Source organism: Dromiciops gliroides, chromosome 3 (genome assembly GCF_019393635.1).
Source record: "Dromiciops gliroides isolate mDroGli1 chromosome 3, mDroGli1.pri, whole genome shotgun sequence".
In the NCBI taxonomy this organism is placed as follows: domain Eukaryota; kingdom Metazoa; phylum Chordata; class Mammalia; order Microbiotheria; family Microbiotheriidae; genus Dromiciops; species Dromiciops gliroides.
Window position 1 is genome coordinate 582,175,944 of NC_057863.1, and position 72,089 is coordinate 582,248,032.

At 38.7% G+C, this 72,089-nt stretch overlaps 4 protein-coding genes across 4 annotated transcripts; all 4 read right to left on the reverse strand.

Moving 5' to 3' along the window:
* Nucleotides 1–11,058: 11,058 nt before the first annotated feature.
* Nucleotides 11,059–11,982, reverse strand: LOC122751508 (olfactory receptor 51I2-like). Its single transcript, XM_043998590.1, has one exon. The coding sequence runs from the start codon at nucleotides 11,980–11,982 to the stop codon at nucleotides 11,059–11,061; it is 924 nt and encodes a 307-aa protein (XP_043854525.1).
* A 6,502-nt stretch (nucleotides 11,983–18,484) lies between these two features.
* LOC122750205 (olfactory receptor 51I2-like) lies at nucleotides 18,485–19,447 on the reverse strand. The gene has a single exon (XM_043996876.1). It carries the CDS (start codon nucleotides 19,445–19,447, stop codon nucleotides 18,485–18,487), a length of 963 nt encoding a protein of 320 aa, XP_043852811.1.
* A 6,276-nt stretch (nucleotides 19,448–25,723) lies between these two features.
* Nucleotides 25,724–51,522, reverse strand: LOC122751236 (olfactory receptor 51G2-like). Its single transcript, XM_043998215.1, has 3 exons — nucleotides 51,426–51,522; nucleotides 50,550–50,882; nucleotides 25,724–27,299 (listed from the first exon to the last, which is right to left on the reverse strand). Exon 3 carries the CDS (start codon nucleotides 26,898–26,900, stop codon nucleotides 25,791–25,793), a length of 1,110 nt encoding a protein of 369 aa, XP_043854150.1. The 5' UTR covers nucleotides 26,901–27,299; nucleotides 50,550–50,882; nucleotides 51,426–51,522; the 3' UTR covers nucleotides 25,724–25,790.
* A 7,611-nt stretch (nucleotides 51,523–59,133) lies between these two features.
* LOC122751555 (olfactory receptor 51E2-like) lies at nucleotides 59,134–60,099 on the reverse strand. Its single transcript, XM_043998640.1, is given in 1 exon segment — nucleotides 59,134–60,099. A coding segment is annotated over 1 exon segment (963 nt). The 5' UTR covers nucleotides 60,097–60,099.
* Nucleotides 60,100–72,089: the final 11,990 nt, after the last annotated feature.

The following is a 72,089-nucleotide window of genomic DNA, read 5'->3' on the forward strand; positions in this document are numbered from 1 at the left end:
CCTTAGCTTCAATGTTTCTGATCAACCAAATCTCCCCCAGTCTCCTTTTCAGCCAAAAGGTAAGCTCTATCCATCCCTTATACCTCTGCATAAGAAAGCCTAAGTGGAACTTCCAGTTCCCTTGAGATTAGAGGATTCTTGCCTGGAAAGCTTTGAGAGTAGCCTCAAAGGAGATATATTCTTCCTAATAGCACCCTTTATGTAGATTAGTCAGGTGAAGTTATAGGTGGGATAGGAATGATGAGGGCCCTGAAGGGAGTATTTGGAGTTCATGGTTCTAGTGGGGAGGGGTGGGGGAGGAAAATGAAAGAGAAATATTGAGAAGGAAAATGAGTAAAGGGAGAGGAAAAGAGGAAGATAGAAATGGAAGAGGGAGAGTAATAGATCAATATAGGGGAAAAGGGAAATAGAAAAGAGGTTAAAGAACTGTAGAGAAGGAAGCCTATGTATAGAACTTATTACTGTATTTTTTATTCATTTTATTAATCATATTGCTATGTAATGAACCTTCCAGCTGTCTACACTGTACTCTAAGGTAGTTTCTAATTTGTCCAAATGATAATAAAAGAAAAGTTTCCCATGGCTGCATCAGTCAGTAAACAAGCAGTGATAATCACTTACTGTCTGTGCTGTGTTGAAATAATTCTTGCCCTAAGAGTTCATATTTTACAGGAGGAGTCAACATGCATATATTATGAGAATAAAACAAATATACCACCAAATACTACAATTTTTAAGTTTGGGAGGAAATAGGAAAGAATGGAGTAGGAAAGGCTTTGTGAATGTAACCACTGAGCTGATTCTTTTGTTGTTTTTTTTTTAAAATTAATTAATTAATTTATTTTTTTCCGTTACATGTAAAGATAGTTCTCAACATTTGTTTATATGACCTTTCCAATTTCAGATTTTTCTCCCTCCCTCCCCCCTCCCCTAGACAGCAGGTAATCTGATATATGTTATATATATAATAACATTAATCCTATTTCTGAATTAGTCACGTTATAAGAGAAAAATCAGAGCAATGATGAAAAACCTCAAAATAGAAAAAACAACAGCACCAAAAACAAGAGAAATAGTATGGTTCATTCAGCATCTATACTCCACAGTTCTTTTTTTTTTTTTTCTTGGATTTGGAGATCCTCTTCTATCATGAGTTCCCTGGAACTCTTCTGTGCCATTGCATTGGTGAGAAGAATATAGTCCATCATAGTAGATCAACACTCAATGTTGATGATACTGTGTACAATGTTCTTCTGGTTCTGCTCATCTCACTCATCATCAGCCCACACAAGACCCCCCAGGGTTCTCTGAACTCCTCCTGCTCATCATTTCTTACAGCACAATAGTATTCCATTGTATTCATATACCACAACTTGTCCAGCCATTCCCCAATTGATGGGCATCCCCTCAACTTCCAATTCCTTGCCATCACAAAAAGAGCAGCTATAAATATTTTTGTAGATGTAGGTCCCTTTCACCTTTCCATGATTTCTTTGGGAAAAAGACCCAAAAGTGGTATTGCTGGGTCAAAGGGTATGGACAGCTTTATCGCCCTTTGGGCATAATTCCAAATTGCTCTCCAGAATGGTTGGCATCAGTTCACAGCTCCACCAACAATGCACTAGTGTTCCAATTTTTCCACAGCTTCTCCAACATTTATTATTTTCCTTTTTGTCATTTTAGCCAATATGATAGGTGTCAGGTGGTACCTCAGAGTTGTTTTAATTTGCATCTCTCTAATCAATAGTGATTTAGAGCATTTTTCATATGGGAATATATAGCTTTGGTTTCTTCATCAGAAAATTGCCTGTTCATATCCTTTGACCATTTCTCAATTGGGGAATGACTTGGATTCTTATATATTTGATTTAGTTCCTTATATATTTTAGAGATGAGGCCTTTATCAGAAGTACTGGCCTCAAGAATTGTTTCCCAGCTTTCTGCCTCCCTTCTAATTTTGGATGCATTGCTTCTGTTTGTACAAAAATTTTTTAATTTAATGTAATCAAAATCATCCATTTTGCATTTTATAATATACGCTATCTCTTGTTTGGTCATAAACTGTTTTCCTTTCCAAAGATCTGATAGGTAGACTATTCCTTTCTCTCCTAATTTACCTATGGTATCACCTCTTATGTCTAAATCATGTATCCATTTTGACCTTATTTTAGTATAAGGTGTAAGATGTTGGTCTGTGCCTAATTTCTGCCATACTATCTTCCAGTTTTCCCAGCAGTTTTTGTCAAATACTGAGTTTCTATCCCAGAAGCTGGAGTCTTTGGGTTTATCAAACACTACATTACTAGTGTCATTTACTACTGCATTTCCTGAGCCTAGCCTATTCCATTGATCTACCACTCTATTTCTTAGCCAGTACCAGATAGTTTTGATGACTGCTGCTTTATAGTAAAGCTCCAGGTTTGGTGCCGCTAACCCACCTTCCTGTGATTTTTTTTTTCATTATTTCCCTGGATATTCTTGATTTTTTGTTTTTCCAGGTGAATTTTGTTATTATTTTTTCTAGCTCTATAAAATAATTTTCAGGTAGTCTGATAGGTATGGCACTGAATAAGTAAATTAATTTAGGCAGTATTGTCATTTTTACTGTATTAGCTCTGCCTATCCATGAGCAATTGATATCTTTCCAATTATTTAGATCTGATTTGATTTGTGTGAAGAGTGTTTGGTAGTTGTGTTCATAGAGTTCCTGGGTTTGTCTTGGCAAGTAGACTCCCAAGTATTTTATGTTATCTACCGTTACTTTAAATGGAATTTCTCTTTCTATCTCTTGCTGCTGGACTTTGTTGGTCATGTATAGAAATGCTGATGATTTATGTGGATTTATTTTATATCCTGCTACTTTGCTAAAGCTGTTAATTGTTTCAAGTAATTTTTGAGTTGATTCTCTAGGATTCTTTAAGTATACCATCATATCATCTGCAAAGAGTGATAGTTTTGTTTCCTCCTTGCCTATTCTAATTCCTTTAATTCCTTTCTCTTCTCTGATTGCTAAAGCTAACATTTCTAGGACAATATTAAATAATAGGGGTGATAATGGACATCCCTGTTTCACCCCTGATCTTATTGGGAAGACCTCTAATTTATCTCCATCGCATATAATACTTGCTGATGGCTTTAGGTAGATACTGTTTATTATTTTAAGGAAAGCTCCACCTATTCCTAAACTCTCTAGTGTTTTTATTAGGGATGGGTGCTATATTTTGTCAAAAGCTTTCTCTGCATCTATTGAGATAATCATATGATTTTGGTTGGTTTTCTTATTGATGTGGTTGATTATGTTAATAGTTTTCCTAATGTTGAACCAGCCCTGCATTCCTGGTATAAATCCCACCTGGTCATAGTGTATTATCCTGGTGATCACCTGCTATAATCTCCTTGCTAATATCTTATTTAAGATTTTAGCATCAATATTCATTAGGGAAATTGTTCTATAATTTTCTTTCTCTGTTTTTGCTTTGCCTGGTTTTGGTATCACCACCATATTTGTGTCATAAAATGAATTTGGTAGAATTATTTCTTCGCCTATTTTCCCAAATAATTTGTATAATATTGGAATTAATTGTTCTTTAAATGTTTGGTAAAATTCACCCGTAAACCCATCTGGCCCTGGGGATTTTTTCTTAGGGAGTTCATTAATGACTTGTTCAATTTCTTTTTCTAATATGGATTTATTTAAGGATTTTATTTCCTCTTCAGTTAACCTGGGCAGTTTGTATTTTTGTAAATATTCATCCATTTCATTTAGATTGTCGAATTTTTTGGCATACAGTTGGGAAAAATAATTCCTAATTATTGATTTAATTTCCACTTCATTGGTGGTAACATCACCCCTTTCATTTTTGATACTGGTGATTTGGTTTTCTTCTTTCTTTTCTTTAATCAAATTAACCAATATTTTATCTATTTTATTGTTTTTTTTTTCATAAAACCAGCTCTTCATTTTATTGATTAATTCTATAGGTTTTTTGCTTTCAATCTTATTCATTTCTCCTTTAATTTTCAGGATCTCTGGTTCAGTATCTAATTGGGGATTTCTAATTTGTTCTTTTTCTAGCTTTTTAAGTTGCATGCCCAATTCATTAATCTCCTCTTTCTCTTTTTTATTCATGTAAGCATTTAGAGCTATAAATTTTCCCCTAAGCACTGCTTTGGCTGCATCCCATAGATTTTGGTATGTTGTCTCATTATTGTCATTCTCTTGGATATAGTTATTGATTGTTTCTATGATTTGTTGTTTGGCCCATTCATTCTTTAGAATGATATTATTTAGTTTCCAATTGATTTTCATTCTACTTTTCCCTGGCTCTTTCTTACATGTAATTTTTATTGCATCATGATCTGAAAAGGATGCATTTACTATTTCTGCCTTTCTACATTTGACTATGATGTTTTTGTGCCCTAATACATGGTCAATTTTTGAAAATGTGCCATGTACTGCTGAGAAAAAGACATATTCCTTTCTATCCCTATTCAATTTTCTCCAGACATCTATCATGTCTAACTTTTCTAGTAATCTATTCACCTCTTTCACTTCTTTCTTATTTATTTTTTGGCTAGATTTATCTAACTCTGAGAGGGGGAGATTAAGATCCCCCACTAGTATAGTATTACTGTCTAATTCCTCGTGTAACTCATTTAACTTTTCCTCTAAGAACTTGGATGTTATACCACTTGGTGCATACATAATTAATATTGATATTACTTAATTATCTATAGTACCTTTTGGCAAGATGTAATTTACTTCTTTATCTGTTTTAATGAGATCTATTTTTGCCTGTGCTTTGTCTGAGATAAGGATTGCTACCCCTGCTTTTTTTTACTTTAGCTGAAGCATAATATATTCTGCTCCAGCCTTTTACCTTTACTCTGTGTGCATCTCTCTGCTTCAAGTGTGTTTCTTATAAACAGCATATTGTATGATTGTGGTTTTTAATCCACTCTGCAATTCGCTTCCATTTTATAGCAGAGTTCATCCCATTCACATTCACAGTTATTATTACTGACTGTCTATTCCCCTCCATTTTATTTACCACCTTTGTACTTTCCCCCCCTTCTTTCACCCTATTCCTCCTCACCGACCTTTTACTTCTTACCCCTGCCTCCACCAATCTGCCCTCCCTTTTTATCACCCCCCTCTCTTTTCTTTACCCTTTTCTCCCTTGCTTTTGTCCTCCCTTCTATCAGCCCCACCCCTTTCCCTTCCCCTTTTGTTTCCCTAAAGAATGTGCTGTTTCTTTATCCCAATGAATGTATATGTTATCCCCTCTTTGAATCAAATCTAATGAGATCAGGGTTGAAACAATGTTCACCCCTCCTTTCTTTCCCTCTATTGTAATAGGTTTTTTTTGTTTTCACCTCTTTGCACGATATAATTCATCCCATTCCACCTCCCCTTTCCTTTCCTCCCCTTAGACTCCCTTTTTAACCCCTTAATTTTTTTTTGTATCATAACATCAAAGACAATTTATATTTATATCCTCTGTGTAAACTCTCTCTCCCCAAATACATTTACAATTCTTAAGAGTTATGAGTATTATCTTCCCGTGTAGGGATATAAGCAGTTTAACCTAATTGAGTAACCTTTTTTTCCCCCATTGTTTACCATTTTAAACTTCTCTTGAGTCTTGTATGTTAAAGTCGAATTTTCTATTCAGTTCTGGTCTTTTCATCAGGAAAGACTGAAAGTCTCCAATGTCATTAAATGTCCATCTCTTCCCCTGAAAGAGAATGAACATTTTTGCTGTGTAATAGATTCTTGGCTGCAATCCAAGCTCCTTTGCCTTCCGGAATATCATATTCCAAGCCTTGCAGTCCTTTAATGTTGAAGATGCCAGGTCCTGAGCAATCCTGACTGTGGCTCCAAGATATTTAAATTGTTTCTTTCTGTCTGCTTGGAGTATTTTCTCCTTCACCTGATAATTCTGGAATTTGGCTACAATATTCCTTGGAGTTTTCCTTTTGGGGTCACATTCAGGAGGTGATCGGTGGATTCTTTCAATGATGATTTTATCCTCTGATTCTATGATATCAGGGCAGTTCTCCTTAATAATTTCCTGGAATATCGTGCCTAGATTCTTTTTCTGGTCATGGCTTTCAGGCAGACCAATAATTCTCAAATTGTCTCTCCTTGATCTGTTTTCTAGATCAGTTGTCTTTCCAATGAGGTATTTCACATTTTCTTCTATTTTTTCATTCTTTTGATTCTGGTTGACTGATTCCTCCTGTCTCATGGATTCCTTATCTTCCAACTGACCAATTTTAATTTTTAAGGCATTGTTTTCTTCAGTGAGATGATGGCCCTTTTTTTTTTCCATTTGGCCAAGTGAATTTTTTAAGGCATTGTTTTCTTCAATGAGATTATGCACCTTTTTTTCATTTGGCCAAATGAATTTTTTAAGGCATTGTTTTCTTCAGTGAAATTATTCCCTTTTTCTTCCACTTGGCCAGTCAATTTTTGTGCTTCCTTTTCCAAGCTGCTGATTCTTTCTTCATAGTTTTCTTGTTTTGCTTTCATTTCTCTCCCCATTTTTTCTTCTACCTCTCTCAATTGATTTTTAAAATCCTTTTTGAGCTCTTCTAGGAAGGCTTTTTGTTCTTGAGACCAATTCACTTTCCCTCATGAGGCTTCACATGTAGGCAATTTGAGGGTATAGTCGTCATCTGAGTTTGTGTTGGCTTCTTCCATATTGATACAGAAGCTCTCAATGGAAAGGGCTCTTTTTTGCTTCTTACTCATTATTGCAGCTTATTTATTTATTTTTTAAGTTGAGGTCTGCTCTGGGGGCACCAGGGTCCCTGTTTTGGGCTTCTTGTGCAGGGGAATAGGTGCTGTGTGACCGGCTTTTTACTCTGAGACCTTTATAGTGTGTGCAGTTCGCCCCCCTGAACTTCCTGTCTGAGCGCTTGGCCAAGCGCCCGATCCTGGCGCCGATCCCATCTGACCCATTTGTGGCCCTCCTGGCTGGTACAGGAAGGGTTTTCCACTGCCCTTCTTGGCCACTCGATTTTTGAGCCAGGTTCCAGGGGCCTCAGTTGTTCGGCTGTGGCCCGCAGCTCCTGCTGACTTGCCCCGACCCCCTTGGCGCTGGGCTGCTGCCCTGCACTGGGCCTCCCTTTTGCCCGAGTCAGACTGACCTTTTCCTGAAGTCTTCTAAATCATATCTGGTTGGAAGACTGTGTCTCTCTGTCTCTTTTCAGGTTCTGTAGTTTCAGAACCCGTCCAGAGGCTTGATTTAATGTTCTTTTTGAGGGAACAGAAGGAGAGCTCAGGCAGCTTGCTGCTTCCTCTCTACCATCTTGGCTCTGCCCCCCACTGAGCTGATTCTTAAAGGAGATGAGGGATTCCAATAGAAAAAGGGAAGGAATGCATTTCAGGTGTAGGAGAAAGCCAGTGAAAAGGAACAGAGGTGGGAAATGGATTTTCTTGTGTGCAAAAAGAAAGGTACAAAGAGGTTAAGCTTAAAGAACTTCAAATAAAGAAAGGAGGATTTTTTTTTTGTTCTTTGACTTATAAGAGAAACACTTCTTAGAAGGAAGTGTGTGTGTGTGTGTGTGTGTGTGTGTGTGTGTATGTGTGATATGATGTACATTTTAGGAAAATCACTCGCGCAGTTTCATGAACCCATTGGTTGTCGTGGAGAGAGTCTTGATGATGGGAAACCAAATAGAATATTACCAGGCAAAAGATCAGTGATTGTATTCTAACAGATTTTAAGGTTGGTAATGCTTATCTACAATGGTGCTCACTTTTTCTTTTCTCAGATCACAGGACCCTCATTTCCCAGAGTTGGTTTTCTTATGTTAAATTCAACTACTTTTAGAGGGTAGTGGGTGGGTAACAAAGGCCTGAGTGTGTGGGCCTTCCCAAGGAGATTCACTTTATAACTAAGGAGTCCACAGAGAAGAAAACTAATAACTCATGGAAGGAAAGATTTGAAAGGGGAGATTTTTGTCATCATTGATTGGCAGGCAGAGAAACATTTGGGGACCAGAGACCCTTTCCTGTACCTCTCACATCTTACCACCTAGATGGTCACCTATTCCTCATCCTGTAGATCCCAGAAAAAAACATATTTCTGAAATGACCAATTATTAAATTCACCAGGCAAACAGTCTGTCCTGTGCCTCCCCTTCCTCTTCCCCTAGCATTTAGTCCTGCTCTCTGCCAGGATATGAGGGAGTTAAGAAATAGAAGACACATATCATCTATCCCCAGGGCCTTCAGACAGACACAAGCACACAACCATCATATTCAGACCTCCTAGTTTGATACATACCTTGTACCAACAGTAATTTCTCTAGAAAATTTCAGGATAGATATGTGAAAGGTATTATTTGTATTAATCTGTATCTTTTGTTCCAGTGAAGCCTTCCTGAGAAAGAAGTCTCACTAAAGTAGTGATTATTTAGAAATCAGAAATCTTCTTTCTGGGTTCAAGCCAGTATGGGAATATTGCATTAGTTGGGTGGGCTTGCATTTGATAATATGAATTATGAATCCCCAATGAGTAGCAGGATAACAATATTGGTATAAGATTGACAAGGATAAGAGCCCCCCAAGCAACTTAAATAAAGTAGGCAAGGGCTTCCCAAATTTCATAAGAGCTGAAGTCTAAGAGAACCTTTCCCTGTATTCTCACAAGTATAATCAATAAGGACCCCAGTTAATAAAAACAATATAGATATTACTTCACTGGAGAGTTCTGATGGGGAAGTAGGCTTAGGTGATAGAAATACTTCCAGCTAAAAATACTTCTTTGCTTGAGCAGCATGCAGTCCTGTTTTCCATCGCTGTCACTGTCTAAGCATTACTCTATCCTTGATAGCTTGGATTCATTTTAGGCAGGGTTTCTTCCCCTTGTTTGTGTCATAGACCTCTTTGAGAGCCTAATGAAGTCTATGAATCCTTTCTCAGACTAATATTTCTAAATGCCTAAAGTAAAATATACAAGATTACAAAGGAAACCAACTAATTTACAATATGTTTCTCAAAATATTGGGAGAAAGGGACAGCTAGGTGGCGCAGTGGATAGAACACCGGCCCTGGAGTCAGGAATACCTGAGTGCAAATCTGGCCTCAGACACTTAACACTTACTAGCTGTGTGACCCTGGGCAAGTCACTTAACACCAATTACCTCATCAAAAAAATTTTAAAAAATATTGGGAGAAAAAAGGGAAATTCACAATTTCTTTGAAATCCATTTTCTTGCGATTTTCTTGAAAATTCATGGATCCAAGTCTAGACCACTGATTTTGGTGGATAAGTACAATATAATCTACTATGGGAATCCAGATATGTACCTTCTCTCCCCCTCTTTCTGCTCTTCCACTTGTGCTACAAAGGAAAAGTACCTCATATATGTTTAACAGGACAAAAAACTCTACCCCAATACCACCTTAGCACCATTATGAATCACACCAGAGAAGGATTTAGGCAGCCTCCAAATTTTCTCTTTTTGAACACAAGAACAGAGGTGAATGCAAAGGAGTACAGGTAGAACATTAAAGAAAACAAACAAAACAACAATAAAAGTGGAAACAACAGCAAAATGGAACCAGTGGCCGCTGTTGGCGCTTAGATGAGGGAGGCAGAGGTCCAGTTTTCTCCCTCCATTTTTTTTTTGTGGGGCAATGGGGGTTAAGTGACTTGCCCAGGGTCACACAGCTAGTTAAGTGTCAAGTGTCCAAGGCCAGATTTGAACTCAGGTCCTCCTGAATCCAGGGCTAGTGCTTTATCCACTGTGCCACTTAGCTGCTCCTGCACCACCTACCTGCCCCTCATTTCTTTTTCCCAGAACTAAATAGAAAAGGGTAAAGTTGAAAGCAAAAGCAAGAGCTTTCTTATCATTCTGTCCATCATCCCAGCAATGGCTTGCTTCTCAGTTCTCCCATCATCATTGTCTTGCAGCCAAGACAAACCAATGTATCCTTGACCCTCAAATAATTTACATTCTACTGGTAGCAACTTAGCATTTGAAGGTTAATGTCATATTGTTATCTCATGAGCCAGATAACTTTTAGAATGTAATTTCTTATGTCATGTATTATTTCATATATTATTTTGTGAAAGTCTTCTCTTGCTATAATAAGCCCTGTAAACCTTCTTAATACCTCAACTGTGCAGATGTGTGTGTGTGTGTGGGTGCTGTAAGAAGGGCAGAGGCTGGAAGTATAAGCAATCAATGGTGGTACAAAGTAGAATTTAGTTAGGTCTCTGGATATAGTGGAGCTTTGGAATTTGGACTTTGTCAGATCTTTGAAGCAGTAAAGTAGTGGGTCAACAGGGCAAAGATATTGAACCTCTTGATACTCCTGAATAACCCATAGTAGTGGGCAGGGTCATAGGGATTTTTCATAGCTAAGTCTGACGACTCATCTTCCCTTCTAAGACTCTAGGTCTATAATTCCTCATGTTTTCATACTATTCTACAGTTTTCACAAATAATATCATATTTATTCTTTGGAGCAGATTTTAAAGTATGGAGATTTAATTTATATCTATTTAACTGTTAAAGAAACTAGAGAAATAAGAGAATAAGTGATTAGATATAATCTTATAATTACAGTGAATACTATGAGCCATTACTTCTGATAAAAATATTAGATTCAAGATTTAATGATAAGTCTTCTGCTTTGAGTCTTTAGTTTTAACCATTGAACCAGAATTCGTCTATCCTCCATGATGATGGGAACGCATTATTCAATGCCAGAGTCTTTACCTATCACTGGAATAATTTATTTACTCCTCTCACACTAGGACAAGGGATTCATTGATTTAGAGTTAGAAGGATATGAAAAATCATCCAATCCCAATTTACTAGAGCTCCTTGAGGATAGAGATTATGGATCACCTCTCAAATTTGTGGTCCCTTCCTTTCTTTTTTCCTTACATCATCCTCTATTCAAGGCCCTTAAAGACTGTACAAAAGACTTGCTCTATATATGATGTTGACTATTCACATCCTTATCCCTCTACTGGGATGTTATGACTATTCCCAGTATAGATCAACCCTGACCCTCCCTCTCTAACAGCTTGATCAATGCCTCCTCGATATGCTTGGATTTGACAATATAGATGATAGGGTTGAGCATAGGAGAAGAAACAAATAGACATAGGCAACAAGGGCATGTGCAATTGGGGGTGCAAGCCTACGAAAGCGGTGGACAATAGACACTCCAATGACTGGGACACAGAAGATCAGAAAAGCTAGACTATGGGACACACAAGTGTTGAGGGCCCAGACCCATTCTCTAGGAGAAGCCAAACCCATCACAGTATATAACATGAGTCCATAGGAGAGGGCAATTAGGAAGGAATCCACAAATCCTGTGGACAGAACCACATAGAGCCCATATAGGATGATGACAGTGATGTCAGCACAGGCCATCTTCACCTTGTCAGCATGGAAACAGAATGAATGTGAAAGCTGGACTTTTTCAGGACAGAAGTTCAGCCTCTTCAGTAGGAAAGGCACAGGGAAGAGAGAAACAGTGGCATGGGTCACAATAGCCATTCCAATCCTGCCAATGACACTGTTGGTAAGGACAGATGCATACCTCAGGGGATTAGAGATGGCCACAAAGCGGTCAAAGGAGATAGCCAGAAGCACTGAAGATAAAATAACAGAGAAAGTATGGAGGAAAATCATCTGAACCAAGCAGGTATCAAAAGTTATGTGGTTATAGTTAAACCAGAGCACAGACAAGGTGGTGGGAAGTGTGCACAAAACAAATCCCAAGTCAGTAAGAGACAGCATGTAAAGGAAATAATACATGGACTGGTGCAGACTGGGAGTCCTCATAGCTCCCAGGATCAAGTGGTTGCCTATGAGAGCCATAGTATACATGAAACAGAAGGGGATAGAAACCCATCCATGCACAACTTCCAGTCCTGGAATGCCAATCAGCAGGGATGCTGATGGCTGGAAAGAATTGTTGTCATGGGATTTGGGAAGGAACATCATTGAAAGACAGAAAGGGTCTCTTGAAAGATGACAGCAGCTCAGACTTTACATATAGATTCAGACAGAAGAGATGATAAATGTCTACAGCATTTTATCAGGAATGCAGAAGGAACTGTAGACATTTTCCTCAGGTCCAAGATACTAAACCTTGGGTTTTAGGAAATGGTCTAACTATCCCAGTGAACAGCCATCTTGTAGTATACATTTTGGACTTATTATGTGAAACTAATTTCCTTGACAGCTGTCATGGAATAGAATTAAAAAAAAAAGATTCAAAATAGATTTCAATAAATTGTAGAATGAGAGATGTCTGGGCTGATCTTCAAAGGAAGTTCTGAGAGATTAGTGTCCATCTTAGTCATGTGAGGATGATGCGTGTCAGGCAGTCAGTGAACAAGCATTTATTAAATACTTGGTATGTGCTATGCACCATGATAAGCAATTGACATACAAAATGGGTCTATGGTTGCATTGTCATGCAAAATCAAAAATAGTCCCTGACTCCCGAAAGAACACATTCTAATGAAGAAGACAATGTTGAATCAATATGTACATATAAGAGCAGATGGAAGATAACCTTAGAAGGGAAAGCTCCAACAGCTCATGGATGAAAAGACCTGCAGAAGTTGACATTTCAACTGAGTCTTTAAAAATTCCAGTGATTCTAAGAGCTAGAAACAAGGAAAGAAACATTGCAGGTTTCAGAAAAAGACTGTGCAAAAATGGGAACATGAGATGTATGAGAAAAGCAAGTAGATTAGTATAGATATACTGTAGGGTGCATGGAGTGGAATAATAAAAACAACAATAACAATAACAATAATCACATCTCTATAGTACTTACTATGTACCAGCCACTGTGCTAATCTCTTTAAAATTATTATCTCATTCCATCCTTACAACAACCCTGGGAGACATAAACACAAATATAAGATGACTTTAAATATAGGGAGAGGACTGGTTGTGAAGAGTTTTAAATGTCAAATGAACAACAAATTTAAACAAGCTTTATGCTTGATTCTGGAGGTAATATAAACCACTTGAGTTTATTGAGTAGGTAACTGACATAGTCATCTCTCCTTGGGGTAGCTAACTATGGAGTGCAGGGTGTTGAATTTGGAGTCAAGAAGGCTTGAGTTCAAATACTGCCTCAGACACTTAACTCTGTGATGCTTGACCAAATCACTTTTCCTCTCTGTGCCTCTTTCATCATTTTTAAAGTGAAGATAAGAATAGTGCCTGCTTCCCAGGGTTGTTGTGAAACCAAATAATATAATATATGTAAAGTGCTTTGCATACCTTAAATCTCTATCTAAATGGTGGGATTTAGGATTATAGTTATCATGCTTCAGGAAAATTCACTCAGCAGCTGAGAGGTAGATGGATTTTGATAGGAAAAGACTTGAATCAGGGAGACCACTTAGAAAGTTATTGAAATGTTTCAGGTGAGAAATGATTAGGGAGGCAAACCATGGACTAATTCAAAACTGCCTGAAGACCTTGCCAGAAGCACAGTCCCTTGCCAGGCACATGGAACAGCACCTGCAGACTGAATCCCAGGGATGTAGGAGTGGCCTTCTAAAAGAACTGAGACCCTGGTTTGACCATTCTAGCAAAAGGATCTCTGAGCTCTGGGATGAGAGGACCAGAGAGAAGCTTGATCTTCTTCCATTTGTAGTGTTTAGTTGATCTTACTGGGGAGAAACCAAACCTGGAGAGAGAAGTCAACCAGTTTCTAGAGCAGTGCCTGGCATCAAGTAACTATTAGCAAATATTTAAGGAATTCAATAGAATGATCTTGCCTTTCTCTTATCCTACCCCTCCCCCATCATGTGTTTCTCTCACCTTTCTGACAGTGGTATAGCAGAGAATAGAGACTGAGGGAGTCACTGAAATATGTGAACTTATCTATCTGTCAACTCCATCTCTACAGTGTATTCACATCCTTTTCCTTTTTCTCTTTTCCCATGATCATCACTCAAGTTCAGCCCCTCATTAGTTCTTGCATGGACTAAGAAAGAGGCCCCTCTATCATCTGACCTCTAATCCAGAGGCTTTTAAGTTGGGGCTTCTAGAACTCCAAGAGGTTCATGGATAGATTTCAAGGGTGTCTGTGGACTTAAATGAGAACAAAATACATATTTATTTTCATTAAACACTCACTCAAATGTTCATTTCCTTCAACTGTTTAAAAACTTTTCTCTGATAAGGCATTTACAGACTTCATCGAACTTTAAATGACACAAAGCATCAAAAAATGCAAAAAATAGTTTCAAACTGCTCATGTCCATCCTGTAAATACTTCCAGGTTGATCTTACAAATCGCTGTGTTTTTTTAAAATAATAAACTTTTTTATTTAAAGTTTTGAGTTCTAAATTTTATCCCTTCTTCCCTCCCTCCCATTCCCTAAGGTGGGAAACAATCAGATATAGGTTATACTTGTAAAATTATATAAAACATTACCATATTAGTCATTTTCTGTAGGAAAACTTGAATAAAAGAAAAAACTGAACGAAAGTGAAAATAGCATGTTTCAGTCTGCATTCAATCAATATCTGTTCTTTCTTTGGTGATGGATAGTATACTTCATCATTAGTCCTTTGGGATTGTCTTGGATCATTGCATTACTGAGAATAGTTTTCATTCACAGTTCTTCATCAAACAATATTACCGTTACTGTGTACAACATTCTCCTGATTCTGCTCACTTCACTACACATCAATTCATACATATGAATCTTTCCAAGTCTTTCTGAATTAAGCTTGTTTAGGCATTCCCCAATTGATGGGCATTCCTTTGATTTCCAATTCTTAGCCACCACAAAAAGAATTGCTATAAATATTTTTCTACAAATAAGTCTTTTTCTCTTCTTTGTGATGTCTTTGGGATATAAACCTAGCAGAGGTATTGCTGAATCAAAGGACATGCACAGTTTTATGACCTATTGGACACAATTCCGAATTGCTCTCCAGAATACTTGGATTCATTCACAACTCCACCAACAGTGCATTACCAATCCAGTTTTCCCATATCCCCTTCAACATCCAATATTTTCCTTTTTTGTTATATTTGCCACTCTGATTTGTGTGAGGTGATACCTCAGAGTTGTTTTAATTTGCATTTCTCTGATCAATAATGATCTAGAGTATTTTTCATATGACTGTGGATAGCTTTGATGTCTCTGTATGAAAACTGCCTGTTCATATCCTTTGACTATTTATCAATTAGAGAATGACTTGTATTTCAATAAATTTGACACAGTTCTCTATATATTTGAGAAATTAGGCCTTTATCGGAAATACTTGTTTCAAAAATTCTTCTGCTTCCCTTATAATCTTGGTTACATTAGTTTTGTTTGTGCAAAAACCTTTTTATTTTTAAATAATCAAAATTATCTATTTTACATTTTGTATTACTCTCTATATCTTCTTTGGTCCTAAATACTTCCTCTGTCCATAAATCTGACAGATAAAATATTCCATGCTCTTTTCATTTGCTTATGGTATCATCCTTTAATTGTAAATCATGTACCCTTTTTTGACCTTAATTTAGTGTATGATGTGAGATGTTTGGCTATACCTACTTTTGCCCTACATTTTTTTTTGTTTTCTCAGTAGTTTTTGTCAGATAATGAGTTTTTCCCCCAAAAGCTTGGATCTTTAGGTTTATCATATACTATATAACAATATTCATTTACTATAGTGTAATTTGCACCCATTCTATTCCACTGATCCACCTCTCTTTTTCTTAGCCAGTACCAGATTTTTTCGATTATTCCCACTTTATTTTTGTTTGTTTTTGTTTTTGTTTTTTGCAGGGCAACAAGGGTTATATGACTTACTCAGGGCCACAAAGCTAGTAAGTGTCAAGTGTCTGAGGCTGGATTTGAACTCAGGTCCTCCTGAATCCAGGGCTGGCACTCAATCCACTGTACCACCTAGCTAACCCTGGGGAAGGTTTTATTACTTCATTTGTTCCCTTTCTCTATCCCAATCACTAAGTCTTAATTTATAGATGGCTTTAAATCCATCCAAGTCTTCATTCTGATTCAGATCTGTCCTTGAAATCCAAACTTTCGTATGATTCAAATGTTTCCTTAGCCCCATAGTTTCAAAAATTTCTCCATCCAAACTTTTCTGAATGGACATAATTGGTAGGTTATATAGATGGGAATTAATAATAGTGATTAGTATAAGGGTAGAGAAGTAGATAGTTTTCTCATCTCCTTCCCCTTATTATTTCCCTCTTTCTTGAAGAGGGAACTATGAATAAACACCCAAGTCAAATTCAGTGGGGATGAGAAAGTAAGGAGAAATGAATATGGGTAATTTGCTTCTCCAAAGTTGTTTCTAATGCCCATGACTGAGAAATTATAGTGAATTGGGCCATACAGAATATATTTGCATGTGCCAAATAGTTTATCTATTATCAGTTCTGCCTTTTTTCTGCATGACAAATAGTAATAGTAATTATAATAATATATAAATAGCTACCATGTATGAAGCATTTTGTTTTGCAAAAACAATTATATTTATCAACTCATTTGCTTTGATCCTAATCAAAACTCTGTTAAGTTAGTGCTATTAATACCTTCATTTTATGGAATAGTAAACTGAGGCTAAGATGTTAAATGACTTTCCTAGAGTCGCACAGTGAATGTCTGGATCTGGATTCATATTCTATCTACTATGGCATCTAGCTATTTCATATAACCACGTTGGTCCTTACCTTTCTCATGTGTAAATAGGTATCACAATAATCACTGCCCTACCTGGGTTATCTTAAGGATATTATGAGAAATTAGTAATGAAAGTAAGTTGCTAAACTTGGTCATCTTCCAGCTGGGGTCTTGTCAATTATTATGATGAATAGCATTCACATCTTCCTCCCTAGTAACCCTCTTTATATTTACTACTCCTACCCTAATATACTACTTATATAACCCTAGGTGGGCCCAACACATTCTACTCCTTTAGTTACAGAAAGGCAGAAAAAGAGAAACAAAGAGAGAAGAGTGAAAATGAAGCCAGCAATCCCCACCCTTTGGCTTCACAATTCTTGAAGGGTAGGGAGAAATAAGATTTAAATATTGTACACAAACCACGTTACACCAGAGAAGAGATCTGCAAGCAGTTGCTGAATTTGAGAGATTCTCTCTCTTACTCTCTCTCTGTCTCTGTCTCTGTCTCCTTTTTTTCTATCAATCTATTTACCATCTATCTGTATACCTATCTGTTCATGCTTACACATATAAGTGTATAGATGTATATATATATGCATGGAAACACACATAAACACACACATATATAAATATATACATCTATGTAGATATCCATATATACATAAAAATACATATGTGTTCACACATATGTATATACACATGTATCTATACATATATTTGTATGTATATATGGGTATCTATGTAGATGCATGTAGATGTATATTTGCATATATGTGTGTATACACACACACACACACACACATATATATATATATATAATTGTATATATATATACACACACATATGATCTTTCTTTACTCTCCTTGGGTGCAATAAGAAACTCTTCTTTTATGGTTCTCATGAAGAATTCCACAAGCCTATAGGGCAGAGAAAAGGCCATAAAGCAGGGAAGGAATGGAGAGAGAACAAAGGGGAGGAAGATTGAGTAGGGCATCAGGTGCCTAAAACTGTAGGAAATGAGAAATGATGGGGCCATAAGTGAAATAATATTGGGGAAAGCTTTGCTTTTACTCAATCAAGCATTTTACTAAGTACTAACAATGGGCCAGCAGTTGTGCTAATTGCTGTGAATACAAATAAAAAAGTAGCATCTAGTTCTTTCCCATAGAGAATTTCTATTCTACTGGAGGAATAAAACACATTTAATGATAAGTAAATACAGGATATATGCAAAATTCAATACAAAGAACTGAAGAACAAGGAGGCATTAACAATTTATACTATCAGGGGAGACATCTTATTTTGAAGGATGTGGTACTGGAACATAGTTACTGGTAGTACACTGTACAGCACTGTGGATATAAAGGGGTAGGGTTTAGGGTGGAGAATCTTCTTGAAATGGGCAATAGCATATGCAAAGATAAGGACACAGAAGATGTAATTTCTTCTTTGGCGAAAAGCATGTAGGGCAGTTTGACTGCAGCACAGAATAGGAGAGGCAGTCAGCCAAAAAACTTTCAGTAACAACTGAGGCTAGAAGAGCCCAATAGACTTACGCAGTTCTTCCTGACTCCAAGTCCAGCATTTTCTCCATCCTTGAAGGTACGTCTAAAGTAGTCTCATTAAAACCACTGAACTTTCATGAGAATGAGCATTATATCACCTCTTAAATTTATATCTCTTCCCCCCAATTTTTATGTACTGGAGGCTCTGCCAAAAATGTTATTCTCTTCATGATTCTATATGTGTTCAACATTCCCACCCCCATCACAATTATAATTAATTTCCTGGGGTCCTAGGACTGTTCCCTAGACAAATCAATTTTGTTCCTTCTTCCTTAGCAACCTAAGCATTGCCTCCCTAATGTGTTTGGACTTCACACTGTAGATGATGGGGTTGAGTACAGGTGGCACTACTAAGTAGACATAGGCAACAAGGGCATGCACAATTGGGGGTGCATGTCTACCAAATCGATGGATAATAGACACTCCAATGACTGGGATATAGAAGACCAGAACAGCTAGAATATGGGAGACACAAGTGTTGAGGGCCCGGGCTCGTTCTCTAGGAGAAGCCAAACCCATCACAGTATACAATATGAGTCCATAGGAGAGGGCAATTAGGAAAGAATCTATGACTGCAGTAGACAACACTACATAGAGCCCATATAGGATGTTGACAGTGATGTCAGCACAGGCCCTTTTCATTATGTCAGCATGGAAACAGAATGAGTGGGAAAGTTTGACTTTCTCAGGGCAGAAGTTCAGCCTCTTCAGCAGGAAAGGCACAGGGAAGAGAGAAACAGTGGCACGGGTCACAATAGCCATTCCAATCCTGCCAATGACACTGTTGGTAAGGACAGATGCATACCTCAGGGGATTAGAGATGGCCACAAAGCGGTCAAAGGACATAGCCAGAAGCACTGAAGATTCCACCACAGAGAAGGAATGGAGGAAAAACATCTGGACCAAGCAGGCATCAAAGGCTATGCGGCGATAGTCAAACCAAAGCACAGCCAGGGTGGTGGGAAGTGTGCACAAAGTGAGTCCCAAGTCAGTGAGAGACAGCATGGACAGGAAATAATACATGGGCTGGTGCAGACTGGGAGTCCTTCTCACAGCTAGCAGGATCAGGCAGTTGCCTGTGAGAGCCAGAGTATACATGGAACAGAACGGGATAGAGACCCATCCATGCACAGCTTCCAGTCCTGGAATGCCAATCAGCAGGAAAGCTGATGGCTGAAAGAAGGAGCTGTTGTCACGGGATTGGGGAAGGAACATCATAGAAAGAAAGGGTCTCTCAGACACAAAAGGTCTATCAATATATGACACCAGCTCAGACGTTACATAGAGATTCAGACAGAAGACAGGATCAATGTCTAAAAATGTTTTTATCAGGAATACAGAAGAGACTGTAGACATTTTTCTAAGATCTCAGATACTAAAACATGGTTTCCCATTGAGTTAGGAGAAAGTGGTCTAAGAACCATCAGTGGACATCCTATGGAATATATTTTGCAGCTATTATGTAGAATTCTTTTCATTGACAGGATTCCTAGAATATAAATTGTTTTTATAAAAAAGATTTAAAAATTAATTTGAATAAATTTAAGATTAGAGAATTTTACCCTTTTTGTTGTGGTTGTGGTTCATTGGCTCCTTTGGCAGTCTGGTGACATCTGGTGTACCTTTTTATAGAATTATGATTTGAAATAATTGAAGAAAATACTAAATTTCAGTTAGGGATTAATAAAAATAACAATGAAACTTTCCCTTACAAGGTGATAGACCCCCTGAAATCTATTAACAGACCCCTTGATGGGACATATAGTCTCCAAGTTCACAACCTCTGCTCAAGAATAAAAGATGCCTGACTAGTTACTAAGGGAATTGAGCCATAACTGAGGCACATATCTACCTTGTGAGAACTATAAACATATATTATCCCAGGGAAATTCAGAATCACACTGAAGCCTCTTGAGGAGGGAAGTGACATATTCATATGAACTTAAGTTGTATATAAATTTTACAATTGTATTTAATAGAATGAGATAATTTAATAGAATGGAAAGAGACTTGATTCAGAGATCTCAATTAGGAGGTTAGTGTCTTGTGCAATAGTTTAGATGAGAGTTATGGGAGCAAGAAATAAGGTGGTTGTGTTATGAGCAGAGAGGAGGCAAATTGAAGAGATACTAAACAAGTAGAATGAACAGGATTCAACATCTTATTGGATATGGGATGGGGTGGAGGGGAAGTGGGGAAGAGTTGAGATGGGGGTCTAAGTTTCAAACCTGAGTGTTTGGAATAATTGTGGTGCCCTTCATGGGTGTTGGGGTGTTAGGATGTTGGCAGATTTTGAGGAAAAGATAAATATTTATGTTTTGAACTGTTCATTTTGAAATGCCCCTGGTACATCGTCAGGTGGATAGGATGTACAATGGAAAGTTGGTAATACAGATCTGGACTTCAATATATGGAATATTTTGGGGTGTCTTCTATAGAAATAATAATTTATCTGTAGGATCCTTGAGTGAAAAGGGAGATTCTTACTAATGCTGCCCATGATAGTCATAGAACATGGGAAGCCAATACTCACAGAAATAAATATACAGACTGCAAGAGGAAACTATAAGAACTATCTTTGTGTCTGAACCTAAAGCCACCCTTTGCAACATAGCTTCATTGAGTGACTTTGAATAGATTGTGCACTCACTATACATCTCTGGTCCTCTATTTCCTCATTTACAAAAAAAGATGGACTAGATGATATCTACAGAATTGTGCAGTTCCAACATATTATGTAATTACATATTTTTTCTTTCTGGGAGAGACTAAGAGCCTGGAAGAACCTCTGACTCAGTTATCCTCCTTCACCAGGACATAATATACACATTGATTTTTATGTATAGTTTACTTCTCCCTGAAGAGATCATGATTGTGGAAAATTGAGTAATAATCCTTATTGCTCAGTTGTGGGATTCCAAGTTTTAAGGAGACAGTATGGTACCTGAAAAGCACACTGGATTTAGAGTTTGGAAACCTGGTTCTGATGCTCTATAACAGGAGTTCTTAACCTGATGGGCGTGAACTTTTTCTTTAAATAGTTTGATAAACATAATTGATTTAATTTGTAATCTTATGCATTTAAAAACATTTTTCTAAGAAAGAATCTGTAGGTTTCAGCCCATTGTGAAACCAGTTTGTCTAGAATATTATGATTTTAAAATTAGTTCTGAGAAGCTCCATATTTTCTAGATAATATGGTATGAAAGAAATTCTAATGGGCCATTTTATTTACTCCCTCCTCTGCATATTTTGGTCAAATTTTTATCTCTACTTCTTTGAATGAGAGTTAACTCTTACTATAAACATATTCTCATATACTATGATATCTGTCCTGGCAGGCAGTACCAACATTTTAAGAAGGAAGTCATCTTTCTAGTCCACTCAAGATTATACTTACCTGTGGATTATCTAGAATCCCTGGTTCAATCTGTTCCCATGCCCTGTGTGTTACCTTTCCTATGAACCTTTTCAAAGAGCAGAGTCAGGGGGATGAAGGAAACTTCAAATCTGATGAAGATTTTATTTATAATTAGCTCTAGGTAGGGATGGAAAGTGCTAGACTGACCTAATGAAATTAGAGGATTTTCCATGCATGTCAATTATCCAACCCCATTAATCTGGAAAATAAAGGGCTAAGGAAATTGGTAACCAAGTCACTAACCTTAGCTTTTACCTAATGATTCAATGTTCTGATCAACCAAGTCTCCCCCAGTCTCCTTTTCAGCCAAAAGGTAAGCTCTATCCATCCCTTATACCTCTGTATAAGAAAGCCTAAGTGGAGCTTCCATTTCCCTTGAGATTAAAAGGTTCTTGCCTGGGAGACTTTGAGAGTAGCCTCAAAGGAGATATATTCTTCCTAATAGCACCCTTTATGTAGATTAGTCAGGTGAAGTTACAGGTGGGATGGAAATGATGAGGGCTCTTAAGAGAGTATTTGGAGGTAATGGTTCTAGTGGGGAGGGAGGAGGAAAATGAAAGAGAAATACTGAGAAGGAAAATTAGCAAAGGGAGATGAAAAGAGGAAGATAGAAATGGAAGAGGGGGAGTAGTAAATTAATATGGGGAGGAGGGAAGAAGAAAAAGTTAAAGAATTGTAGAGAAGGAAGCCTATGTATAGAACTTATTACTGTATTCTTTATTCATTTTATTAGTCATATTGCTTTGTAATGAGACTTCCTACTTTCTACACTGTACTCTAAGGTAATTTCTAATTTATACCAATGATAATAAGACTTAGAAAAGTTTCCCATGGTTCAATCTGTCAATCAACAAATAGTAGTGAACACTTACTGTATATGCTAAGCCCTAGAATAGTTCTTGCCCTCAGAATTTATATTTTACATGAGGAATCAACATGCATATATAGGAGAATTTACCAAATATACTCCCAAATAATACAAATTTTAGGTTTAGATGAGAATAGGAAACAGTGGACTAGGACAGGCTTTATGAATATAACCACTGAGCTGATTCTTAATGGAAATTAGGGATTTAAAAAGAAAAAAAGGAATGAAGGAATGCATTTCAGGTGGAGGGGAAAGACAGTGAAAAATAACAGAGGTGAGAAAATGGAGTTTCCAGTGTACTAAGGGAAAGGTACAAAGAGGATAAGTTTAAAGAACTTCAGATAAATAAAGTAGGATTTTTATTTGATCTTCGAGGTATGAGAAACACTTGAGTTTGTTGGGAGGAGTTTTGTGTGTGTGTGTGTGTGTGTGTGAGAGAGAGAGAGAGAGAGAGAGAGAGAGAGAGAGAGAGAGAGAGAGAGAGAGAGAGAGAGAGAGAGAGAGAGAGAGATCTGCATGTGATCTTCATTTTTGGAAAATCTCTTGGGCAGCTGCATGAAGGTTGTTTTGTAAAGGAGACAGTCAATGATGGGAAACCAAATAGGATCTTACCACAGTGGTTCAGGCAAAATATTACAATGGCTATATTCTAACAGATTTTAAGGTCGGCAATGCTTATCTAAATGATGCTCACTTTTTGTTTTCTCAGATCACGGGGCCCTCCTTTCCCAGAGGTTTTTTGTTTATTTTTTTAATGTAAAATTCATCCACTTATAAAGGGAGTTGGGTGGGGAACAAAGGCCTGAGTGTGTGGGCCTTCCCAAAGAGATTCACTTTATAACTAAAGAACCCACAGAGAAGAAAACCATTAACTCATGGAAGGAAAGATTTGAAAGGGGAGATTTCTGTCATCATTGATTGGCAGGCAGAGAAACATTTGGGGACCAGAGACCCTTTCCTGTACCTCTCACATCTTACCACCTAGATGGTCACTTGTTCCTAGTCCTGTGGATTTCAGAAAAAAATGTTTCTGAAATGACCAATTATTAAATTCACCAGGCAAACAGTCTGTCCTGTGCCTCTCCTTCCTCTTCCTCTAGCATTTAGTCCTGCTCTCTGCCAGGATATGAGGGAGTTAAGAAATAAGAGACTCATATCATCTATCTCCAGGGCCTTCAGACAGACACAAGCACACAACCATCATATTCAGACCTCCTAGCTTGATATGTCCCTTGTACCAACAGTAATTTCTCTAGAAAATTTCAGGATAGATATGTGAAAGATATTATTTGTATTAATCTGTACCTATTGTTACAGTGAAGCCTTCCTGAGAAAAGAAGTGTCACTAGAGCAGTGATTATTTAGAAGTCAGTAATCTTTCTGGGTTCAAGCCAGTATGGGAATATTACATTAGTTGGGTGGACCTGCATTTGATACTATGGATCCCCAATGAGTAACAGAATGACAAGATTGTTACGAGATTGACAAGGATAAGAGTCCCCCAAGCAACTTAAGTAAAGTAGGCAAGAGTTTCACAAATGTCATAAGAGTTGAAGTCTAGGTGAACCTTTCCCTGTATTCTCACAAGTATAATCAATAAGTGCCCCAGATAATAAAAATGATATAGATATTACTTTACTGGAGAGTTCTGATGGGGAAGTAGGCTTAGGTGATAGAAACGCTTCCAGCTAAAAATACTTCTTTGCTTGAGCAGCATGCAGTCCTGTTTTCTACCCCTGCCACTGTCTGAGCTTTACTCCATCCTTGATAGCTTGGGTTAGTCTTGGGCAGGGTTTCTTAGCCTTGTTTGTGTCATAGACCCCTATGAGTGTCTAATAAAGCCTAAATGCCTGAAATAAAATACATAAAATAACAAAGGAAACCAATTAATTTACAATATGTTTCTGAAATTGGGGGTGGGGGAGAAATTCAGAGTTTCTATGAAATCAATCCATGGATTTCCTTGGGAATTCATTTCAACCACCATTATTAATCACACCAGAGAAGGATTTAGGCAGCCTCCAACTTTTCTCTTTCTGAACACATGAATAGAGGTTAATGCAAAGGAGTACAGTCAGGAACTTAAAAAAAAAGACAAAAAAAAAAAAACCCCAACAATAACAAAATGGTAGCAGTAGCCACTGTTGGCTCTCAGATTGGGGAAGCAGAGGTCCAGGTATCCCCATCCATTTCATCCCAGAACTAAGGAGAAAAGGATAAAGTTGGATTAAAAGCTGGAGGGTAGCTTTCTCACTGGTGTGTCTATAATCCCAGGCAATGGCTTGCTTCTCAGCTCTCCATCATCATTGTCCTGCAGCCAAGACACAACAACGCATCCTTGACCCTCAAGGAATTTACACATTCTACTGGTAGTAGCTTAGAATTTGAAGGTTAATGTCATATCGTTATCTCATGGGCCAGATAACTTTTAGAATGTAATTTCTTGTGCCCTGTATTATTTTGTGTATTGTTTTGTGAAAGTCTTCTCCTGCTGTAATAAGTCCTGTAAAACTTCATAATACCTCAAATGTATAGATGGGGGAGGCTGTAAGAGGGGCAGAGGCTGGAGGTATAAGAAATCAATGGTGGTACAAGGTAGAATTTAGTTAGGTCTCTGGATATAGTGGAGCTTTGGAATTTGGACTTGGAATATTTTTGAAGTAGTAAAGGGGTGGGCCAACAGGACAGAAACATTGAACCTCTTGACACTCCTGGGTAGCCCAAAGGAGTGGTCAAGGTAATGATGAATTTTCCATCAGCAATCCTGATGTAGAAAGAGCTAAGTCACAGGCAGATAACAATCTTCCCCTCCAAGACTCTTTCTATAATTCCTCATTTTTTTCATACTGTTCTACAGTTTTCAATGTTTTCAGATATATTAGCTTATTTGTCCTTCAGAGCAGCCTTTAAAGTATTCAGATTTAGTTAATATCTATTTACCAGTTAAAGAAACTCAAGACCTAAGAGATTAAGTAATTAGATATAATCTTGTAAATGGCAGTCAATACTATAAACCAATACTTCTTGATTTCAAATCTGGCATTCTTTCTCCTATACCCTCAGCCATTTTTTGTTTTTAAACTCATATACTACAGAAAACCTTTCTATACTGACAGTACACCTAACTCTAGCTACTCTACTCATTCCATTTTTCATTATCACCTACTAACCCCTCAGTATTTCATTTGATAGCTTTGGAACACTTTCTTTAGTATTGAAATAGATTGAATTTTATTTGTTGACATTCGATTTAGCTCACATATCCCCCATCATACTGGAGCATCCTGAAAGACTAGACCAATGACTGTTTCATCAGACTGGGAACTCTCCAAGGGTTGGGACTCCATTTGAACTATTTGACCAGAGTATCTCTGGGAGCAGGTAATTGGGGGAGATTTATTTCCAATGTGGGTGGGATGAGGAGATGATCCCCAACTGGGAGCTCCAGGCTGGTAGAAGCAAAGCTTAAGCAGAGTCTTCCAGATGCATTGACACTTGATACTATAGATGACAGGGTTGAGAGCAGGAGGCACCAGGAGGTAGGTGTAAGCCACCAAGGCCAGAGGCAATGGGCCATGACTCCCAAAACGGTGCATGACTGAAAGTCCAATCATGGGCACAAAAAACACTAGGACAGCAGCCACATGGCTCACACAGGTCCCTGCTGCCCGCACTCTCTCTCCCCATGACCCAAGGCCCAGAATTACCCTTGCTATAGGGATATAGGAGAGAATAATGAGGACTGAGTCAATACCAGCTGTAGACAAGATAACAAAGAGACCATAGTGAACATTGACCTCAGTTTCATTATGTGCCAGCTTCATGATATCTGGATGGAAGCAGAAAGAGTGGGTGAGCTTCCGCTGATCATTATAAGTCAGCCTGAGCAACAAGAATGGAAGGGGTAGCAAGGTGAGAGCTGAGCGGACCAGCACAGCTAGTCCCACCTTGGCAACTACTCTGTGAGTTAAGAGAGCAGAATACCGCAGTGGACAGGCAATGGCAGCCCATCGGTCTACTGCCATTGCTAGCAGCACTGATGACTCTGCTACTGAGGCAACATGAATGAAAAACATTTGGGTCAAGCAGACATCAAAGGCCACCTGACTTATACCAAACCACAGCAATCCTAACGTGGTAGGTAGTGTGGTGCCTGATAATGTCAGGTCCGTGACAGCAAGCATGGAGAGGAAACAATGCATGGGTTCACGAAGTGATGGATTCCGGGCTACTGCCACCAGAATGGCACCATTGCCTAGAGCAGCTGCAAGGTAGAGGAAGAAGAAGGGAATAGAGAGCCACTTGTGAATATCTTCTCTCCAGGGTATCCCGAGCTGGAGAAAGGGTGGAAGTTGAGACATTGTGTGGTTGGAGGACATGGCCTAGTGGCTGAGGATGGCAGTACTCCATGCAGAGTAGGTGAAGGATGTCCAAAGGTTTAACCCAGCTGTGTGTGTGTGTATGTGTGTGTAGAAGGAGGTGTCTCTTTAGTACCCAGCTGTGGAAGACCTTACGGTAAATTCTACATGTAGTTATGAGTCCGGTGACCAGATAAGAAAGATTCAAATGTAAAATTGGATCATGTCAATCTGTCTAGCATTGAACTATTGGAGACCTTCTAGCCTCTGACACCAGGATTGAACCAGACAGCATTGCTCTACTGATATCAAAGTAGAGTTTAAAAGTGTGGTCAGTGAAGAAACTCTTGTGTGTCAAAGGAGTCAAGATGATTTCTTCATATACTATGATAGCCTTGCTGTCCTGGAGAAGGATGACACCTAGGGAAAAGAGACACAACTTTAGCTCAAGCTGGTTGCTTATTTAATAGAATTTAATAGCATCATAGGATTAGGGCATCTCAGAGATACTTAAGATACCATTTGTCACTTAGTCAATAAACATTCATCAAGCACCTATGTGTCAGACTCCGTGCTAAGTGATAGGGATACAAAGAATTCAAAAGATAATCCCTTTGGGGCAGCTAGGTGGCACACTGGCCCTGGATTCAGGAGGACCTGAGTTCAAATCCAGCCTCAGACACTTGACACTTACTAGCTATGTGACCCTGGGCAAGTCACTTAACCCCAAATGTCTCACCAAAAATACAAAAACAAAAAAACGATAATCCCTCCTCTCAAGGAGTTCATAGTGTAGTTCAATCTATAATTAAATAGGATTCCATTCCATAGGATAATTGACAAATTTTCATTAGGCTTCAAACTGAAGAATTCCAGTGACAAAAAAATATCTTCTGCTTCCTATAATAGTATCTAAAAAAGTAAACTAATTTATATTTATCTAATTCATTTCTGTCTGTTAGGGTTAAAGAAGACCCTGCTGTGGATCTAAACTCAGAGATTCTCATTCCTTCATTTCTCATTCAGACTTTGGACTGAAATTACTACATGACCAGTCCCTAAACCTTTTAGGATTCCCCAATTCCCAGGTATCTCAAGCTGTATTCATGTTTCTTAAGTCACTATAGCCTCCTGACCTTGTTTTCCCCAAGCAATATCCCTTATTCAGAACTTTTTTCTTCCTCTCATTATAGCTTCCCCATCTCATGTCAAATCAGGTTTTCAATGCATTCTAATGTGACACCTTGCTAAACAGATCATGTAGATGCACCTATAAGAAAGGGTGCTAGATCTCAGAGTCACAGGGTCCCTTGTTGCTCTTAATCTATGATATTATGATTCTCTACCATCATATAGCATAATTAGAAAAAATCTCAGGGATTATATGGTCAAACTTGTACCTATACAAAGATCCTTTCTAAAGTGGCCACCTAGAATTTGTTTGAAGATGAAATGAGGAGGAAACCAATACCTCTTGCAGAAGTCCATTCCATTTATGGTTAGCTCTCTTTTTGGAATTATATCTAAGTGTACTCAACTTCTATACATTGTTATTAGCTTTACCTTCATGGGCCAGTACAAACATGCCCAATTCCTCTTTCATATGACACCCCTTCAGTCACCTGAAGAAGACGGCTGTATTATTCTTTCTTAAGCCTTCACTCCCTCAAGTTAAACATCTTAAGTGTCTTCAACTGGTCTTTGCATTCCATGACCTTTAGGCAGTTAACCATCTCTATCACCATCCTCTTGGGTGGGTACCTCCTTATTAATGTCCTTTCTTTTCTTTTTTGTGAGGCAATTGGGGTTAAGTGATTTGACTAGGTTTACGCAGCTAGTGTCAAGTGTCTGATGGCAGATTTGAACTCAGGACCTCCTGAATCCAGGGCCAGTGCTATATCCACTGCACCACCTAGCTGGCCCCCTTGTTAACGTCCTTTCTAAAATGTAGGACCCAGAACTGAATGTAATAGTCTTTATCTGGGCTGTTTAGGTCAGAGGATTGTGAGACTTTCATCTCTCATATTCAAGTTGCTATGTCTGTCAATTGAAGCCAAGTTTTCAGTGGCTAATTTGATTTACTATGTGACTCTTTTGATTTATGAGTTTTAGTCATCCAATCAATCATTGAATATTTATTAAGTGCCTAGTATGTGCCAGCCACTGTGATAAGTGATGGAAATCCAAATAATGTCAAAAGACCATCCTCAAGGAACTTACAGTCCATTGAAACTCCAAGATATTTTTTTACGTAATTGTTATCTAGCCACTCCTGTTCTAGCTTTTACTTAGAGGTTATGACAGAAAATAGAAAAATTATTTTGAGCTTAAGAGGGGTCAAAAGATATCCTGAGAGACTAAACCAGTGGGATAATCTTTAATTGGGAGGGTTAGGAAAAGAATCATGAAAATGTAGAGTCTTGAACTGTATCTTGAAGTTCAGGAAGGATGTTAGTGGTGTAACGATTGGAATAACGCCACCTGCTGGATACTAACTGTAGAAGAGTTCTGCCCATGAAGCGAAGGTCTTTGAGGGCAAGACCAGGAGTCTTGTCTTTGGTATCAGGAAGTGACGCGGACTAGTGGGAGGAGGAAGGAAGAGACTGGCGCGGAGTCTCGGGGCTTTTTCCTGAGGACGCTGGCGGAGAAGGGAGCTAAAAATGTGCTCTCCCTTTAATAGATAGAAATCTAGGCCTTTCTCTCTCTCTTTACCAAATTCTTATTCTCCTTAATAAATGCTTAAAAGTCTAACTCTTGCTAAAGCTTATAATTTATTGGCGACCACTCATTAGATATTTTAGACAGTTTAGCTAGAATTTTAGCCCTTAACAGATGGCTGACCACGAAGAGGAAAGCTAAACCTCAGTCTTCTGATCTTCTGGTTGGGTAAGAAATTTCCCCTACCCTAACCTAAATCTTAAGTACTGCTGAATTGCCAGGTGTTTTCCCTTTAAATTTTTTCGAATGGACCTTTTAAACTCCCTAATTACCCTATTTTTGATTTTAGTCTGTTTAACCAGACAAATGGGAGATAAGATCATGTTAATGCTTTGTTTTTGTGGATTTTCTATTTTTCTTTTTATTTTTGTTAAAAGAGCCAGCAACTTACTCACACAAGGAAATATCTCTCCCTCTCCCAACCATGCTTTTTCAGAGAAACCTGAAGAGATTCCAGCAGCTTTTCCCAGTTCTAACAGTAATTGTTGCTTTAATTTTGCATGCCTGGAGGCAATGACCTACCCTCTAGAAGCTTTTAATCCCCTAGCACCTGGAGGCAAAGTGGGGGAAGAGGAATCCAGGCCTGAGTTCAAAATCAAGTCTGATTCAAATTGCTCTGGTCCCTCCCCTCCTCTCCAGACCCCACCCTCTACTCCTCACATGGCCAAGCCCATTGCTTCCCCTGCCTGGGAAGTCCAGAGATCTGATGCGCATGCTAAACTTTCTCTAAGTACATTTGCAGCTTCAGGCTCAGCCCTTCCCCAGCCTGGCTGTGCTTCTGAAACAACCTTAGAAAACCCTTTAAATTCCAGATATGCTCGATTTGTTCATAATTTTGCTAACCTGCTTTTGTCTTTCATTAGTAATCTTATAAAGCGTTTGTATGGTGAAAAGCCCGACAGACAATATAGAGGGGTTAAAGAAGAAAAACTTAAGCTGAATAAGAATGACAATCATCACCATAGTTCAAGACTCCGCTTCTTTTGCCATGGAAGGGTACATATTTTACAGAAATGTAGAAGTAAGCAGCAAGGTATTGATATGAGTATTGGGGATTTTAGATATCGGAATCAAAAGTGTTCTGAATTCACTCAGAGTAATAGTATCAGTTCTGAGGTTACATAGGATTTCTATGCTATTACATATGCATTTTGAAATTAATGGTATGGGTTTATTTTCATAGAGATTTTCATGCTTTTGAGATTGTGTCTTATACTTAGTTTTTAAAACAAGGAGAATATTTGTAAAAGCTTTTTATAGTCATGTGATCAAGTTTATATTTTATAATACTCTTATTAATATTAAGTTCATGCTCATTTAGATTTCCCTAGTTTGAATTTCATTGTCTTTTATTATTCCACGTGTATTTTCTTCTATTCATTCATCTATCTAATTTTGAAACATGGTTTTGATTTCATAATACAATGTTAATTCTAGGAGTATTGTGCTCCCATATTCTGAGTTATTTGTTTTTGCTATTTTTTCTCAACTGATTATTTGATCAAACTCTTTAAAGCATTTCCCTGGCAAATTGTTTGCCATGGCAAGTGTAAATTGATTCTAGAAGTATTATTTTTGATAAGCATATTCCAAAAAAAAAAAAAGAGAGGAACATTTGTAAAAGTTGTCTTTGAGATTGTGTTGTGCTTTAACTTGTATTCAAATATGTTCTGATTTTTCACAAAAGTAATTGTATACTAAGTAAAAAAAAGGGGTATTATTTGAAATTGTTGCATAATTATATATTGTGTTCTGAGTCAAGATGTATTCACATTTTTTGCAATCATTTATTATCCTCAATTTTTAAATCCATATGAGACTTGGATTATGGGAACTTATCATTTAAGACATTAATTGCCTTTATTCTGAGTTATCAGATGCCAGTTGGCCAAGATGCCATCCAATCACAAGAGGAATACATGCAAGAGCAGACACTGAACTGTCACATGAGGGGAGACATGCATGAAGTCAAGGTATGGCCGAGGGAACGGCTTTTGACTAATGTTGAGGTTGGATTCTCTTGGTTTAATATTTTATTTTATTTTTCCCCACAATATTGTACAGATGGCTGGAAGTATTGATCCCACCCATCTCACTTCTACACCTGGCTTCTATGCTCCCTCCTATATGCCTGATGCCATGGACATCTCAATCCCATGCATCTGATTAAGTCTGACTCAGTTTCCTCCAATATGTTCGGTGGCATGGACATATATTCCATCCACCTATTTTAAGCCTGGCATACTGCATGGACAGTACATACTGCTCAAGTGTGGGAATGCTCATATCCCATCATTTCTCTGTTCTTTTATGGTAACCCCCATAATTATCTCAGGTGTCATGATAAATACAGTGTTGAATTTGGCCTTGACACCTGTTACCAATTATATTAGATTTTTTAATTTCTCATAATGGCATGAGGATAATTAGGCAGATGATGCAAAAAGTGATGAAACAAAGATAAAAATTATTTTTATTAATTAATATTGCAGCAATTGTCTTCTCAATTACCCTCCATAAGGGGGGACTATAGTAATATTATGATTTTAAAGAATGGTTCAATTTTTGTTTTATTATATGTTTCATGTGTAACAACTAAGATTATGAATTCCCTTAGACATGTTTTTGAGAACTTTCATTGTTTGATTTGATTATTGACAAAGCTATTTTAAAGTTGTGTTAAGCTCAATTTTGTAGGAAATTTTCCTGGCTGATTACCATCATCCACACATCAACCCCTGAAAAGACTTCCATTCCACGACTACACCTAGAGGACATCTAAGAAAAGACTTTCAGAGACTTTAAATGAACAGTTTTGATTTGTTGTTTTCGTTTTTTTTTTTCTCTTTCTGTTATAATATACACCATCTGTAATATGTATTCTCTGCAGAGGCCCTCCCTTTGCAAGACTAATGTCAAAGCGTCAGTTCATGAGGACAAAAAAAAATCGCCCCTCTGGACAAAACTTTCCTCTCTTCCTTTTCTATATTGTTGTTCACATATTATTAGTTATCAATAGTTATTATATTCTTTTTACTGTTCCGTCAAGGAAACATTTTGTTTCTTGAGGAACAACAGGGGGGACTGTAACGATTGGAATAACGCCACCTGCTGGATACTAACTGTAGAAGAGTTCTGCCCATGAAGCGAAGGTCTTTGAGGGCAAGACCAGGAGTCTTGTCTTTGGTATCAGGAAGTGACGCGGACTAGTGGGAGGAGGAAGGAAGAGACTGGCGCGGAGTCTCGGGGCTTTTTCCTGAGGACGCTGGCGGAGAAGGGAGCTAAAAATGTGCTCTCCCTTTAATAGATAGAAATCTAGGCCTTTCTCTCTCTCTTTACCAAATTCTTATTCTCCTTAATAAATGCTTAAAAGTCTAACTCTTGCTAAAGCTTATAATTTATTGGCGACCACTCATTAGATATTTTAGACAGTTTAGCTAGAATTTTAGCCCTTAACAGAGGGTAGAGATGTTTGACTTACTCTTCTGACAGAATTATTCATCAGAAGCAGAGGAAGCAACTCTGGACTCTGGATATACAACTAAAGAAATGGAAGTGTTGACTTGGTTTCTGGTGTGAACTGGAACTCAGGAGGGTTGTTCCTTGCCCTGGTTCTACTATTTTGTACTGTTAGGGATGTCGGTCTGATTCTGGCTTAAGCAAACCTGTTTTGGAGCAGGGTATGTGGACACATAGCCAGTCATGGCAAGGAAACTGTCTCCCATATATAATAAGGCAGCTACGTATTTCAGCGAACAATCGTTCACTGGCCCTGTAGTAAAGAGAGTCAGAATTTAAGTCCTGCCTTAGACATTTACTACCTGTGTGACCTTGGACAAGTTGTTTAACATCTGCTTTCCTCAGATTCCTCATCTCAAAAGTAGGGATAGCATCTATCTACCTCCCAAGGTTAGAATTATTGTGAGGATAGAATGAGATTTTTGTGAGGTGCTTCACAAAACTTAAAGCACTGTACAAATGCAAATGATTATTTCTTTCTCTTTCTTCTTGAGTGCAAGGATGGGCCCTCCCTGAAGCAGCATATCTTTCTCCTCATTCTTGTCACTACTTTTTCAAATCCTTGATGCTCTTAGCATAATGTTTTGGGAGACACTACACTAGCAATTCTCAGAGGTGGGATTTTAACTTTGATCTTCAGAACTCTGTATCCAGCACTCTCTATAATATGCCACATTATCTCTCCATAGTTCCTTTCATCTTTCCCCATTTTCTATTAAGGTTCCTTACTCTACTAGATGACAGATAATGGTTTATCAAGTATGATTAAATAACATGTTAAGAATAAGGAATTGGGGGGAGGGTCAGCTAGGTGGCACAGTGGATAAAGCACCAGCCCTGGATTCAGGAGGACCTGAGTTCAAATTCGGCCTCAGACACTTGACATTTACTAGCTGTCCCTGGGCAAGTCACTTAACCCTCATTGTCCTGACCCCCCCCATTAAAATAATAATAATAATAATAATAATAATAATAATAATAATAATAATAATAATAAGCAATTAGTGAAACTGAGTACAATCTAAGATCTCTGATGTGGAAACTAGGAGCAAAAGGTTTAGAAAACATCAAGGAGGGGCAGCTAGGTGGCACAGTGGATAAAGCACCAGCCCTGGATTCAGGAGGACCTGAGTTCAAATTCGGCCTCAGACACTTGACATTTACTAGCTGTCCCTGGGCAAGTCACTTAACCCTCATTGTCCTGACACCCCCCCATTAAAATAATAATAATAATAATAATAATAATAATAATAATAATAATGATGATGATGATAATAATAATAATAATAAGCAATTAGTGAAACTGAGTACAATCTAAGATCTCTGATGTGGAAACTAGGAGCAAAAGGTTTAGAAAACATCAAGGAGGGGCAGCTAGGTGGCGCAGTGGATAAATCACTGGCCTTGGATTCGGGAGGACCTGAGTTCAAATCCAGCCTCAGACACTTGACACTTAACTAGCTGTGTGACCCTGGGCAAGTCACTTAATCCTCACTGCCCTGAAAAAACAAAAAGAAAAAGGAAGCTGTTCTGGAGGTCAATTTTTAAATATGTTTCTTTCTTGTCTGGAAGTGTTTCTTTACGGTCTCTAAATGACCTCCTCAGACAGGAAAAGTGCTTTACATCAAAGGAGGCAGGGTAGTGGAAATTATATTGCAAGGCTTTTTTATGTAGCTGAGGAAGGGGTCACAAGGGAAAGTTATTTAGGTATGGTTTTGTGAATCAGGTTAGGTTGACATTGCCCCTTCTAGATTGAGGTGGCGTGGTGCGTAGAATGCTGGACCTAAAATCAGGGAAGACCTGAGGTTATATTCAGCTTTAGTTACTTGCTAGCTTTTTGACCCAAGGTAAGTCATTTGCCCTATTTTTGCTTCAACTTCCTCATATAGGAAATGTGGATAATAATAGCACCTTCCTCTTAGAATTCCTTTGAAGATAATACTAAGTTTGTAAAGTGCTTTGAAATCTTTAAATGCTATACAAATGTTAGTTACTTTTATTCTAGATCATTTTTAAGATTTATGTAACACAGGTGGGTATATATTTGATGTTTACTCCAGGTGATACATGAGGTGTGGCAGTAGCTGTGGCAGCTGACCCTGGCTCCTGACTTTCCCTTTCTAAGCTTACAGAGTTGTATACTATCACTTTACCATTAACCAGCAAGATCGGGTTAATCTTCACAAGGTAAGAAACTCACATAAAGGACATTCTCAAGGTTTTCCTGAAGAATTTTAGTATTTACTGTGAACATGTGAAATTCTGGCACAGGACCATATAGCACAGGACAGCTTGAATCAATGAAGGAGCTTTACTCCAGAAGCAAAGCAAATTGTAGAAGCCCAAAGGAAACGTGAGCTATGCAAAACCAGAGCTACTTCCATTCCAAATGTTCTAACAGACGATTGGTGGTTCTGAATTCATATTGGTCTGATCAGTCATAGCCAAACATAGTGAATCCAGGCTCCAACATTATGATGTTACTAGTCTTTGAAAATGATGAACAATGGCAACCCAATCAGCAAGAATATGTAGATAATTTTGCCCACTAGGGGGTGATCTACTCCAGCCCCAAGACTTGGGATCCAGACAAGGAAGAATTCTTTGACTTGTATGGAAAAGTTGATCTTTCTGCCCAAGCACAGGTGGTGGAAATAGCCTGAACAACCAGATTTGAAGTGTGCAATAGGAAATATTGTGTGGCTCATGTTTTGAAGATTTGATATGAAATTATTAATCAGAATTATATTTTATAGTCTTTCCTGCCTGTTTACCTTTAATTCCAGTGACTCTTTTTGTTGATTATTTCCAATTTATCCTGTATATAGCTTGTATGTGCATGGTTATTTGTATATTGTTTCCTGATTAGATCATAAGATCCTTGAGGATGGGGATATCCTTTTGCCTTTCTTTGTATCTCTAGAACTTAGCACAGTGCAGGCCTGGCCCATAGGGCATGCTAAATAAATGTTTATTTACTGACTACAAATGTTTATCTCTAGAATCCTATCCCTTAATCTCTGAGAAATTTCCTAGCTTAATTTCCACCCCTTTATATTGATATTATTCAGGCAATCAAATATCCTGTTGCCATACCATTTATTAGATATAATCAAATTGCAAAGAGATAGTGAAATGCATTCTTCATGGGGCACAATTGTCTCCCCAATCAACTTCCTTCAACCTTTAGTTGTGGAGAGAATAGAACTGGTACTTTTGCTCCAGGGCCCAGTTCTATGTCCTAGATCAGAACTGAAAGCAATGAAGCAGGGTCACTCCCAGAAGTCAGTAGGTCTTCTAACCTTTTTAATAGATACTCAGCTTTTCAGAAGTTTCTCTGGTTCTCAGTTCAGTATAGGCTCCTCTCATTACCTTTAACTTTTGATCCTATTTATTTGTCCTGTTGCCCTTCTTGGTGCTATCTGTCAGCACATTTACATTATGTCTTAGATATTTGTTCAGTAGCACATGAGTAGGAATAATGAAGGCTGATGGTGGGAATAATACAGAGAGTTGAACTGGTTAATTAAGGGTTCAGTAGATTCATTAAATTAATTGGTTCATTAGATTGAGATGGGAGGAAAGTGTAGTCAGAGCAAGTATGATGATTTAGGAAAATATGGAGGGGTGAAAACATTGAGGGTTGAAGTGAGGATGAAGAATAGGGTTAGAGGCAGTAAGGTGTAGAGGAAGTTATCATGATAAAATAGTTTGTTTGGATAAAGGATTTTGAGTCCTTAGATATGGAAGAACACGTGGAAGTGATAGCAAAATCAAATTTGTAATTATGCATGGGTATAGACAAGGTCGAGTGGAAGACTGGGGCATGAAGTTAGAGAAATAGACCATGGGAGTTGATCATATTGAAGAACTGGGAAGTTAGATTATTTAAAGGTACATCAACATGAGAGCAGCAATTTGGTTAGAGAAAGAAACCGTGAGACAGGCAATTAATTCATTAAGCTAGAAGAGAAGATGTCCTGTAGTCAGTAGATAATGGCCAACAGGATATGGATGAGGTAAACCTTGAAGGAGAATGGAGAGTCTAGAATTAGTGATAAGGAATTAGTATCCTGCTTCCTTTGCTGTGACCAGTGAGTTGAGGTTGAGTGAGAGGGAATGTAGTATTAGAGAACATGCAACACATACTGGAAAGGCCAGAAATTATGTCACCCACAAGAATACATGTCTCTGTGCGTGTCAAAAGATGAAAGGAGCAAGAGACAAAGAGTTCTAACATGAAAAGAAGTATGTGAATTATGGAGTAGGAGTAAAAGAAGTAAGAAGGCTTAGAATGGGATATGGACAAGGGAGGGTTGAGGGGGATGGAAATAAGGGAATACGCAGTCAGTATTAGGGAGGGAAATTTAATTTTCAGCAAAGTAAGGTTCAATATCACTAGGGTAGAAGGGGTAAGATAATGTTAATCATTGGATGATGAGTTCAGACAGAATATCAGGAGATGGGAAAAGGTTCATAGAAGGCAGGTGAGTAGATACCTCAAACCCTCCCTCGGCTCAGTATTTCCACATAGACCTTAGCTTCCTAGCCTTGTTGGAGGGAGTAATGCTGTATCCTGAGGGCCCACATAATGCCAAATACAAATGGAACCTGTTGTTGTTATGTCTTGGGGTGCCTCCAAAATCTTTGTGAGAGGAAAGTGCCCAGGACAGATAAACCCACAGCTAGGGTACAGGATGTGAATCATGGCCTAGCCAAAGTGATTGAAATCTAATGATGGCTAGAAGGAAAACCTAGAGAGAGTAGCCCACCAAAGTCCTTAGGGGAGTAAGCATCTAGCAGGAGAATGTGACCATCAGTGTCAAGTACTCCAAGGATCAAGGTTGAGAACTGAGAAAATGCCCAAGTCATTTATTACTAATTGTAACAATTGGAATGATGCCACCTGCTGGAGACTTACTGTAGCAAAGCACCTCCATGAGGTGAAGGCCTCTGAGGGCAAGCCATGTGGTCAAGGTCCTTAGCATCAGGAAGTGACCGTTTGCTAGTGGGTACTGTCTATCAAAGCTACCAGCCAATCAACTTGAGGAGCCTCCCATTTCTCGGAGGAGGACACGAAGTAGGAAGCAGACGCGGGTGAAGGGGTGCTGTTTCTTTTTGGATCCTGACCTCGCCATGGTGGGTCAGATGATAGGGTCTCTTAGAAATAGTTAGATTTTTACCTTTCTCTCTGATCCTAATGCTCTTTAATAAATACTTAACCACTTAGATGCTAAAGCTTATAATTTATTGGCGACCACTCATTAGATTTTAGATAGTTTAGCTAGAATTTTAGCCCTTACATAATCTACCAGGCAGTTAGTCACCAAGTTTGTGTCCATTTCCCTACATGGCAAGGAAGAAAATAATGAATCTCCAGAGCAAATGGGAGGAAGGGAAAATCATCTCCAAAAGTATGTCTATAGCTTTCATGACTTTGATGAATCCCAGGGAAAGGAAAATGGTAAATTCCTAGTTTGGGGAGGTAGGGAGATTATCATCAGCATCTGTTAACAATTCCCTCTCTTTAAATTATAATCATCATCTTCTAATCTCAGAAGGTAGATATGAGGGTATTGTGTATAATAGTTGCATTTGCAAAATGCTTTTTTTCCACAATTCTACAATTACTTGCTAGTAGCATCCCATTTTATCAATAAGGAAAATGAACCTCAGAGAAGTTAAAAAACTTGCCTAGAATTACACAACACCCAGTTTGAATTTAAATCTATTAAATTCATTTAAATTCATCAAATGGCCAGTTTGAGATTTTAATCTAGGTTCATTATTTTTACTATATCAGGCTATGTCCTATTAGAAAGAGCTTGCTATAAAAATGTACCATGTGGAAATATTTTCTTTTGTAATTAAGAAGACCTTGTCTGCCCTTCTCTCTGTAGATAGGATGGGTTAGCTTTATCCCTACTGTGGCCTCCTCAGCAATCTCCCTGAGTCACAGTGAGAACTGAGGCCTAAACTGGTGCTCTGAGATCACCCAGCCAACATAAACATGGCTAAGATTCAGGCCTGGACTTTTACTATCCTTGCTCTCCAGAGACACTGTTTCACTGGGAAAATTTTCCCTCACAGAAATAAGTACCTGTTTGGCTCTCACGACCCAGCACAATTGGGGACAAAGTCCTCTGGGATGGCTTAACTATAACAGTTCCCAAGAGGTCCCCTCCTCCAGGAAGTCTTTCTGAACACAGAGAAAAAACCCCTGTGATCTTCCCCCATCTTGTAAGATAGTGTGTCGCATAATCACTTATTAATGAGATTGTGAATAGAGTTCTTGGGGTTTGATTGGTTGCTCTCTCTTCAGCCCCTTCCAACTCTGAGACTTTGTCATTGTGCTTTCCCAAAGAGAAGTCTTTTCTTAAAGGATAACATTATTTGGAAAGGTAAGTTTTCTATATTACAACTTATCCCTTGGGGACAGCTAGGTGGCACAGTGAATAAATCACTGGCTCTATATTCAGGAGGACCCGAGTTCAAATTTGACCTCAGACACTCTTACTAGCTGTGTGACCTTGGGCAGGTTACTTAACCCTCATTGCCCTACAAAAAAAAAATCTCCCTAAAGAGTATGTAGTGTCTTCCCATTTGATAAATGGTGAAAGAATATGGACAGTCAGTTTTGGGATTAAGAAATCAAAGCTATATATAGTCATATGAGAAAATGCTCTAAATCATTATTTTTAGAGAAATGCACATTAAAATAACTGAGATATTATTTCACATCATATTGGCTAAAATAACAAAAGGGGAAAATGACAAATTTTGGAGAGGATATGGAAAATTGGAACACTAACACACTGTTGGTGGAACTGTGAACTGATCCTAACAGTTTGGAGAGCAATCCAGAATTGTACTCAAAGAGTTTTTTTTGTTTTTTTGGTTTCTTTTTTTTGCGGGGTAATGGGGGTTAAGTGACTTGCCCAGGGTCACACAGCTAGTAAGTGTCAAGTGTCTGAGGGCGGATTTGAACTCAGGTACTCCTGAATCCAGGGCCGGTGCTTTATCCACTGTGCCACCTAGCTGCCCCTACTCAAAGAGTTTTAAAACCATGTATACCCTTTGACTCAGAAATACCACTATTAGGTCTATTTCCCAAGGTGATCAGAGAAAAAGGAAAATAACTTATATGTTCTTTTTTTCTGGCAGGGCAATGAGGGTTAACTGATTTACCTAGGGTTACACAGCTAGTAAATGTCAAGTGTCTGAGGTCACATTTGAACTCAGGTCCTCCTGAATCCAGGGCTGGTGCTTTATCCACTGTGCCACCTAGCTACCCCAGAACTTATATGTTCTAAAATATTTATATCAGATCTCTCTGTGGTGGCAAAGAAATGGAATTTGAGGGGATGTGCAACATTTGAGGGAAATCTGTAGAATATGATTGTGATAAAATACTTCTGTGCTATATAAAATATAATGGAAATGCTTGTTTTATTCCATAAGTTAAAAATAAATAAATAAAAATTATTGAGCAAGTTGATTTAGAAAAAGTTGAAAAGACTTGCATGAAATAATAAAGAGTGAAGGGAGCAGAGCCAAGAAAGTATTGTATTCAGTAACAGTAGTATTGTTCAAAGAATAACCGTGAACAACTAAGTCATTCTCAGTATTATAAATATTAAAATCAACTACAAAGGACTCATGAAGGAAGATGCTATGCACCTCCAGAGAAAGAACTGACAAATAGAAACATGCATAGCATGGCCTTATACACACACACACACACACACACACATATACACACATACATATGAAAAGTGGTCACCTTATCTAGTGCAGGGTGGGGAGGGAAGGAGATTGTTAAGAACTCAAATTCAACAAAAATATTTTTAATAGTATGCAATCTTGATAACTGCAAAGGGCTAGGGGAAACCTAGGTAAGGTTACCCTGAAGGACTATGAAAAATTGCCTTTCCAATGGGTATCTTTGTTCTTGCTTGACTTTCTGTAACCAAAACCCTTTAGTGAATTGCTTTTTTCCCCCACAATATTCTTGCCATACCCAAGTCAATTTTGTGCTCCTCTCTGCTATATTATATTTTACTCCTTCTCAATTTTTGGGTAGGGAACAACATACATTTTTCATATTACCCAACTAAATGAAGAGCTTGTCTATGACATCAATTAGAGTAGCTGAAGTCTAGCTTTTCCCTAAGATTTCTAAGTAATAGTATCTTGACAAAATAGGTAAAAAAAAGTGTGTGTGTGTGTATATATATATATGTATATATACATAAGCATATAAATATATAATATGATATAATATAATATAATGTATACACATGTTTACATATGTATTTATGTACACACCTAAGTTTCACAACAATATGAGAAAACGAAAATAGAATAGTTTAATTATAATGACCAAGCTTGGCTCAGAGAAGAGATCCCATTATTGCAGATGTGAAGGACTATGAATGTTGAATATTGCTTTTATTGTCAAATGCTGTCAATGTATTGGTTGATTTCATTAAATGCTTTTTAAAAACCTTTTGTTCTAAACTTTTTGTTACAAGGGAAGGATCAATGGGTCACATAGGGGAATGGACATATATTTTCACCTACTAACCAAAAAATGAAAACTATTCTGTAAACCATAGAATATGTGAGTCTTAAGGAAGATCATGGAAACAAGAGCCACATTGTAGAAAAATATTAATTTTATTAAAGAGGTAAAAGATAACTCAGGAGAAGCTTATGCTATTAAGAGCAGGAGAAAGCCTGTTATAACATGCCTACAGAATTGGCAGACTGTATGAGAAACTCCCAGAATCCAATGTTTGAATCCAATGGAAGCCTTTCTATACAGCCTTCCTAATACAATTTGTAAGGATTGTCATCAAGGCTTCTTTCACATGTTAGAACCATAAAATTTCTTTTAATTTCCTTTTCTCTTGCTTTGATAGCATAATTGTTTCCACTGCATTATGTTTCTTGTCATGATGTTCCCCAGGACCCCTGAAGTTAGAACCTTTACTGTTTATATTTAGTGCAGGGAGCTGAGTCATGGGCAATGCCAAGCAGAGGTCATGCAAAACAAAACAGGGGACAAAAAGAGGGGAAGAATAACATGGATACCTCATTGATAAGTGGCTATATATATATATATATGTGTGTGTGTGTGTGTGTATGGGCATACACATACATACATACATACATACATACATTTGCAGAATGCTTACCCTCATTGAAAAACAGCCGTGAAGTAGGCAACTCATCTACTGACAGACAGATGTTGGACTCAAAAAGTAGAATAAGATATATTTCCTATATAAGTGATTTGGGATTTTGCTTTGCTTAAATACATGTATTTGCAAGTAGGTTCTTGTTTTTCCATGATGTTTTTTGTAAAATGGGGTAGGGTAGAGAGATAGGCATAAAGCTGTCCCCTTCTCTCACGAAAAAAGAAAAAAAAAAGGAAATGAGGGTCATTGACATATTGTTTAAGCACACAGAGAGGATAGAAACTAGAAAGAAACACATAAATGCCAGTTTCGAAAATTACATACTGACTTTTTTTAAGAGAAAGCAAGTTGTTCATAATAGAGATCCAGTTTCATGTACAATCCTTATTATCTCTCCTCTTTTATATATGAAAATTCCTATTTCATTTGATATTGGCTGTTCCAAATAGTTCTGTAAGAAAGAGAAAGAGAAAGAAGGAAAGAAGAAAGAGAGAAAGAAGAAGGAAGGAAGGAAAGGTATTACTTAGGTTTGCCCTACAAAGCCTCGGGCCTGGATTACTTGAACCATCTGTTGTCCTTACTACTATTCATGCACTGATGAACAGACCAGGAGAAAATAATGAACCTCTACTGACTGGATTCATTATAGATTTATGTTATATAATCTCAACTTAGAGCTTGCTGCAATTAGTAATTCTTCTATACCTCCCTAATAAATTCACTATCTTATATATTATTGGGGCTCTTCCAAACCTTTTCATCCCTCCTCAAACATCCCCTAGCTCCCTTCATTGTCTCAATTGAGAAAGCTTCATATTTCACTGAAAAAAATGAAGCCATTCACCGAGGATTCTCTCTTCTCCCCTCACATCACTAAGATATAGAGCTCACATCACTTCCACTATAGCTCTTTCAGCACTGTCTAAAATAAAAGGTGAATCTTTTTCTTGATAAGGTTAAAAGCCCTTTACATGCACACGTGACCTATTCTATTTCCTGATTTCCAGAATAAAGTCTCCTCTATCATTCCCACTTTCTCATGAATCTTCCATCTCTCCTTGTCTACCAGCAGCTTCCCTATTGCATAGTAACACACACATTTTCCCATCTTCAAACAACCCTCATTTGACCTATCTATTCCCTACTAGGTATCATTCTGTATTTTTCTTCCCTTTTGTTCCTAAACCATTGAGGCCATCTAAAGCCAGAGTCTCCATTTCCTTTCCTCTCACTCTCTTTTTAAATCTCTACAATCTGGCTTTCATATTCAATCAATTGAAAATAATTTCTCCAAATTGCAAAATCTAATGGCCTCTTCTAAATTCTCACCTTCTTGAACCTTCACAGTAGCTTTAGACATGATTCATCACTTGATTCTTCTTGATACTCTCTTCTAAGTTTTTGTGACACTGCTCTCTTATTGTTTGACCAGTTTGCCTGATCTGCTTTATTCTCCTTAGCTGGATGTTCATTCAGGTCATGGCCAGTAACTATAGAGATCCCCCATGCCTCCATTCTGAGTCATCTTATCCCTTTATACTATTTCAATTTCTGATCTTATCAACTCCTATAAACTCAATCATCATCTTCATAAAAATGATCTCAGATTTATTTGTCCACTGTAAGCTCTGTCCTGAATTCCATTCTCACATCTCCAAATGCCTATTAGACATAACAAATTTAATGTCCCATAACATCAATTGAACTTGACATGTCAGAACTATTATTATCTCTAGTCCCCCTGACCCCTCTTCTCTTCTGAACTTTTCTATTACTTTCTCCCAGTCACTACCTAGGTATCATCATCAATTCCTTAATCTTTCTCATTCACTAAATCCAATTCTTCATCACACTCTATCGTTTCTATCTTCATAATTTCTCTCATATGTACCCCCTCTCTCCTATGACACTATCACCACCTTGGTACAGGATGTTATCACTTCACATCTCAGCTATTGCCATAGTCTTATGGTAGATGTTCCTGCCCCAAGTTCCTCTCTGCTCCAGGCCATCCTACAATAAACTGCCAAACTGGTCTTCCCAAAACACAAGTCTTGATATCATACTCATTCAATAAAATTCAATAGTTCCCTATTACTCAGAGCATCACATATCTTTTTTCTTTCAAAGTTCTTTGTAAACTGGCCCCTATCTACTTTATTACTTATTATCCACTCTTATTATACCTGATGTCCCTCCAATACTCTGTGATCCAATGAAACTGTGCCCCTTGCCTCTGCAAACTCAGGACACTTCATCACTAGACATTTTCATTGGTTGTTCCCTATGCCTGAAATGGCCTTCTCCCTTACTTTCAATTCTGTGCTTCCCTCTGAGTCTACATTATAATCTCACCTGCAAGACATCATTCCTGGTCACACTTTAGCCTAGTACTTTTTCTTTGAGATTATCTCAATAAATCAATATATATTTGTTGTGTCCACCATGTGCCAACCACTGTGCTAAGTACTGGGGAAACAAAAAGAGGCAAAAGACAGTCCCTGTCTTCAAAGAGTTTACAATCTATTGGAGAAGACAACAAGAAAACAAATATATAAAAATATATTTACAGGAAATATTAAAAGAGGAAAAGCATTAGAATTGAGGAGTTAGGGAAATCTCCCTGTAGAAGGAAGAATTTTATTTGGGTCTTAAAGAAAGCCAGGGAAGTCAGTAGTTGTTGGATCAGAGAAGGAAGAGTATTTCAGGCAGGGGGGAACAGCCAGAAAAAAAAAATGACCATATCCCAGAAGTGAAGTGTCTTGGAACAGCCAGGAGGACAATATATTTTCCATAATTATTTGCTTCTTGTCTTCCCCATTAAACTCTGAGATTGTTGAGAGTAGGGTCTATTTTTGTTTGTTTTTTTTTAAATCCCTGGCACTTAGCAGTGCTTGGCACATAGTAAGTACTTAATAAATGCCATTAACTTGACTCTTAGCTGATTGAAAACTTTCTTCAAGCAGGAACTGAATGTAAGGAGCTACAAGAAGCTGCTGACACTATTAGATATTATTAAATAATGCAGAGAAGATTCCTAAATGCAAAGTGGGATGGAGTGAGATTTGGGAGTGAGGAGAAAAGCCTCCCAGTAATTTGAAACTTTGGGATAAGAGCAAGAAACTGTAAGTCTAACCAGTAAAATTTGTGGGGAGGGCAGGGGGACTCCCAGGACTGAACCATTAGGAACAGAAAGAGTAGCTTCCTGTCTCCTAGGGAGAGGTCTGCAAATTTAGCTCACTGTTTTATACATTATTTTTTATGTATAATAAGTGAATACAATCATGTGTTTACAATCTTGAATCTTTTTTAAAATAAGAATTTACCTAAACCAGTGAAGTCTGGTGAGAGAGGTGCCTTATTTTTAGTCACTTTAAGAAAGGTAGATTTGGGAGGGTGGAGGGCAAGGAAAATTCTAAGAATTTATCTGAGATTCTTTCTATGCCTCCTGAATCTAACCATTATAGAAACAAGCAAAAAACGAGGAGAATGGTCTATCCTTTCTGTTCCCAATATTGTTGTTTTGGAAACACAAAAATGGAGATGATATTGTGGATTCTTTACGCAGGATTCTTTTCATATGGATTTCAAAATTGTGATAGCGATACATTTTTATTGGTTTTTATATGCTGAAATATCTTAGTGGGGTTTCCCCAGATGCATTACTTCCCCTCCCTTCCCTCATCATTAAAGTTAGAATTTGGGGTAGTTTTGTAAATAAATGTTCCCACATGTGAAAGGAGGCTGCTGCACGTTTTACTCCTTTTCCCTCTACATCCCTAGCACCTACTATGACACAGCTGGAGGTGGTGGGGCAAATGAACTTTGGTAAAACTGTGATACTGAGAGTAAGACAGTCAATAAAGATTTGTTAAAGCTCTAACTTTTCTCTCAAGGAGTTGAATTTGTAATGGAAGAGGAAACGTGAATCACTAGCTACATGCATGACCCTTGAGAAGAGAGATGGCAATAACAGAGGGGAAGGCATTAACAGCACTTGGGGACAGGGATGGGAGGGATGGTGGTTGGTGGTGCGGACCAGGTAATGCTTCCTACTAAAGATAAGATATGAATTAAACCTAATAGGTAAAGGTGAAGAGAGAGAATATTCCAAGAATTTGGTATAGCCTGGCCAAACACACAGAAATGGGAGATGAAATGTATTGTCCAGTGCACGTAGATAATGGAATCTATGAAGGGGAATAATGTATACTAATACTGGAAAGGGAGGAAAGAATCAGGGTGTAAAACGTTTTTAAAAATCAAATGTTTATATTTATATCTGATCATACAGGTGACAGGGAATTGCTGGAAGTCATTGAATGATGAGGGGATAAGGTCAAACCTATGCTTTAGGAAAATCACTTTGGCAGCTTAGTGGAAAATGACTTGGAGTGGGAATAGACTTATGACATGGAGACCAATTAGAAGGCTTTGGTGATAATTCAGGCAAGATATGATTAACCTGAACTAGGTTGGTGACTGTTTGAGTACAGAGCACAAGACTTAGAGAGAAGATGCTGAGAAGTTAAAAATGACAAGACTTGGCAACAGACTAGATATATGGGTTGAGTGAGAGTGAATATTGAAGGATGATTCTGATTTGTGAACCCAGATAACTATGAGGATGGGGGAATCCTCTACAATAATAGAAAAATTAGGAGTAATGGAAGATTTTGAGAAGGAAGAAAATATGTTCTGCTTTGGATATGCTGAGCTTGAGCTGCATACAGGGCATCTAGTTGTAGATATCAAAAAGGCAGTTGATAATGACCACTGGATTTATTTAGAGAGACTTGAGCTAGATAGATAAATAAAAGAATCCTTTGGATAAAGATGATAATTGAATCCATCAGAACTAATGAGATAACTAAATGAAATAGCCTGGAGGCAGAAGAAAAGAGGGCCCAGAACAGAATCATGAGGGACAACCAATGTTAGTGTACATGACCTGGATGAAAAAAAAAACAATATCAAAAATGAAAAGATTATTCTGACAGGTAGAAGGAGAACCAGGAGATATCAGGGTCACAAAACCTAGATACTACAAATATGTTAAAAATGAAGATTGAGAAAAGGCCATTAGATTTGGCAATTAAGAGATCATTGGTAATTTTGAAAAGAGCAATTTCATTTGAATTAGGAGATCAGAACCCATATTGCAAAGCATTTAGGGGGAGAGAGAGAGAGAGGCAGAGACAGAGAAACAGAGCTAGAGACAGACAGAGAAACAGAGAAAGACAGAGACACAGACAGACATAGGAGATGGGTGAGTTACCCAGAGTAGATAGCTTTTCTAATGAGTTTAACCAAGAGGAGGCTGCCTCTATGACAGGAATGCTCATCATCCTTATCTCTACCTACTGGCTTCTTTGGCTTCCTTTAAGTTCCAACAAAAGTTGTATCCGTTACAGGAAGCTTTTCCCAACTCCTCTTAATTCTAGTGCCTTCCCTCTTTTAATTATTTCCTATTTATCCTGTATAGAATTTGTTTATACCTATTTGTTTGCTTAATGTCTCCCTAATCAGATTATGAGCTTCTTGAGGACAGAGACCATCTTTTGGTTCTCTTTCTATGTCTCACTAACCACAGTGTCTAGAACAAAGTAGATGTTTAACAAATGTTTATTAATTGCTTGACTGACAGTAGAGAAGATTGTAGCATTATAAATTTAGAGCTGAATTTTACCTCAGAGGCTACCAAATCCAATCTCCTCGTTTTACAGATGAAGAAACCAAAGAAGGGTTAAGGCACCAGAAATTTCTGAAATGAAATTTGGTCCTTGGTTTCCCTGATTCTAAGTTCAACTCTCTGTCCATTTCATCAAGAAGCTTCATCATAAGGAAAGGTTAGGAGGGGGACCAGTTTTTTTGGAGGGAATGGGATTGAGAGTACTTGTCTTTGGTAAGGAGGTAGGCCACCTTTTCATCTGAGACAAGAATGAAGAATGTAATTTTAGGGAAGAAGAGGAAGGAGTTCTATTTTTATGAAGTATGAGTTGAAGTCTTCTGGTTAGAGAGTGGGGAAGAGGTGCTGTGGCAGGATTGAAAGTAAAGATAAGCAAATGACTAAAAAGTAAGAGTCCCGAGGCAAGAGCTGAGATCTCTGCATCTACACCAAATTTGGAGCCATAAGGTCAGGCCCATGACCTATTCATGTCTTCCTTTCATTTCAAGCCAGAGTTCTGCTGGATCAAAAGTGTGTGCCTGGGATGATGAAACATGGGTATGAGGGGGGAGAAGGAGCTTCCCTCAGAGGGAGGATACTGGGGGTGACAGAATTCTGCTCTTGTGCCCAAGCCTTCCTCTCAATGGTAGCAGTAGTTCTTTTGGATATCATGTTAATCATATCACTGTGGAGGAAAGTGAGAGACAATGATAGGATGTTTACCCTGGAAGATTGATTTTAAGGGAAGTCTCATACAAGCTTCCAAGAATATACCAAATCTGAGATTTCTCAGGTTCTTGATTTCTCAGTTAATAACCTGCTTTTAGACCAGACTACCTTAGACCAGCTCAGGCAAGTTGGGATTTCCACCCACTTTTAGAAATTGACCCAGAAAGAAGTTTCTCAGCTTCCTTTCTCCTATTCTGATCTTAACAGTTAGTACATTCTTCCTGATATCTAACTTTGAATAATCTTGCTAAAAAGTCTATGGGGGGAGCAGCTAGGTGGTACAGTAGATAAAACACTGACCCTGGATTCAGGAGGAACTGAGTTCAAATCTGGCCTCAAACACTTGACATTTACTAGCTGTGTGATCCTGGGCAAGTCACTTAGCCCTCATTGCCCTGCAAGAAAAAAACAAACAAACAAAAACCACTTCAGAATAAGAAAAAAAGTCTATCCAGGGTATTTATATTTATATGTCTATGCAGGGAATTTGTATTTCAAACAACTTTGCAATATCTGGGTTTTTTCTCTAAAGAAACAAATGCTCTCACATCCAGGGTCTCTAGCATCATTTTCCCTCCTTACAAGAGAAAATAGCCAACCATTCTTCTATCTAAAACAGAGATGAAGAAGTTTTGATTTAAAGGCATGTTAGGTTGTACAAGTTAATGAGCTAGCATCTAGGTGTTAGGCCTCTGTACTTCAAAATATCACTATGTCCCTAAGTGAGGTTATCATCTCTTCCTTAAACCTAGTCCTCCAACTAACTTTACTAGTTGTACTTGTGGTGCTACCCAGTCTCCCATGTTAGACACCTTGGACTTATTCTTGACTTCCTCCCTTTTCATATCCCATCAATTGTCAAACTCATTCACAGAATTACAAAAGATAAGAACTGGAAGGGATGTCAGAGACCACTTAATCGAACTTGTACCTGACCCAGAATCTCTTTTACAAAAAAAAAAAAAGTCTTCAGTGACTCATTATCATCCTTCCCAGTTTTGTAATACTGAACCTTCCCTGTCTTATTTTCTTTCCCTTCACAAAACCTATATTCTGATTATAATTTACTATTGTCCCCAAATAGTTCCTGCATTTTCCTTCCTTCATAACTTTGTTTATGTCACTCACTTTTTCCTGGAATATCTCTCTTACCCATCTTTGCCCCTTAAATGCCTACCTAGGTTTCAAAATTCAAAGGAAATATCACCTCTTAAATGAAAACGTCATTAATCTTTTCTGTCAGTTGACCTCTCCTCCCCCTAAATCACATAATATTTTGTACTTCTGAAAATCATTTATGACGAAAAAATAATTTTGCATTGTATTTATCTACTATTTTGCATGTATTACTCTACTACATAGTATGAGTATATCTTCCTCTAGTAGACTATAAGCTCCCTTAAGGGAACAGATATATCTTAACTTTGTATCTCCTAATTCCCTTAGCATAAACTTCTATATACAATAGGCATACAATAATTGATTGTTGAACAAATGAATTGGTAGGATTTTTTCCTCTTATAATAAGCCTTAATCTGCTACTATTAGTTACATCCATCCATGCTCTGGACATATTTCTACTCATAAATTGTCAGCGTCTCCCTAGTTTTAGACAATTCTAGATATAGATATAGCAGTAACTCAATATAATATCTAGTTCAACCCCTTCTGTTTACAGTAGAGAAAATGGAGGTAGAGGTTAAATAATTTGTCTGAGGCTACACAGGTAGTACATATTGGAGGAAAGATTAGAACCTAGATCCTCTTCCTCCTGAGTCTTTCCATTGTACTAAGCTGTCTCTCTATCTTCTACTGTGTAAAGACCAAACTTACCCAAAGACGTAATATAAGCTAGCAGTATGGTATTGTTAGAAATCTAGCAATCTTCCAATAGGCAGGGCCAGAAGATCTCCACAAAAGGTCCTGAAATAATATTGTTAGAAATTCATTTTTTGGTTCAGTTATTGTCTTCTCCCTTTCCCCCAAGACTGAGCAGCACATTCAGTTATTCCTTCTTCAGAGCAAATGGCAGAAAGTAGCCTGAAGATTTCATTGAAGGTGTTGAATGAAGGGGATATTGGAATGAAGAGAAAGAGTATAGGTAGGGGAGGAAGCAGATCCCAATTTCTTCACCCAATTCACCATTTTGCTGTTCTAGGGGTGGACCTGTGGAGTGAATAAGGATGAACTGACTCCTTTTCTATCATATCATGTTTGTCCCTCTACCCTCAGTCTCTGCATATGACCTGGAGCCTTCACTAATTTATAAATCAAGGAAATCTCCCTGTCTTCTGGGACATCATTAGTCCCTTCTCTCCTTTATCTACTCAACTCAACCCTCCTATGAGAAGGCCAAGTCCCTACATCACCCTAGAAGAGCTATACAGATCCTTAGGACTAAGGTCAGCCAACCTTGATGTTCAACCTGGAGTTCATGCCATAGCACACCCCTCACCTTTCTTAGATGTCCCTTAGAAAAGGCCTTCCACATAATTCTCCCTAGATTCCTCTCCGGATCTCACTTTTGAATCCCCCTTTATAGGTCCTCCCCTTCCATGTCCCCTGCACCAGTTGCCCTTAGATTTTTCCTCCTAGTCCCACCCAACCCCCACATTGGCATCCTCACTTCCACCCTTGTTCTATGGGTTATTCCCAATGAATTTCTAGCCCAAGCCCCCTTTAACCTAGTTAGCCCATACAGTCACTCACCCTGTCCTGGTGACAGCAGCCTGTTTGTAGTGCTGACATGGAAAGAAGAGCAGGACACAGGCCTCTCAGAAGGGAGTATTTATATCCCAGCCTTGGCTTAAGACCCAGTCCAACTGCAGTCAATCAGCCACTTGGGAATCCTGTACAGGACAGGAACCATCTGGTCCACATGTAAAAAAAAAGAATGATAGACTGAGCCAAGAATCTGGTGATATTTGGGAAACCGGAACTCCAGGAATGGAGGAATATTTGTGTGGCTAGGAGGATGAGAGGGATAACTCCAACTAGAGAATTTTAATCTAATGCTCTAGCCAGGGTTGGAGGTCAGATAAAATAGAAGGTGCAGAAATGTATGAGGTCTGAATAGAATCAGAAGCCACTGGTTTTGGATGGCTTCTTCAACCAGGTCCAAATGGAATAGGAAATTTGTTGGGAAAAAAAAAACAGGAAGGAATGAGCTCAAGAATAAGGTTGGAGGGAGTGACTTTGGTAAGAAGGGGTATCGTTGGGGGCAGCTAGGTGGTGTAGTGGATAAAGCACCCTCCCTGGATTCAGGAGGACCTGCGTTCAAATCCTACCTCAGACACTTGACACTTATTAGCTCTGTCACCCTGGGCAAGTCACTTAACCCTCATTGCCCCATAAAAAATAGGTAAGATGGGGTATCACTTCCTCAGATACTGGGATAAAGGAGGAGATAATGGCAATTGATATTAAAGGATTATTAGATGACAAGATGGACCTTACTTCTTTCTAAAAGTCTCTATTTTCTTAATAGGGTAAGAGGTAAGTTTTCCCTGTGAGGGTGGACTGGATGGTGGTGGTGGTGGTGGTGGTAAAGGAAGCTACAGGATAGAAGTGAATATTTGGAACTGCTACTGAGGGGAGTGGGATAGAGAATCAATCAGGCAGGCATGAAGGGAGTGCTTTACATTGATGAGGACACATCTGAGATTGCATAACATAGATGGATTCAGCATTGTTGTGTGAGCACCTTCTAATCCATTCAAAAGTCTTCAAAGAGAAGCATACATGGCAGAAGATGGTGGAGGGAGGTTGGCAAGGCATGAGAAGTGATAGGATAAGGAAGCATGAAAATTAAGGTCAGAAACCAGAGAACCAAAGTATCCACAGTTGAGCTAGACTACCTGGCCCTTGAAATCCTTTCCACCTCTTAGATTCTGTCATTCTCGGTCCTCAGGGTATGCAGTCACCTACTGAGGGATGCTAATAGCACCACTGGGCCCTTGTAACACCCTGACATGCAACAAACCTCAAGTTTCCTCTTACTTCAAATGTCAGTTCAGGTGCCTTCTCTTCTTGGAAACTCTCCTTGACATTAATAAAGTCATTTCCTATTTTACACTTTCAGTCTACTCCCAGGTACTCTATAATCTAGTGATGCTGAGCCTTTTGCTGTTCCTTTCACTTAACCCTCCATACCCAGAGTCCTTGCCTCCCTGTACCCAGAGTACTGGAACTGGAGTCAGGAAACCCTGAATTCAAAACTGGCCTTTAACATTACCAGCTGTGTCATCTTGAATAAGTCACTTAACCTGTCTGCCTCAATTACCTCAAGTGTAAAATGGGGATAATAATAGCACCTCCCTCCCCAAGGTTGTTGTGAAGATCAAATGAAACATTTATAATGCATGTAATACAATGCCTGGCACATTATAGGTGCTTAATAAATGCGTATCCCCTTTTATTTCCCTTTTTTCAATGTCTGTTCCTCATAACCTACAATGCTCTCTTTCCTTACCTATGCCTCAATTTCCCTTGCTTTGTTTAAGATTCACTGAAATATTACATTCTGCAACAGGCATTTTCAGCGCTCTGCCCCTCCTGCTTGTGCCTTCCCTCTGAGATAACCTGACATTTACACTCTGCATATCTTTTGTGCACATATTTCTTTTCATTTTTGTCTCCCTCATTAGAGTAGGAGCTCCTAGAAAGCAGGGACTGTGTTTTTACCTTTGCATGTATTCATAACACTTAGCAAAGCACCTGCCAGGTAGGAAATTATTAACAAAGGTGGTTGGGATTACCACCCTAGCTGATCCTGTTCTCCCCTTTCCTCAAATCCCTCTTCCTCAAGTGTACCTAAAATACACACACAGCCTGAAACTCCCAGTCAACCCTGTTAGAATTCCTCAAATGAGCTAGATAGCCAAGGCTTCATTCACATGACTGCCCTTCCAGCAATCTGTCTCAAGTAGATGACTGGAATACTACCTGTTCCCTGAATTCAAAATGATATGACCAGCCATGGTGCATTCCCACATGTCCTCTCCAGTGCCTCAAATACACTCGCCCTCATCTCTACCCTTCATCATCCTTTTCTTCCTTCAAGCCTTCACTCATCTGCCATGGAATCCTACAGGCTTTTCTGACACTTCTCCCTCTCCCCAACCCACACACCTTCCCCCAGCCAGAAGTCATTATTTTTCTCCTCAAACACTACCAGAATCTTTTCTTTGTCAGGATCTCCACTTTGGCTCCTTCATCCCCAGCTGGTATTTTACTGGTCTGTGGAGATGTTTTCTCTCCTCCAGGAAAATCTAAACTCTATGAAGGCAGGGAGTGACTCTTAAGTAAAATCATCCCATTAGGCACTTAAGAAGGCTTGTTAAATTAATTTGAATTTTGAGGGGAGGAAGGGGAGGTCTGTGTGGGAGAAAGCTCACATTTAGGATTGCTCTTGAATTAGGTTGTGAGATTAGTGTGTTGTGACCAAGACAGCCACATAGAGCCTCCTTCACAGGCGATGGGATGAAGACAAGTTTTATTGATGAGCGGGTGTGAGTCACAACTGGGACAAGTGGAGGCTGCTGTTGCTGAAGACAAAGTCTCACCTTGTACTAAAGAGCACAGGGGACATAGTTCTAAGAGAGAAGACAGGAAGAGAGTGGTAGGGAGGGAGGGAGAGAGAGAGAGAGAGAGAGAGAGAGAGAGAGAGAGAGAGAGAGAGAGAGAGAGAGAGAGAGAGAGAGAAAGAGAGGGGGGGAATCCACTACAAAGAGGCAAATAGTTATATTCTGGGACCATTGAGATAATAAAAGACAGAACAGCTGCCTCACTTACTGCAAAAAGCTCCTACGAAACTCTGAATTCAGTTTTTGTCTTCTTCCAGGAGCCTGGTTGCTAGGTTGTCTAGTAGATAGAGCACTGAACCTGGAGCTAGGAAGATCTGTGTTCAAATCCTTATTCAGACACTTACTAGCTCAGTCTCAGGCTCCTCATGTATAAAATGAGAATAATAATAGCACCTATCTCCCAGAGTTATTATGAAGATAAAATTAGATGATATTTACAAACCTTAAAACACAATATAATAATGGCTAGCATTTATATAGTTCTTACTATATGGCAAGCACTGTGCTAAGTGATTTATAAATATTATTTCTCTTGATCACAGCAACCCTGGGGGTGGGTGCTATTATTATTCCCATTTTACAGATGGGGAAATTGAATCAGATTTGGCTCAGGGTCAAATAGCTAGTAAGTATCTGAGAGCATATTTGAACTCAGAAATTCTAACTCCAGGCCCAGTACTTTATCCACTGTGCCAGCTAGATAAATGCTAGCTATTATTATCCTGTTTTTTTAGTGTATATGGCCAAATTCTTCAGTTCCTGGGATGGAAAAGACTTTGGCGCCCTCAAGAAATGGAGTCCTGAGAAGACATGACTCTGAATGTTTCCCTTTGGGGAAAGGTTTGAAAAGGATATAGGGGGAATAGATTGGTATTAAAGTATTGGAGATGGCTAGGTCCTTCTAGAGGGGTTAATAATAGTGAGATTTCCTAAGATCTCACACTCTTATTTTCTCATTCTTTTAATGAAAGTTTAGAGTGAGCCACCCTTAAACAATGAAATTACAAAAAAGACAACTTTTTCAACATTTAGGAGACATTAGAGGACATTGAAAATGCCTCCTGGGGCTTCTTCTCTTTAAGTAACTTTTAGTTACAGCTTTTAGTAATAATTCAGAGAAATTTAAATTCTTGCTTAGGGTATGGTGGCAAGAATGGAGATGAAAATATTACAGATTTGCTCCTTACCACCCATGTGACCTTGGACAATTCCTTTTCTTCATCTGTAAAATGACCGTAAAAATCTAAGGTTCTTTTCAGCTATAAATCTTATGATCCTCAGCTCAATGTACTTAAGGATTGATTACAGGGATATCTCTTCTCTATTTGGCAATGCTTTTTCATATAGTATCTCCACTTAAAGCTAAATCTATCACAAGAAAAGTACCTGTGGTTTTTTTCTTCTTCCTGGAACAGAACACTGTGTCTGTCTCTCCTCTGCTCTGGGTCAGTTCAGTTCATACTTGGCCTCCCCGTAGCCCCAGGGACTTTGCCTTATTGAACTATAATGGGAAAGCCCCAGAAACTTTGCCTCTTGGGCTAGGACAATTCTGCTGCTCAGAGAGAATGGGAGTAAGGAATGTTGTGTTTTTTTCATTTGTTATCCAACCAGGCTTGAATTCTGTGTTGATAGCAGGTACTGACCTTATGCTTAGGATTGTATTATGTGTGAATGTCCACAAAAGTCTCTAAGTTACCCTGCCACTGTATCTAAAATTCTACCAAAGAATGTTCATTTTTTTAGATAATTATAGTCTTAATTTCTTTAGATAATGATAGTCAAGAGATTTATTTTAAAATTCAAGTCTTTTTCCTACTCATATCTTTTGGATGTTTAGTTGCATTCTCAGTTTTTTCATAGGATCCTTAGGATATTAGAGATAATCAGCCCCATCCTTTTGTGTGCACAAAAGAAGAAACTGAGGCTTAGAAAAGAGCAACAATTTCCTCCATGTCACATAATTTAGTGACAAATTTTCCAATTTTGTGAGCTAAGTGAGAAGAAAATTGAAAGAGATCAGTAAGATGGAGGAGGCACAGAAAAGAAGATGGCTGGATTACAAAAATGACAAACATCCCCAACTGCTCAGTTTGGGCAGAAGCTAGGCTTGAGTGTTAACATATTTCAGGAGTGAGCAGATTAAAGAATGGTGATTTCATAAAATTATTTTGGTCAAAAAATTATAACTTGGCAAAGAACATTAAAGGCAGGGGAATTTTGGTCTTCATCTACTACAATCTTTCATTTTTGTAGGTCATTAGGTTTAGAGATTCAGTATCAACTGTAGAACTCCATCTTTATGTGTAACATGATTTGTTGTTTATGTGATATACAAAAATTCTTTTGTTCCATCTTCATATATGGAGATGGGGAATAGCAATCTATTCATCAATCTCTTATAAGTCATAATTCAGTTTACTTATTAAGGGGTTGAATGACCCCAAAATCATTACATCTATACTCTAGGCCATTTGGCAAGGTCTCTTCAAACCCATGAGTCTCAGACCTGCAGGTAAAGGTAATCCGTGGGCCCCTTCATGCCTCTGCTACTGGTTAGAATAAGGTTAGAGGAGTTCTGAATTCCCTGAACAATCAATGTATGGGACCTGAAAATCAGGACTTTTCAGTTTGATAAAGGGTGATATGATGACAATGATGACTGATGATTATGAAGATAGTGACTCACACTGACATAACTTTAAAGTTAACAATTACTTTTCTTACAACTCCATGATGTAGTATTATCTAGTATTTCTAGTATTTCCCTAATTTTATAGAGTAGTTAACTGAGCCTCAATAATGTTAAATGACTTTACATTTAAGAATGGGAAGGAATTTAGCTCACCCTATCTTAAACTGCAATGTCCTTTACCATGGAGAGAGAGAATTTTTTTTCTTTTTTGTGATGCCCATTAGTTATGGAGAATTCATGACCTTATGAGTCAAGTCCTTTCCAATTTAGGACAATTTTAATTTTTATGAAGATTTTTTAAAAATCAAGCAAAATGCTTCCACCCACTGTTCCTCTTTTTTTAACCAGTAGAGAAAAGCAGAATCCAATTTAATTCAAGAAGCATTTATGAAGTGTCTAAGATTTCTAATATTTCTCTATAAAGAGCCAGGATTTGAACCAAGATGATCTGACTCCAAATATATTGTTCTTTCCACTGTAGCATGTGTGATGTTTAAAAGCTAAATGTGTGGTCACCTTAAATTAGAAGCTTTAGCACCAGTCTTTGGACATTAACCATTTATTAAAGCATACCAAGTATTAGTAAAAAGAGAACATGTGGAATTCAGAAAGTTAAGAAAAGGCCTATCTAGCCTGGAGCTCCAGCCTGGTCTGGTTCTTCCTCAAGTACTCCACCATGATCCTGCTTCATACAGGAACTGCTCAAGCAAACTGAGTGTGGAAGCTTTTTATAGATCCAGAGGAGAGGCAGTCCTTACACACTGCTTTAAGCTGATTGGTTAGGGTTATCCAAAACCATTGGTTCACTGGACTTGAGGGTGGTCTTGTGTTGATGTCATAGTCCACAACCTCTGAGAACACTCCTTGGGAGTCAGCCAGGTGTGGTTTTAATTGAATTAACTTTAAGTAGTTTAATAAGCAAAGTCAATCAGTCTCACTTAATTCAGTCAGTTCTAAATTAATTTCAGGTGGGGCCTTTGGGTATCTGCCAAATCCCATTATTTTCTCACACATGCAAGCATAATTCAAAGACAAAATGAAAGTCCGAAAATTAAAGTAATTCTTGAGCTCAAGAAGTTTATTTTCTACAGATGAGTCTAATTTCTCTTCTGTGGAAAATCCTCTCAAATAACTGAATATGATTACTCTCCCTCAATGACAGGAATTCCAATGCAGATCAAAGAATCATAAATTTAGAAGAGACCCTTTTGTGAGGTTCTCTGTTTTTCTTCAGTCCTGTTCAAATCTTTGTGACCATACTTGGGGTTGCCTTAGCAGAGATACTAGAGAGTTTTGCCATTCCCTTCTTCAGCTCATTTTACAGCTGAGGAAACTGTGGCAAATAGGGTCAAGTGATTTACCCAGGGTCATACTGCTAGAAAGTGTCTGAAGTCAGATTTGGATTTAGTTCTTGCTGACTCCAGGCCTTATGTTCTATCCAAAGTGCCATCTAACCACCGTAGAAAGGATCTTAGAGGCTGTCATGTCCAACCTGATCATTTTACAAATAATAAAACTGAGGCATCAAAAGGCTAAATGACTAGTCCAGGATCACAGTCTGCAAGTGTCTAAAGTTGGATTTGTAGCCACATCTTCCTGTTTGGAAGGGCAAACCATTTTTAGCAATAAGGAGGTCATGATGCATCTTGAATCATGAAATTGAAGAACTTTTGAAGCAATCAAGTAGTTCTGGAGTTCTTTAGATTCTTACAGAGTCACAGAGTACATGACATCATATCATTTGAATCTCACAATTACCCTAGGAGAAAGGAATGAAAACAAGATTGTGCATTCCTATATCAGAGGTAAGAGACATGAAACCCAAAGACCAATTTGCTCCTGACCACATGATTTGGATCTAGAAGACACCTCAGAAAGCATTTAGTCCAACTCTCTTATTTTACAGTTGAGAGAATTGAAGTCTACTTGGCCCTAGGTCACACAGGTAGTCAGTAAAACATGGAGTTTTAGATGCAGGATTTAAAAACAGGTTTTGTGTCACCATAGCCAGTATGCTTCCCACTGTACTATTCTGACAGTTCTGATGCACTTATCAACATGGAAATCTTTTAAATGGTCTGTGATTCCCAGGTGGTTGAGAGGAAGTCAACATGGAGACATAGGGTATCAGCATGGAATGTCAGCTGCTATTAACCCCCTGAAGCTCCTTGTCACCATTGATCTTAAACATGGCCAGCACCTGGGATCGGATCTGCTTGGTTTTGGCAGCATAGATGATAGGATTGATGACAGGTGGCACCATTAAGTATACATTACCCATGAGCACATGTACAATAGGGTTGAGGCTGTTCCCAAAATGGTGCACCACAGATAGTCCAATTAGTGGCACATAAAATGTCAGAACCACACCAATATGTAATATTCATGTTCCAAAAGCCCTTGACCTTTCTGTCCTTGATGGCAGCTGTAGCACAGTACGTATAATCAGGAAGTAAGAGAGTGAAATGAGCACAGCATCAACACCCATAACCAGCAGGATGGCAGTGAGCCCATAAATCACATTGGGCATGGTGTCAGCACAAGCAAGCTTCATTATGTCTTGGTGCACACAGTAGGAATGGGTAAGGATGTTTGAGCCACAGAAAGGAAGCCTCTTGATGAGCAGTGGAAATGGGAAGAAGAAAAGGGAACCCCGGACCACAGCTACTATGCCTATCCTAGCTGTGACAGTGTTGGTGAGCACAGCTGCATGCTGAAGAGGGTGGCAGATGGCCACGTAGCGGTCAAAATCCATGGCCAAAAGGACAGTGGATTCAGTGGCTGAAAGAGCATGGATGAAGAACATCTGGGTGAGACACATATCAAAAGTGATCTCCTGAGAGTTGAACCAAAATAGAGCAAGGATCTTGGGCATTGTGAAGGTGGAGAGGGCCAGGTCAATAGCTGCCAACATGCAAAGGAAGAGGTACATGGGGGCATGAAGGCTGTGTTCTGTTCTCACAATGAAAACCACTGTGCAGTTGCCTAGCACTGCTACAACATACATGGACAATAGAGGGAAAGCTATCCAGAACTGGGCAGCTTCCAGTCCTGGGAGGCCTATGAGAATGAAACTGGTGTGGGTGAAGTTGCAATGGTTCATAGTTGGTAGTAAGAGCAAGAAGCTAAAGAAGGGGGTAAGATCACAGTTCCTGTGGGAGACAAAAGGAAATAATTAGGGAGAGCAGACCCAGCTGCCTCTATCCCATGCTCCATCACTTTCTTATAAGCTGTTCTTTGCTTCCTCTTTGATCTTAGAATACCCAGGGCTATGTCATACAGAGTAGTGTCAGAAATAACTGATTCTTACTGAGATTAGGTCCATACCTAATGTATTAACCTGCCATGGTTATTTTTGTTTTAAATGGCATCTCAGAGAGAGAAATGCTTACCTCAAAGGAAAGAACCTTCAATGGATCAGCTTCAGGAACTGGAACTTGAGGGAAGGAGAGGATTTGTGTCATGGACACAATCTGGGAATTTCCTAGGTTGGCTTCTGCTTACTCAGCTGGTGTTTGGAGTATACCTTTCCCTCTACAACTCATCAAAAGCACACCACTACCATTTGCTTTGTTTTGAGATATTGAATGGAAGGGTCTACCTGTGAGAATTCATAGACAACAAAGGCTGTTAAAATGTCAGCCACACCTTGTATGGAATACTGAAGAGAACACACTGCTTACATTTCAACCATTTTCCATTCTCATGGTTTCCATCCAATTCAGAGACTGATAAGGCTCCTATCTAGTCTCCCTGGCTCTAACCTATCATGAAAGCCATGGACAGATTCATCTTCCTAAAGACCAGTTTGATCATACTACTCTCTTATTCAAACACCTTTGGGGAAGCAATCTACAAGATAAAGTACAAACTTCTGAGCCTCATAAAGAACCCCTCACTCTTCTAAAGTCCCTCACTCATTCATTCATTCATTCATCAAAGAACTATTTCCATGCTTATCTTCCTCTGTTCTCCTATATATTCTCTATTACCAAGCAAATTGCCACTTGGTGTAGTGGAAAGATATTGGCTTTTGAATGAAAAGATTCAGATAATAATCTTGGCTCTGTTCCTCAGTCACTATGTGACCCTGGCCATACAGTTTCTTCATTGGGAAAATAAAGGACTTTAACTAGATGGTTTATAATCCATCTTTCAGATCTATATCCTATAATTCTACTCATGTTCTCCAAATTCATGCAATATTTTCCCATCTTTAGTTTTTTGTTATTATAACTCTTTGTGTACCCATCACCCTCCTGCTATCACTGCTTTCTAAAGAAAAAAATATTTTATTTAAATGATTAAAATCCTCATCATCCTCCAAGATCCAATTCAAATGTCATGTCTCTTATGATCTCCTCAGTCAATAATATATTCTCTCTCCTCTTATTCCAAAATACCTTTAGTTTATAGCTCTCTTATGGTGTTTACCACATGGGTCCCTGGATCTAGACCTGGTACTAGGGAGGGGAAGGCAGGACTTTGGCCAACGAGGTGCCACCTTCTCCCTTAGTTGTAGTCACAGAAAATTTAGCTAATACCATCACATGAAAAAAACATCCAGGATATTGCTTTCCTGGTTCTCAAGCCACTTCTTTGAGGTAAATTGGTTTCTTGCTACTTAACCCTAGCTTTTTCTGATCTTAAAATTCAATACATTTCAAAAAAATTCCCTTTACACAAAAATCTCATAATCTATTTTTGTGGAGGTAAAGCCTCTGAAAACTACTTAAAATCTGATTAACATTTACATATTAGATCACATTCAAAGTTTACAACCCCATTCACCTTGTGGACCAGGCTCAGGAGGAAGTCATGTTAGGTGTGGAAGCCTTTCACCTGGGCTTATTCTCCAGAAGCAAACAAGTAAAAACTTTCCTTCAACTCCCAACCCAGGCTTTGGGGCAGATTTTAAAACATTGGCATAAGCTTTAGTATGTGCCATTTCCCCACAATAACTCAATAAAGGGGGAGGAGGATGGAGAGGGACATTGTCACAGCAACCTAGGTGGGTGTGAAAGAACTGAAAAGGCAAAGATTAAGAACAAAAATTAAGAAGCACATTTACCCACTTGTCACTATTTCCCTTCCCCATCATCCCACCCTTTCCACAACTTTTCCCTTGCCTAACCTGTCAGCCTGATTGCTCCCTCATCTGATGCCAGTTCACATTATATCTTTGGGTCACAAGAAATGACCTTTCCTGAATCACAAGAAATGGTGACTTCTCTTTCCTCTTGCTGTGACTCCTTGGCTCTAAACTACTCTCTTCCCAGACAGGTAATAGTCTCTTGATTTCTCTGCAGGTTTTCTGCTATCCCTTATCCCAGTCCCAGAATTCCTAGCTATAGATCTATTTATATCACCTATTAAAGTATCTATTTATATCATTTAATATCGTGTACGTGAACTTGTAAGGAAATGTATTTTCAATCCTTCATTCATGGAGTGTTTCCAAGATACTATTTCTGGCGCTATGGTTTTAACATTCTACTAAATCTGTGGTTTAATGTTCTGGTCATGCTTTCCTCCTGACCCAGAGAGATAGGAGACAAGCCCCTTAGATCTGAAGGAGAGAGATTAAAATGTATGTTGTTATCATTTGGCATATAGGGCTAGGAACCCTGCCAATTTTCCTCACTGCCAGTGGCTGTGTTATTGATGGGATTGCAATCTTGAAGGCCAGGTTGAAAACTGGGGAAGATGAGTCAGGAGACGTGAAAGAGAAAGCTTAGGCTCTCGAGATTTTAGCTGTTTTCCAGCTTGTATCTATGATCTGTGTATCAATAAATCAATTGGTAAGCATGTATTAAATACATATTATATGTCAGACATTTTGTTAGGTGGTAAAGCTACAGAGACATCAATGAAATAGTCTGTTCTCCCAAAGAGCTCACATCCTACATGTAGAAAAGCGAGGTATATCTTGTATACAAAATATAATGCACTAGTTTGTTTTTTATTTCTTATTTGACACTGTCCTTTTGACATTGTTGCATGGTTAATTGACATAAATTAGGAAGATAGAAAGACCCTCTAGCTGAGGAGGGTCTGTTAGAAACTTTTGACTTAGAGAATCAAACCAGGCACCTGCAGGGTGAGGTTTAAAGGAAACAGACACATGCAAGAAATGGTTATCTCAAAAAGCCAGCAGGTTGGGAAACCCAGAGAATAAGATGTGTAGTGGGGATTGCATCTTTTCAATGTCTGAATATAATTTTATAAGACTATATGCTTTTTATGGGTGGGGGTGATATCTGATTATTCTCTGTATAGCACTTAGTATCTGTCTAGCATAGTTACTTGGAAGATGTTTATTGAATTAATCTGAAACAATTTTATCTTCTGATTAACAAGTCTCTTCCTCCTGGCCTTGATTGTCTCATCCTTTAGCTCCTTGATAGTCCCCTAGAGTTGAATGAAGCAGGTAAGTGGAGCAGTGGACAGAATGCCAGACTTGAAGTCAGGAAGACATCTTCCTGAGTTCAAATCTGGCTGAAAACACACTATGTCTGTGACCTTGGGTAAATCACTTAAAACCCTGTTTGCCTCAGTTTCTTCATATGTAAAATGAGCTGGAGAAGGAAATGACAAAAAATGACAAAAATGCTCTAATATCTCTGCCAAGAAAACTCCAAAAGGGATCTTAAAAAATCTGACACGGCAAATAATTGAACAACAACAAAAGAGTTGGAGAAGTCCTTAATGACCCTCTTGGGTTCTTTCCACTTTGCTTCTTCCAATTGTGATGAAAGGACAAGCTTAAATGTCTGCTCTTCCTGTCATCACCAGGTAAGTACAAGATACTTAGGTTCTTGATTCCAAGTTGTTGCTCTTTGTTTTTGAAGAGGGCCATGACATCAGGGTGATGTCATGACATGCATTGAATTTGATTTAAGTGAGGGAAGGCCATGCAAAGTCACCAACCTCGCTTTCTCCTCCAGAGCCATCTGGGTCCAGTGGCAAGATACATATCAGGATGACTGGAGATGGCTCTGGATGTTTTTAAGGCAATTGGGGTTGAGACCTACCTATGGTCACACCATTAGTAAATGTCTGAGATGAGATTTGAATTCAGGTCCTCCAAATTTCAGGGCCAGTACTCTATCTACTGTGACACCTAGTTGCCACTGCAATTGGGTGGCACAGTAGATAGAATACAAGCCCTGAAGTCAGGAGGATCTGAGTTTAACTCTGGCATAGATGGCCTCAGACACTAGCTGTGTGACCCTGGGCAAGTCACTTAACCCAAATGCCCTCCCCAAAAACAAAAACAAAAACCAAACAGACAAAAAGTAATACCAAATTCAGTTCTCTAATAGGGAATTGTTTCCAGAAAAGAATGGTTTGCCCCATTACTCCTGTGATATATATGCCTCAAGGCATTCTTCCTTTTTTGGCCCTATCCCTAAATGATCTAACCATATGAACCCTTTCTTCTGTCTTCCTGAAACTGTTCATCTCTTGTTCTCTTTAGTTTTCTGGCTAATAATCTCCAAGACGCTAGGGGATTATTAGGTGAAAAATAGGGGCTCTGAAGTGACCTTTATTCCCTGATGCCTAAACTAGAGAAAACAGCTTCAATGATTAAGGTTTGGGTAGGAGAATGCATGCATTCTTGATCGGGGGGGGGGGGGCCTTACTTAGTAGGACCAGGTTGAAAATTAGGATCCATTCTGACATTTCAGCAATGCTGCAGGGACCAGCTAGACTGGAGGCAGGATCAGAAATGAAATAACCTTTGAAGGTCTCTTTAAGCCCAGGGTTTCAGCAAAGATTTCCATCCTCTCCTCTCTGAACTGCTGCTCTTAGAGGCACTTCTATATTTCACACACACACACACACACACACACACACACACACACACACACACATACACACACACACACACACATATGTCCCATGCCCAGCCAGGAGAATGGTAGTGTGGTAGAGTTAATAGAGTGATGGACCTGAAAAGACATGGATTCAGAGCCTATGTTATGCACTTATTTGCTGTGTAACCATTAGGAAATCCTTTAACCTCTCAGCCTCAGTTTGTTCATCTGTAAAGTGTGTATGTCACCTATCTGACAGGGTTACTATGAGCATCAAACAAGATAATTCATGTGAAACACTTTTGTAAACCTCACAGTACTATATAAATGCAAACTTTTATTATTTCACATTTGCCCCAGGATGTTCCAGTGGACTAATAATAATTATATTAATGATGAGAATAACAATAATAATATACAATATATGGCAAATAGTATGCACTTAATAAATATTTATTATTTGGCTTATTCCTAATAAGAACACTAATACTGTTGCTGATCACACCAACCTGAATATATATACAGTTTTGCACTTTATAAATAATTACCTTATTTTATCCTCACAGCAAACCTAGGATACAGGGTGCTAGATTTATCCCTATTTTATAGATAAGGAAAGTGAGTCAGAGGTTAACTAACATTTGCAAGATCACACAGATGATCAATACTTAAGACTTGATTGGGTGGCAGGTGTTCCTGACTCCATACCCAGCACTCTGTCATCTGTGCTACCTATTATTGTAATTGCTATATTACTGCTACTATCAGCTAGCTAACATTTATACAGGACTTTAAAGGTTTCCAAAACACTTTAGAATTATAACCTCTTTTGATCCTCACTACCATTCTGGAGTGTAAGTGCATATAATAACCCCATTTTACAGAAGAAGCAAATGACTGGAAGGGAAAGAAAACTGACTGTGGAATCAGACAACCTGGGTTCAAATCCTGTCTTTGACACTTTGTGATGGTGTGTCTTATTTAACCTGCTAAATTCTCAGACTTCTTCATTGTCAAATTAGGGGGTTGAACTAGATTAGAGCTTCTTAAACTTATTTCCGTTCGTGACTCCTTTTTGCCAGAGAAATTTTTATGTGACCCTGTGAAGTTACATAGTGCAAAATGCACATGTTGTGTGTTCAGAACCAAGGCTGAAGTGACCCTTACATGCAGTTATGTGACCATATGGGATCAAAACCCACAGTTTAAAAAGCTAGGAACTAAATGGCCTCTCATGTCTCTTCTAACTCAATATGTATGTTGCTAAATATAGTATAAAAGCCAAGAGACTGGTCCCTCATCTTCTGATTCCAAGTGCAGTGGTCTATTTACTGTCTATATAAAATCTCGGGGGCAGCTAGGTGGCGCAGTGGATAAAGCACTGGCCCTTGATTCAGAAGGAACTGAGTTCAAATCCGACCTCAGACACTTGACTCTTACTAGCTGTGTAAACTTGGGCAAGTCACTTAACTCTCATTGCCCCACCAAAACAAAAAACAAAAGAAAATCTCTCCCCTCTCCCTGTCCCTCAGTCCAACATCCACCTCCGGACCTATTAATGTTATTGTTACTATTGCCCTACTACTACTAGTAGCTAGTTGGCATTTATATAGGACTTTAAAGGTCTGCAAAACATTTTAGGAATATAGACTATTTTGATCCTCACAACCATCCTGGGATATAAGTACTTATAATAACTTTATTTTACAGAAGAAGGAACTGACTCAGAGGGAAAAAAAAACTGATTCTAGTATTAGAGGATCTGGGCTTTGTGATGTTGCACATGCTATTTAATGTGCCCAGTTCTCAGATTCCTTAACTGTCAAATGAGGAGGATGGACTAGATGACCTCTGAAGTCCCTTCTAGCTCTATATCTATGATCCAAAATATAAGAGCCAAGGGACTGGCCCCTCATCTTCTGACTCCAGGTCCAGTGGTCTTTTACTGTCTATATAAAATCTCTCTCCTCTCCCCTGTCCCATAGTCCAGGATCTTTTCCCAAGTCTCATTTCTCAGTTTTGTGACTGTCCCACATCTGCATCATCTGAACCAACTAGTTGTACTCAGCTTTGAGGAGAAGGGGGCTACTATTCTTCATAGCAGTCTTCACTTAAACAGGGAAGGTTCTCTGCCTTACAATCTCTTCCCAGGCTATTGCCTGAGCCTTGGAATCCCTTTCCCAGGGTGGAGTCTTTGATTACCCAAGGATACATGGGGATTACATTACAAATCCCAGGGAGGAAGGCATAGAAATTGAAAGGTCTGGTTCTCTCTGAGGCACAAATGATTGATATCAAGCTCAGTATTAAGAAAAGTATAGATAGGAGTGATGTAGAAGGTAAAAAAGGGGTTAACAGAAAAACCTAAGACCCAAGCTCTAATTTAGATCTGAGCTCCAAGAGGTTCTATAACCTACATACGTAAGTTCTGAAAAGGAATCAGACCCCAGTTAATGAATAACTTTAGACTTGGGTCTTCATTAATCCAAGTCAGGGCCTAGGTTCTCACCACCCACTTTAATCAGCCCTCATAACAAGAACATACGAAGGCAGTTCCTAGAGCCCTTAACTATAACAAAGATACACTGACAGGCTATAGAAATTCAAACTGATAAATGAAAATATTTTGAAACTGGACATGGGAATCAAAAAGTGACATACACAGAAAAGGCCAAATTTGTCCCCAGTTCACCTTATGACATGTAAACCCCCAAAACACACCTCCATGGAAAAAGGTACCCACCTCAGGGGTTAGCTTAAGACTCCAGGAACTGCAAGTTAGAGTAAGACCTCCCCTGTACCTTCCTAAGGTGGGGATTATTACAATGAGTATGATAATTTATCTATACTATAAATATCTTTTCTTTCCCTGTTGGAGAAATACCTTTCCACTTTCCTGGTTCTCTCCCTGTGTTCACTCGCAGTATTGCAATAAAACTTGGGAAACTGAGTCACTGAGTCTTGTAATTCTTTTGGGATGACTCACGATCAATTTTACCCTAATTCCATCCAACATCAGGAGGAGGGAAGTGGTGAAAGAGCATGAGGAAATGGAGTGTCTGTAGTTGGGATGAAGTCATTTATGGGTTGGGTGGAGGGGAGGAAGCAGGCTGGTGTGTTATAAAATAACCCTGAATTTAGAATCAAAAAACATTGAAGGCTTGGTACACTGTCTCTGGAGTAAGTGGACTTTAGTTCAAATCCTGTCTCTGATGCTTAGCTGTTTGACCTTGGCTAAGGTGATCAACCTCCCTGGATCTCAATTTCTTCATGCACAATATTAAGATGATTGGACAAGATGGTTTCTGAGGTCCTTCCTAGTGTCAGCATATGATCCTGCAATTCTGAGACCTGGGTTCAAATCTTGGCTCTGCTAATTACTACCTCTGTGACTTTGGGTAAATCATATAATTTCTCTGGGCCAAAGTTTCTTCACTTATAAATGTGAAAGTTGGAAAATTGATATTTGAAGTTAAATCCTAGTCTAAACATTGTGATTCTAAAAAGGCACAGAGCCAGCTGAGGGCATCATCGTCCCTTCTTTTCCATTAGACAAAGATCTAACACCATTACAGAATCCATGTGGACAGATCCCTTAAACCCCTTACATCTCTTACATAATCACTGTGAGAAATTTGAGTCCACAAAGCAGTTCATGAAGTCAGGTCCTTTCTCTTTCCTCCAGAATAAAGACTTATATCTTCTCTTCTTTTACTTTGGGACAATTTTCATGATTCTCAGCCCCTCTTCTCTCCCTCCCACTCAGCATTTCTCTATAGAGAATGACCTAAACCAAGACACCCTGCCACTTTCTGCTCTATTTTTTAAAACAAAGCAATCCCTCCCTGTGTTTCTGCTAGCCTTTGGTCCCCAGCTCACCTATCAACCCAGTCTAACTATAGTTGCTTTATTCCTCCTCTCCCCTGTTCCCTTGGACCCTACCAGACTGGTACATATGAGACACTGCTTTCTCAACTTCCCCCATGCATGCCTACTCTGATGAATGCAAGTTTAAGCCCAGTCTCCATTCAATTATTTCTGGAGCTCCATTCCACTTGGGATACTGAGAGAATCAGAGTCCTATCCCTGTCCTCTGCTACCAACCAGGTCTAGCTCACTCACCAAGACAGAAGCATAAATCAGCCATTCATGAGGAAAGCAATCTGGTTGACCATGGCTGTCTCCAGTCTTCTTAAGACACTGCCAAGAAACCCTCATGGGGTTTGGGGAGAGGAGGAATATTACTAACAATGCTGTATACATGTGCATGTGTGTTTGGATGTTCCCAGATGATTTTTAAGTCAGGAAAAAAAACAGTGCTAGTTTGTTCTTTGCACTTAGTAAACTGTCAGTCTCTTTTATTGTTGTTGTTATTTGTCCATTTTTTTTTGTTTTGTTTTTTTGGTTTTTTTGTGTGAGGCAATTGGGGTTAAGTGACTTGCCCAGGGTCACACAGCTAGTGTTAAGTGTCTGAGGCTGGATTTGAACTCAGGTCCTCCTGACTCCAGGGCCGGTGCTCTATCCACTGCGCCACCTAGCTACCCCTGTCCTTCATTTTTAAAGAGGACCATGACTTTGGGAGGTGATGTCATGACTTGCAATGAATTGGATTTAAGTGAAGGGTTGTGCAAAGTCATGCATCTCACTCTCTCCTCCAAAGCCATCTAGTTCTAGTGGAAAGATGTAGATCAGGATCACTGGAGATGGCCCTGGATACAGTCTCTTTTTACCCACAGGATTAAAGTCAAACACTTCACAGTAGCCTTTTAATGTCTCAATGAATTCTACCTATCTAGCTTTGGATTCATTCATTGAACTAATCAAACAACCAAACAAACAATGTATCTTTATTAAACATCTGTTCCATCCACAACCTTGCTTAGCACTGGCAGAATTTTTTTTAAAAGGCAAAGGTCCTGCTCTCCTGAAGTTCAGAATCTCCAAAAACTAAGGCAGAAACATTTGAAAGGTCAAAGGCTGTTGATGAAAAATTAGTATACGAAAGAGTGCCAAAGACAGGGAAATCCTTGGGACTTATGTTGGGAAATAATGCCCAAAATCCTTAACATACATGGTGCCCTTTCTCACCTACTCTCTCAGTGTCCCAGTCTTGAAACAAGAGAAAATGGGTCAATAAAATTGTTATTTCCATTTGGCAGGTAAGGGAGGGGCCAATGAGGGTAAATGCAGAATACAGTTACTCATGCCAAATAGGGGATCCAAACCAAGTCCCTGATATGTACTGTCCTCTCTTTGTTCAGTCACTAGACCAGGCCTGCTCAGCAGCACAGGATAGCAGACTTTCAGGTAGAAAGAAAGAAACTCAGGGACTACCTAGTCCAACAGATGCTTGAATTAAAAGTTCTTTTACACTATTTCAAATACTTGGACCAAGCTGAATTTCTCACTCCCCCCCACCCCCAAGCCCTTCCCCCACAACATATAAACATATATAAATACAATATATTCCTATATCTGTTAGGTGGCTATGGTTTTTCCTGGCTGGTATGTCTACCCTATCTGTTTCATTTCCCACCTCCACAAAAAAAAAAATTCTACAGATCATTGAAGACCCTAGTTCTTACCTTTCCCTCTCTGTAGTCTTCCTTGACAGTTCTATCCCAAACAGTTCTCTCTTGATCCACCAGATCAAATCGCTGTTATACCATTGCTATGGATACCTCATTATAATCAATCTATTATTTTATGGTAAATTATGCTGAATTGTTCTCCTCTCCCCTTCCCCTCCCACCTAAACTTGTGCCCTGTGAAGCTTGCTCTCTTTTCTCTTTCCATTGTTGATCCCTGGAGATATGGAGGAGAGAAAGACAGACAAACAGAGACATTCAGATAGAGACACACAGATAGAGACATATGGATACAGGGACAGGCTCAGAGACAGAGATAGAAAGACAGAAACAGTCAAAGAGATAGACACAGGGATAGGGAGGAAAAGCCTAAGAAAGACAGTCAGAGAGACAGGGCCTGGGGAAAAAGATTTCTAATGTTCTGGGCACATAAGGGGGGGAAAATATCCATTTTCTCTCACTGGGGGGTCCAGGTGAATGGTCACTATTAAAAATAAGTTCTGGGGCAGCTAGATGGCGCAGTGGTTAAAGCACCAGCCTTGGATTCAGGAGTACCCGAGTTCAAATCCGGCCTCGGACACTTGACACTTACTAGCTGTGTGACCCTGGGCAGGTCACTTAACCCCCATTGCCCTGCAAAAAAAACCAAAAACCAAAACAAAAAAAATAAGTTCTGAAGGGGCAGCTAGATGGCACAGTGGATAGAGCACCGGCCCTGGAGTCAGGAGTACCTGAGTTCAAATCCGGCCTCAGACACTTAACAGTTACTAGCTGTGTGACCCTGGGCAAGTCACTTAACCCCAATTGCCTCACTTAAAAAAAAAAAAAAGAAAAGAAAATAATAAAAAAAAATAAGTTCTGAGATTGTAGAGAGGCAAACAGGGTCTGAATGAGTTGGTACCCAAAGTTGGCTTTCTATCTTCCATCCATTATCCATGGATTCAGATTCTGTGACTGACAAGAGAGCCACATGGAAAGTAGCAGATGATTAGGAAGATAAGGGAAAGGAAAGAGATCAAAAGCAGATCTTGCCTGAAGATAAAGCCCCTGGAGGACAAAACTGAATACAAGCTGTGACAGAGTCATGAATCCTTAGCCTGTGATGATCTCAGAGACCAGGAGAAGATTCTATGTTATTATGGTGATGAGCAATGGTGAATCCCATTAGATTGGTAAACTGAGATGGGTTGGGGCAGGACTGACTTCTCCCACAGTATTCTCCATTTCTTTCTAATTGGTGTAGCTAACTCTTTTCAATCCTTTCCCACAACCATGATTTCAAGGGGTTAGGACTCCAGTCTTCTCCCTGTTCCACACCTCGAGACACACACACACACACACACACACACACACACACACACACCAGAAAAATCTGGGAATATAGTTGGCAAAGGAGGTGGCTGAAGGCATATAACTTTATATAGAAATGAAAAATCTCTTTTCTTTCCATTTCAAATTATGTACAATAAAATATGAGATCATGTTTTAAGTGTCTGAGTACTGTGAAGGAAGGAAGACATCAACATAGAAATAAGAATTAATAAATATAGAATAGGGGATCATGACCTTAATTCAGAATTAATTTCATATTTTCATCAATATTCCATTTCATCCCTTAGATATATTTTGAACTTGATCAGTGAGGGCTAGTTCAAACTGCTTAGCACTGCTATTGAAGCATGAACTTG

Bases quoted from the DNA above. Each gene is read 5' to 3' on its own strand.
- LOC122751508 (XM_043998590.1), bottom strand. From the start codon at position 11,982: ATGTTCCTTCCCAAATCCCATGACAACAATTCTTTCCAGCCATCAGCA.
- LOC122750205 (XM_043996876.1), bottom strand. From the start codon at position 19,447: ATGTTCCTTCCCCAATCCCGTGACAACAGCTCCTTCTTTCAGCCATCA.
- LOC122751236 (XM_043998215.1), bottom strand. From the start codon at position 26,900: ATGTCCTCCAACCACACAATGTCTCAACTTCCACCCTTTCTCCAGCTC.